Genomic DNA, 69,646 nt, shown 5'->3' with positions numbered 1-69,646 from the left:
ATCGCCTATATCTCATACAAAAATGAATTAACAGAAAAATATCTTCATCGTCTACGGAAAATATTTGGACATAAATTACTGACGATAATGAAAATAAATTTTTCATTGATTAATTATTTTAAATGATACAAACAAATCATTTTATGGAAAATATTTTTCAAATTATGAATTTTTCACGAAGCAAAGGTACTCAGTCGGTTAATCGCTTTTGCGTTGAGACCCACTAGAAGCGAACAGCCCAGATCTGCGGTCTCACGGCCGTGAAAGCTGCATTTGCATGGGCCTTTACTCACACGGCCCATCAACGGCCCATCACACGGCCCACATCCATCACCTCGCGAAACCTCCCATTTCTCTCTCCGTCTCTCGTCGTCTCCTCCTTCGCGAGCTGCTCTACAGCGTCCATGCGAGATCCGCCATCCCGACCTGGAAGATCGCCGGCCGCCGTCGTTCTTCTCTCGCGCTCGCGTCGCGCTCGTAGCAGGGCAGCGGATGAGCTAGGAGCGCTTCGATTCCTCGTTCGTTCGTTCGTTCGATTTCGCGGTCGCCCGCTGAGGATTCCGTACGAGATTGCTCGCGAGGCTCGCGGCATTGGTTCGATTTCTCTCCTCGCGGACGATCGAAACTGAAGAGTGAGTCAGTTTCTTCTGTTTCGACTTGCGCGTAGCTCAAGCTCGCTTGATTTCTCCGTCAATTCCATTGAGCGTCGTTTGACGATTTCTTCAGAAATTGCCGCGTGCTAATCATCCGTGATATCTCGCCGTTGGTTTTAGCAGTTTGAGTGGGATGATGGTAATTAGTATTGCCATTTTTCTTTTGAGGACATCAGCTCTTCGATTCTTTCCCGTGATTGGAATAGTAAAATAATCACAACCAGAGCCGAATGCCAATTCCCAAATTTCATTATGTCGCAAAAGCACAACGCACTTTTCATTGCCATTGGAAAAGATGCGACCTGCATTAAGCCCATTTGGGGTTTTAGACATTGAACATGAATATGTTGTGTACCCTTTGCTTGAAAAATCGATTCGGCGGTATCTGTTTGCTTTTTTGCTTCGAAGGAGCTATGGGTTTGCGGCTCCATCAGACGAGATCCACGAGAATTTCTCAGTTTGCTTTTTTCATTTGAATTTATTTGTTGTAGTCTAAGGAAAGTTCGAGCCTTGCAACCGGGCAAGCTTACCGAGACACCCTTTGTAACTTGTGCAGAACTTCTCTAACTGTTTGCAGGGGATGAGCTCGCGATCATGACTTGAAAAAATGAGAAGAAATTTGAAAATTTGGTGGCCCAAGCAGCACCTTTTAACTCAACCATCATCGCATGACATCTTGTTTGGGTGGTTTGTGTCATCCTCTCCAGCTTCTGTGGATATTGTAATAGCTCTCAGCATCAATGAGACCTTATTGTCTCATTTATCACCGGGTCTTGAGGTAAAAAGCTACAAATCTCGTCGGCTGTCGTTTTGCTGCTAGAGTCATCGAGCTTTTGTCGTGATTGGCTATAATTCTCTCTCTTTTGATGATTTTGGCGTACTTTATTGGTGCTACCTTAATCTGCTTCTTTAATATCTTTAAACTGCCCCAATGAATTTTGTATATATTCGAATTAGCATTAGAAGTTAGTCAGGTAGGCTTCTTGGCATCTGCTTCAGTTGCAGGATGTGCCCTGGGGCAGGCTTCACAAGTTTTCATCTCATTACGCTTTTAGTTTTTACTCTTTAGGGTTCTATGATATTTTCTTCGGCAAAGTTTGAAGTGATTGTTCTTGCAAATTTTCTTTCTCTACTTGGCAGAACAGATATGCTTCATTTTAAACATTTATAATCTGCTCCAGGAAACCCTTCAAGATACAAATCGGGACATGCCTGTAAATTTAAAGGATAAAGCTGCGTTCTGTGTCTTGGGTCTGTCTGCTGCTGACCCAAGTAAAGGCAGCAAAAAGAAAAGGGATCAAGGCTGTGGCTGCTACAGGATTACTGAACCAGTTGAATCATGTAGGCAACTTGCTGTAGGAAGCAATAGTTGGATCCAGCTAATGCATAATTCTTGCTCAGGCTATCAGGGAGAGAACTTATGGCTCCCCGAAGTGCATCATATTCACTGGAAGGGGGAAGTAGTATATCACTGCGATGTGCACGTATGTAAGTTATGATTACTTCCACTTTTGCTTCTAGTCCAAAGCTTTTTATCGATATTCCATTCCTTAACTTTATTCTGAAAAATCCAGATTATAGTTTATGAAACTCCAAGGCATGGAGCACACCATTTCGCTCTTAGTTATCCACACTATCCTGGTCAAGTAAAAGTTCCTATGAAGAAGCCCAAGTGGATTGAAGAGCTTCATCAAAAACATTCTCAAGTTGACCTGGTATTTCAATAGCAGACTTTAATACTGCAGCCGTTATCAGCCTCTTGTTGACTGGTTTTTTTGTCCTTAAATGTAGAGTACAGCAATTCTTGCAATCAACAGTTCTAGAGCTGCTTCTGCTACATTATACAAGAAGACATGTTCTGGGCCAGAACGATCTGTCTCTCATTCTATCCTTATTTGGATGTATGATTCTTAGTATTGTTTCGTTGAACCCATTTCCTTTTTCTGAATTCTGATGACACGAACTTTGGCCTTTCAGGTTTTATGCCTTCATATGGCATGCATTGGCCATATTGGCAGCTTCGTTATCCACTCTTTTCTACATCATTATCCAGAATTGTCATCACATTATGAGGTGGGGATCACAGTCGTGGATGTACAAAGTATCTTCACAGGTGTTCCCGACTGCGTGGTCTAACATCAAAATTAGGTCTTGTCAATATCTATATTGGCCTGTCTTCCTGCAGAATAGTGGCCTCAGGTAATAAAAGACTCCTTGAATAATTACTTTTCCGCTCATCAAGAGTTTCAACTAAGACGCTGCATAAGTTGGCTTTATTTTGACAGAGGTTGTTTAAATTCCAATACTTCCGTTCCACTAAACTCTTTCTTGAAAGTTCAGGGCAGAAATGATCTCGATGCTTTTACTGAAAGCCTCGCTTCAGGGAGAATTCTGTTCCATTTTGACTCATTTATAGAAGATCTTAGGGACAACTGTGGATCGGTCAGTTGTCATGCAGTAGTGAACAGTGAGCCTGAGCCTCTCAGGCCTCATCTTGTTGAGCAAATTGCTTTGAACTTTTTAGTTGATAATAATTTAGAAGGTCTTGTGCCAGCAATTCTTCCTTTTCTTTCTTTCTTTGTGGTTCTTTTCCCTCTTCCTCTTTTTGGGGTGGTGGGAGGGTGGGATGTGGTTCAGATAGATAATGCCTATGCCTATGCCTACTCTAGATGGAGTGTGTTTATGATATTGTCTCCTTTGTGAGCTTATGCTATTGTCTCCCTTGTGATATTGTTGACTTTGGAATCATTAGATATTACTTTTTAGGACTTGGGCTTTTTTCTCACCTTAATCACAATCCTCCTCTAATAGGTCTCAATCCAGTGTAGAGTTCGCTGAGAAAGCTGCATTGCGGAAGCATTCCATTTGGTCAAATATAGCCATTGATGTGCTCCTCGGAAACTTAATTGGGTTGTCCTTACTATATCATGCGGAACTGGTTAGCTTGTGGTTTCTGAATTCTGTGGAGGGCCTAAATAATTATCTGCGCATGGGATCTGTGTGGTTAATGGGAGTCCCTGCAGGATTTAAATTGAATACAGAATTAGCAGCCATCCTTGGCGCTACGTCTCTTAATGTCATACAAATTTGGTCTACCCTTTGGGTTTTTGTGGGCTTCTTTCTGATGAACATAGTCAGAGGAATCGCTATAGTAGGGATGCTTTTTGGGGCTACTGTTATTGCCGCACTGATGGTAGACATGATCGGGGCGGCAACTTTACACATATCAGCTCTACATTCATTGATAGCTTGTCTTCATGCTTCACAGACACAGGCACTGGCTGCTTTATGGCGCCTGTTTAGGTAATGCTTTCTAGTTTCTTCTTTGGTGTAAATACAGCGTTTCGGTGTAATAGGAAAATTTACTGCAACATGCATCAGCAGCTTTTATGTTAACTAGACAGTGTGCGTAGTTGACATTTCATTTTTTGGGTTAATTTTGCTTGAGCTGTCGATCGAGTGGTGAGTGGCTGTTACGCTCCTGCTATACTTTATTGGCCCATTAGGATAAGTCAAGTTTTAGCCTGTAGCTGTGTTGCTCTGCACTTTGATACATCCAACATTCTACAATATATCATCTTCATTTATACTAAACACAGTTACTGGATGATGCTGATTGATTCTACTGTCTGGAGAAACAACTAACTCTACTGCATTGCTTTTCTCTTTCTGAAGTCGGGATGGTTCTCTGCCAATCAAGTTCTTTGTTGCCTCCATTTTTTTCTTCTCCAATTTTCTGCAATATACATAACATTGTCTGTGTCATAGTCAAGTATTTGGGACTTTCATATACATAAAGGTTGTCCTTTGCCTATTTGGCTTATAAATGATGGATGTTTTGTTCCCTAATGCAACATATAATCTCAATCTAATGGTGAACTAATTAGTGCTTGAAATGACATCTCTTTTAATTCATGACGAAGTGTTGAGGGAGGGTGAGCTTATGGTGAAGAACCTATAAGATGATCTTGCATGAGAGTTACCTAGTCCTATATCCACTGGATTGAATCCTGGAACCGCTTACTAATACTCATGATCCTGCTGGCTGCAGCTCCTTCTACAAATCATGATACTTACTTGATGCGGATGTTTTGCTGCTTAAAGCAACTTGTTGAAATTATTTTTCCAAATTTTATATCTAAATAAGTTTCATAGACTTTTTTGACAATATTTTCATGAAAATGTGTACCAGCCATTTATTTAACCTCATGAGGTGCTAATTTCTCAACAGGAAGATAACCTTTTTCAAACAGTGAGGAAGGGTATGAATGTAGTTATGGTATAAACTGGTGTGGTCCATCTTGTGAGCTAGGTCTTAATTTCTATTTTCAGTTTTAGTGGGGATCTTATGAACTATTTGGTGCCTTCTTGAGTATTTTGGACAAACTAAAATAATTCTTTCATGTGAATTGTGTGATGTTAATCATTACTTTTCTATTATCGTCTTAAATTATTGATGGAGTCTCTGAATTTTCTGCAGGGGTCAAAAGTTGAATCCTCTTCGCATGAGATTAGATAGCTACGATTACACTGTCGAGCAACACGTTGTTGGATCACTTCTGTTTACTCCCCTTCTACTTCTGTTGCCAACCACCTGTGTCTTTTATATATTCTTCACCATTGTGAATACATCTATCAGAGTTACTCGTGTGCTAATTGAAGTTTTAATATCTATTATTCATGAGACACCTTATGTCAAAGTTCTCCTTTGGTTGGTGAGACCAACCAGATTTCCTGCTGGTATATGGTTTGAAATTGCTTCCTGTAAATATAACGGCGTACATCCCATGGAAAGATCTATTTGCGGTGGCAATGGCATACATCCAGATTTTGAGAATGCACTCAGGAAAACAGAGAAATACAAAAGGTCTACTGCCCTGGTTTCATTTCTACACGTCAGTGTTCCAAGCATTGGTAAGATTCTCAGATCCTTGAACATCCATATCTTCAATGTATCAGTAGTAACTATAAATCAATACCTATGGGATACTTTGTTGCAGGACAGATAATCTTACCTCATTACAAGAAAGTCTTTACTGGTGTCTCCGCATCACTTGTTGCAGAGTCTGCGTATGGAGTTCTCACTGGAAAAAAGTCGGTAGAATTTTGTCCTCTGTCGACTTGATTAATGCTGTTATTGGTGAAATATGATGCGATCTCTCTCTCTTTCTCTCACTCTCTCTCTCAGGATTTCATATGGCCTGATTTCTCATCTTCCATCAACTCTCCCATGGATGCATATACCGGTTAAAGAGTACTGGCAACTCTGCCATAAATCAATTCTTTCACACTTGGGAGACCAAAGATGTTTTTAGCCTTAGGTTTTTTTAATTCTAGCTGACCTCATTGACGGCCCATATTTTTCCCCATATTGCTGAGAGCAACTTACTGCTTGCTTATTGATCGCTTGAAGTCCGCGAGTACTTCAGCAGCCTCATACTCCTTTTGGGCTGGCTCCTGGCTAGGCAACTTTTGTAGGTTTAGCTTGCCATTTTGGTCTTAGTTAAAATCAAGAAATATTTCTTGACTAAGACAGAATGCATATTTCTTGATTTTAACTTTTGTAGTTTAACTTTTGGTCTTGTCGCTTCAGGTGGTTTTATACTACAATGGTGTGGCTAGACCAAGACAGAATGCATATTTCTTGATTTTGGCATGGGTAGTTCACTGGAATTTACTACTTCTACACCCTAGTCCTAGGTCGCCCTAATTAATATTGGAATATATGAATGGCCCTCTAAGTTTTGGTATTTGTGCAATTTGTTCCTCGGAAGTTTCTTTTTATGCAATCAATCCTTCCATTAGCAGCCATTAGTAACGTGGTATTCGTGTGGCATTACTGAGAGGCCAGGGAGAGCGTCGCCTTGGCTGCGATTGAGGTGATTGTAACGCAGGTTGAGACTGAAACGATCACAAGCGAGGGTCGCAAATGAGGATCCCGACCCTTTCAAAAAGAGCGCAAGCTCATCGTAACGCGATTGCCATTTAGCATGAAAACGCGGAAGAGTGTTCCGGTGTGTCTATGATGCCCCGACCCTGGGGCTCTCGAAGTCGGGGGCCGTTTGTAAATCCGTGAATTAGAGTCAGTAAACCGAGCAATGCTCGCATGCTCAGAAATCTTTCCCCAGCAATGCTCATGAGACCAACTCTCTCTCTCTCTCTCTCACGCACGCGCACAGACTTCCAAGACTGACAAACGAAAGATGGAGTCAAGAAGAAGTACAAAATAGAAATTTGTATGAAGCAACAGAGGGTCACGGGAGTTGAATTATCCAGGCAACACAGAAAGCTCCACAAGTGCTAAAATAGTACATGGCCACAGATTGCCACCTTCTGCATGTCGACACAGAGAGAGAGAGAGAGGGAGGGCATACTTTTTGACAGGTGAGTGTCCAGTTGGTTCTAACTCATTTCACATTCTGACGTTGGGATGTGGTAGTTATCTGTTGGGCTTGAATGCAAGACAAGGTATATCTGTCGTGTGACGTAGAATTCCCGTGATATGCTTATATACAACGTCTCATTTTATAAAATATGCATTATTTTCTTTCAATGCCAAATAATCGAATCTCTTATTTAATTAACGATATCATATCAATATGTCACGTGATATAAGCGTTACATTACATGATTTTTTTTTATTAGCGGACCCATGTTAACATAACAGCATGAAAGAGATACATGTGAATGCTCACATGTGATTATGAGGGCCCACCTTTTGTTTGCAATCGACCCTATTTCACATGGGTGAGAATCGATTGATCATGGGGAAGCCTTGGGAAGGGACCAACTCTAGCCTCTCTATGGTTAAAGGAACTTGACAAAACTTGGCCTCCCCTAACTTGAAAAGAATCAAATCTTGGCGTGTCATTGATTCTAATGAATTTCGTCTAACCCTCATCTGGGTAAATACATGCATAGCATAATAATGGGCTTACTAAGGGGTCATAGATACTCAATCTTCACGAGATCGAACTCGAATACTTAAGCTAAGTTTTCCCGAATCATAATTCCAGTGCGCTAAGCAAAGAAGCTGAGTATAAGCTTATAAAATTGACCATGCAAACATCAAGAGAGAAGATTTTCTTGATCAAGCTCATGTTGAAAGAAGTGTTCCAATCTCTTAATTAGTCCTTTGTCATGTCATTCACTTGTATGCCCAAAAAGAAAGCCAAAGGGTGGGGGATCATTGAGGGCGAATTCACACGATTTAAGTTGGCTCCACCTTCACTTTCCTCGCAACTTGGCCTGTTTGTTCTTTTTGGGAGAGAGAGAGAGAGGACAAGAGCCGGCATCAACAAATCATCAACTTCTTGCTATTAAATAAAACACTATTGACATTGCGTCATCATCTTCGATTCATGCAAAAAGGACACACTTCACATTCTGAATAAGGACAGTATCTCCCAAGCTGTTCCTATAAAAAAAAAGCTCTAACACTCTCAAATCCCAACCAGGTCATTCCACAATCACAAAGACCTCTCTCTCTCTCTCTCTCTCTCACAACCAGGAAGAACATGGCAAGGAAGCTTGGCATTGCTATGCTGTCCCTCTTCGTGATGCTCCTTCTAGTACCAGAAAACCATGTAAGCTTCGGCTTTATCGAGCGCTCCCCAATCATCCCTCACACATTTCCGGTGTCACTCATTCATGCATGCACATCCATGTTCGCATTCTCAGCACTTCATTTTTTTTTTCCGGTGATCATGAAGCACGTATTCACTCAAGACATATACACATATAGTCGAACACACACTTAAAGGCTAGTTATAGCGGTTACCGGTCAAAGAATTTTTACAAGTCGCAGATTTATTAGATGGCCAGCTTGATGCACAATGCATAGCATGTTGATGAACTGTGGAGTTGAATGTAACGTGTAGGATCGACCATGTATCAAATGTATTTCGATTATTTCTGAAAATAGCATCACTCCTTGCTATATGGTGAGGTTTGAGGAAAAGAAGAAAATGAACCCCATTACATTTCTTTAGAATCGACTCAATTATACAGTTTCTCTGTTTCCAGGCGACGATTACGGAGGCTCCGTCGCCACAACCCGAGGCCACTCCGGGCCATCTGCCCCCGGTGCGATAATTGTTGTTATATGATTGCCTTTTCTTTTTCTATCTTGAATATTGAATTCTGATATATATTCTCCTCTCTTGATCTTCTTCTTCTTCTTTCAGTATGGTGCCAGGGAAGGCAGTCTTAAGCCCCAAGGTAAGAGATTACACACAATCTCGCCGTGAAATGGAACTGAACGTACAGCTAATGATGAGACACTATTTATTAGAAGCAAGAATTCGAAAGATGAATTACATATCGAGTTTTACAAATGTTCTTATTACTAATAATCAACTGATTATCTTTAAAAAGAGTGCGGACCGAGGTGCACGAAGAGATGCTCGAAGACGGCGTACAAGAAGCCATGCATGTTCTTTTGCCAAAAGTGCTGCGCCCAATGCCTGTGTGTGCCTCCAGGTACCTACGGAAACAAGCAACTCTGCCCTTGCTACAACAACTGGAAGACCAAGCGCGGTGGCCCCAAATGCCCCTGATCTTCTCTTCCTTTTCCCCTTTCAATCTCTCTACGACAATCGTACGAGCCCATTTGACGCCGCAGCAATTGCACTGTAACCGTGTCCCGAAGTGTTGTAGGTTCTATACTGTTTGGAACAGTTCTCTTGGAAGCTGCTGCTAAAACTATTGTGGAGGAGCTGTATGCTGTATAACCTCTGCTTTTATGTCACTCTCCCGGTTGATTCTACGTAATTCATTTTAACTACTTTTAATATATCAGAGTGGTCATTCAACCATCCTTGATGTACCAAGATGCGGAGAAAGCTCGGAAATGAATTAATTACCGGCCTATTATAAGTATTTTTTGCTGATATGCATATCATGATGGAGAGTGTATTTCGTATATCAATTAAACCGCGTGACGGTGACCTCTGGAAAAACAAGCCCATCGAAAGTAACAGGTTTTTGAAAAATGGATGACGTGAAATCGACTGAAATGCACAGTGATGCAGATAATGTGATAGGCCGTTCATACCACTCGAGCCGTGTAATGAGCACATAAAATACTTTCTCTTCGAGACGAGAAACATGGATAAAAGGAGGACCTGGTGGGCTTCTTGGCCCAACCTCAATTCTTTCTGGAGGTTACTGATATTTCCATCCGTTTCACTTGAGATCATTCAGCTTCCACTAGAGATGGCATGGAAGAGTAGTATCAACAGTCCATGCTCGTTTTCTGTTGCTTTAGATGCCATGTACCGGGGTCTGGGGTTGCGAGTGATCCCTGCGCGCGAAGCTGTAGGCAACGCCTCCTGGACGAGCTCTAATCTCGTCACCGGCTGCAAATTTAGGAAAACTGAGTAATCAATGGACCTACTCAACGGGCAAGCTTGAGATAGGACACGGACCACTTTCCATACACAGGTCTGGTGGTTGGTGCGAGCCTGCGTTTCCTAGGCCTAAACAAAGAAAACGAAAAGAAAAACCGTTGGACCTAACGACCAAGCCTGTCCCTTCCTGGCAAAGTTATAAAAATTTAATCAGTCAAGCAATTAAGTGCCAACTACCACAAAACATCAGCATAGACACAGCTTGAAATTAAATGTGCAGCCATCTCTCCGCCAAGCAACTTTGTGGGGAAAAGAGCTAATTCACGAGGGTCATGTCTCTGAAAAGAAAGTGTCGGATCGAGCAAGAACTTTCGGGGCGTGTCCTTACGTACTACATCACATACTCTCTCATACCCATTCGAATCTCGAATCTCGAATCTCGGGGGTTAGAAAAGATTCTATACAAAGTTTAGAACGAAGTGCCCGTCTAGTACTCTGATGAGAGACTGTCGATATAGTTTGATAGACTGCGTCGCGCGAAAGAACGAACGACGGGCACTGAAAACTCTCGAGAATCCACGGAAACACGAGAGCAGTCCATTGCAACATAAATTGGGAAAGTCAGGAAGCTTGCAAATGTTGCTTTCAAGCTGGAGCGGTACTCCGATAAGTTGCCAAACCTTGTTGGATCCGCCAGTCGTAGCCCACGCGGTGAGACCGCAGACTTTTGGGAAAAAGTTGGACTCTTGTGATCCACCAAAAAGTTCCAACCTTTAACACGTGAATGACGTTTATTAGGAGAGCGTTTTAGCATTTATTAAGGCAGGTGAGAGCAGCTTTGCCTGAAATTCAAACCGCATATTCCTTAACAAATCAGTATTCCTTCTCGATGGGTCCGCTGTCTATGCTTCCTCCCCAAGCCGCCCTTCTTTGCCTGCACGCATTCAAACAGGAATATACCCCCAAGGTTGGACTTTGCTTTGGCCCGTCCTTTTTGCCTTGTCGAATTCAGCTTTTGACCCAATAGGAAATAAAAAAACAGAGAGAAAATGGAATCGCTTAAGAAGAGGAACTACTTATCAGAGACGAATTCAAATGCATGCGTACTTTCAGCCATGCTCTTGTGTCGTGCTTCCTCAGAAATAAGGTCATGTTCTTATAATTCGTTAACACTAACGATTTTCTCCTTCCACATTAGAGTTCAGCATTCGTGCCTTTTAGAACAACGAAAAGATCAACCATTGCGTTCTTCCATTTCAATATAAACAAGTCACTGAAGAAAGAAAATTACGAGATGCAGAAAAACAGAGCATATCAACTGACTCCACGCCAAGCTAGCTGGAGGAACATCTTTCTGATGATTATTCTCTTAAGGTCACCCAACAAAGCAGAAGTCTTGCAACCATCGCTAAAAAGTTTCGAAATTGAAGAACGGAAATCCAACTCTATACATTATTTAGGATATTTTACGGAAACAGAGTCGCGCAATGCTCTGCTTTACATATCAAACACCCGATGATATACATAATTCAGCAAAAACAGGAAATCTTCCGCCGATCTTCATAATGAAACAAATAAACGTCGAGCGCTAAGCAAGATCGTCGCTTTGACTCTGGGCATGCTTCCTCTCCATCTTGTTGCTCGAGACGATCGAAGTGGAAGCTGAACCGGGGGCACTGCGGAGGGCCAAGCTCTTGGGTTGCCGCTCGAGATCTTCCTCCTCCGCGTCCCTTTTCGGCGTCCGGAGGGAGACCAAGTTGTTGGCCGCGGCTTTGGTGGGGCGCGGGTAGAAGAAGTCGGTGGGGAAGAAGCTGTACTGGAGGCCCGCCATTGATTGAAAGGAGGGCGGAGCAAGGAGCAAGAACAAGAAGCGTCAGCAAGGAGGAGGACGAGGAGATTCTTCTGTGATAAAGAGGACAGAGGAGTGTCGTCAGTCAGGTGGGTTTGTTGATGCAGGTGGGCACGTGAAGGACAGGTTATTTGTAGACAGAGAGCGAGGCAGAGAGAGAGAGAGAGAGAGAAGCAGAAGAAGAAGGGTCGCTGGGACGCGAGGTTCAAGACATTGAAGCGCGTTCAACTTCGTACTGTGTGCCGTCTTCGTATGGTGGTTGCTGGTTTGGTAATAAACTGCTTGCCCGAAAAGCCCATGACTATCACAAAAATATCGTACTAGACTATAAAGATGAAGTACTTCGGAACCATTGATCATGCGAGCTCCGTCGTAGTAGGAATTGTGTGGATGAAGCGCGCTTGGAAAGCCCGTCCGAGGTGTCGCTAGGGAAACTTTTCTAGGCAAGTATATGTTCAGTCGTCCGACGATTTAGGAAAATAAAAAAAAGGACTTGTTAAGTAAATAGAGAACTTTGTGATCATGTCGAAACTAATTTTGGAATTGGCATGCTGAACTTTCACGTTTCAAGAGTCGTATACTTTGAATAAGGTTTCTATCGTTTCTATTTTTTGGGCCAGGCCCTGATTGGTAGTTTCGTTGTAACTCTAGCTGCATCTTGTATAATCATAGTAAACATTTACAGAGAGGCGGTATGCGATCTTGAAAGGCTATCGTAGTGACATATATGTCACACCACACACGCATCCTCCTCTCATAGAAGTTGGACCTTACACATGAAATATACAATGTAACCGCGTCAAACATATGATCAAAAAACGGAAAAGTTAAGTAGGATATAACGAGACTTAACACATAAAATAAACATAAGAAAGAATGCGTTGATTTAAACTCGTGACTTGGGCTTGGATATCGCCTTTAACAAGTCGTTTTTAGTAAACGAGGCAACAAACTGTATACGTATAGACAGCGTATTTCTCAATAAACACTAGTCACAGTTATTATATGACAAACTTGTGTTAACTAGAGCATGAAGTTGATGCATCCACATCCCTGCTCTTATGGTTAGAAACCCATGTTGGCATAACAGAAAGAAGGAAGATTCGAATTGTAAGAACAAAACACAGAGAGAAATATTTCCGATCACATATACGATGACTCTAAAAGAACCCTAGGAGGGAAAGAATTGAAATCTCCCAGGAGGTCTCTCGTCCATCAAGATTGCACGAGATCTTCACAAATTACGATCCGACTTGTTCCTAGAATCCGCGATGACCGCCTCGAGGCGACGACGCTCCTCGCCAATCTCGTGCGGGGAAAGCACCAGGGTCTTACAGGGAAGACTTCCTCTAGGCTTCTTGCTGTTGCCCTTCACGTCCGAATTGACAGTGGCGGCCACTGCCTCCGTCTTCTCGGGATTGTTGTCGCGACCATCCTCGGGTTGAGAGCTAGGGAACGCGCGAGGATCGACATTGACGTTGACGTTGCCGTCTGCAGCGTTGGTCCCGGTGACGGGCTTCGGACGAGGGTAGTAGAAATCGGTGGGGAAGAAGTAGTACTGAAGGCCAGCCATGAAAACTGCGATTTGGTGGACTGTAGTTTCTTAATGTGCTGTGCCGGGTGATGTTGCGGGCTTTTGGAGACGGAGGAGGAGTTTATAGGGACGAAAACGAGCGAATACGTGACTTGGCTCCCACGTTCGTACGTCAATACGGGCCGTCGTTTCATGTTTTTGGGGGGTTGTTTTTGTTTAAAATAAGATGTAAGATTGTGGTCGCGTTTTGTATTTTGACTTGTAATGTTGGGTTTCTATATATGAAGTAGGTTTAGAAAAAGAAGTTTCCTATTTTGAAATTACACCTCTCCCATGCCTTGTTTCGCAAAATAGGAGTTTCTGGTTCGAAGAGATGACGCGACTCGACATGCTTACCCATCTCGGGTTCGATTAGAAAAATTACAAATCAGTCGTCCCTGAAATTTTAAGGGTTTTGATGCATTGGGCTCATAGAAACTCGGCGTGTTCTTGTTAATTTCCATATTTGTATGTTGCGGATTTTTCTTGAGAGAGGTAGGAATAGATAATAAATAATTTTGGGGGACGGCAAAATTCATAGATTATAACAAGAAACTCGTATATTGTCTAAATCACAAAACATCATGTTACTTCTATTAATAAGATCTCTATACTCGTTTAGAAATCGGACGTGCTTAATCCTTGAAAATTGGAATTGGCTTATTGGAAATCTATATAAATTGTATCGAGAAATTCGTATATTGTCTAAATCTTCAAAATGAATGAATTTCACAAAAATATTATGAGGGGATGGGATTTTGTTTTTTTTTCCTTGGTTTGAAGAGGTTGAATGAAGTAGGAATTACGTATAGACTTTTTTTTTTCCTTCCCTACTGGACAAGATTAGGAATAACAGGCTCGATTGCTGCTTCAATCCAAGTATCCAATTTACCCAAATATCACTTTTGATGGGCCATGGCCCAAATAATGCATTCCAGTTAAAAAAAAAAAGAATAATGATGTAAACAGTTCCGAAATTTTGATCCAATGTGTAATGTGGTCCTTGAAATTTTAATTTGTTCAATGTAGTTCTTGAACTTTAGCCTAAGTTCAATGTGGTCCCTGAACTTTTAATTTATTCAATGTGGCCCATGGACCAAGGACTACATTGAATATTTTCACATAGTTATGGACTAAATTAAACATGTACTAAAAGTTCAGGGGTTATATTACACATTAAGTTAAAGTTTATGAATCATATTAAATAAATTAAAAAATATGTCATTACATATTGAGTCAAAGTCCGGTGATCGTTTTTTAAAAACAGAGAGAAAGAAATAGATCTCTTTCCGATCCGGAGAACATCGGTATCAGCGTACGCCGTACATGCCCAAAACTAGAAACGTCCCAGATTTAACCGCTTTTTGACTCGTAGCGCGCAAGAAAGAAGAGTCCTTTCGCTATCCGCTACTTTTCTTCTCGTTTTCTTTCCCGCTTTTCGCACCCTTCTTTGGATTGGATTGATGAATCGTGAGTTCCGATGAGTGTTGTCGACTTCGATCCATCCAAAGTCGTCGCCCCACGACTCTGCTGATCCGGCTCTACGTTACGTCCATAATGTTTATCTCTTCCTTCACCGATCCCGAGATTCTGCATCTTTTACCTTACCGATTCCGACCCACATCCCCACCACCCCACCATCCCTCTCTGCCACTTCGCATTCTTCGAACTTTTGCATTTTGCCTTGATGGGTGATCTGGGTTCTTGCGGATCGGTTCGATAGCTGGTTGGAATTTGATTGCAGATTGCATTGGTCGGTGGATGTTGGGTCCTGAACATTTCGAGCATTTTGAGGTCAGATTGGCTCGTAGGTCCGTTCTTGTTTGGGCTTTCACGAATTTGCAAAGTATGTTTCTCTTTCTGTTATGAGTTCCTCTGACGTATAAGAAAGGTTTCTTGATCTTGGCTTTTGTTTTACTGCCTTCGTGCCGTCTTAGGTTGCGATTTGATTAGTTGGCGATTGTAGGTTAGGATGAAATCCAGTTTGGTTCCTCTTTTGGTCTCATTAAGATTATGTAAGAAGCGCTAGTTCACGAATTCTTGCTTTTTAAGGTTTTTTCCCGTCTTGTACAAGAAAAGATCTATTTCTCAGGAAAGCCGCCACCTTTCCCTGCACAACCGAGCCGTTCGGGGGTTTTAGGTTGCGTCAGATGCGTTTGGAGAATTACGAAACTATTCCTCCTTCTGTTCATTTGGCAAGTTTAGTTCGACATATCGGGAAATAGAGGGTTTAGAGTTTGTGCGTCAAGGCATGGATATAAGCAATGAGGCGAGTGTCGATCGGTTCTCGATCGGCCCTTCAACAATCATGGGGCGAACGATTGCTTTTAGGATTCTGTTCTGTAAATCCTTTTCCCATCTGCAACACGAAATCTTGCGTGTACTTTTGGCTTACTTCTATAGGATGAGTGCCTTGGTGGCACCTGTGTTTTCTTGGTTGCATCCGAGAAATCCACAAGGAATCCTAGCGATGGTTACTATAGTTGCTTTCTTGTTGAAACGGTACACCAACGTAAAAGCGAGGGCTGAGATGGCCTACCGGAGGAAGTTTTGGAGGAATATGATGAGAACGGCGCTGACCTACGAGGAGTGGGTTCATGCTGCGAAGATGCTCGATAAGGAGACGCTAAGGATGAATGATTGTGACCTTTATGATGATGAACTGGTGAGGAATAAGCTTCAAGAGCTCCGCCAGCGTCGCCAGGAGGGATCTCTGCGAGATATCATCTTTTGCATGAGAGCCGATCTAGTGAGAAATCTAGGCAACATGTGCAATCCTGAACTTCACAAAGGCAGGCTTCAAGTGCCGAAGCTCATAAAGGACTACATTGACGAGGTGTCGACACAGTTAAGAATGGTGTGTGAATCAGATTCTGAAGAGCTCTCTTTGGAAGAGAAGCTTGCTTTCATGCACGAAACAAGGCATGCCTTTGGCAGGACGGCTCTGCTTTTGAGCGGAGGAGCGTCCCTCGGAGCATTTCACATCGGTGTGGTGAAAACGTTGGTGAAGCACAAGCTTTTACCTAGAATAATTGCAGGCTCCAGTGTTGGATCCATCATGTGCGCCATCGTTGCGACAAGGTCTTGGCCTGAGCTCCAGAGTTTCTTTGAGGATTCTTTGCACTCATTGCAGTTCTTCGATCAATTAGGTGGCATTTTTACAGTCGTGAGAAGGGTCATGACACAAGGAGCTGTTCACGAGATCAGACATTTGCAGTGGATGTTGAGGAACCTCACCAGTAATCTTACATTTCAAGAAGCCTATGACATGACTGGACGAGTTCTTGGGATAACGGTGTGCTCGCCAAGGAAGCACGAGCCCCCTAGATGCCTCAATTACTTGACTTCGCCTCACGTGGTGATATGGAGCGCAGTGACTGCCTCTTGTGCCTTCCCTGGTCTTTTTGAAGCGCAGGAACTAATGGCGAAGGATCGGAGTGGAGAAATTATTCCGTACCATCCGCCATTCAATTTGGAACCGGAGGAGGGGTTGGGCCCGTCTATGCGTCGGTGGAGGGATGGTAGCTTGGAGATTGATTTGCCAATGATGCAGCTGAAGGAGCTATTCAACGTTAATCATTTCATCGTCAGTCAGGCCAACCCTCATATCGCCCCATTTCTAAGGCTCAAGGACTTTGTTAGAGCTTATGGAGGAAACTTTGCAGCCAAGGTATGTATCAGTGGGCTGCAACATGCATCCTGTGGTGTTCTTATCCGAACTCCTCTTCTCGACTTGGATCACAGTGCTTGTGTTTTTTTGTTACTAGAGTTGCTTGCGCAGATTTATATGTTCTTCTTTTTCTGACCATTATCAGGGGACACTGCATTCCTTTATCTTCGTCTGTTTTGCCCTCTTGGGGCATGCCGACATATGCATACCCCATCTGTTTGTGGACGCTTAAGTTTAGTGTTCGGTCGACAGGTGGCCATTCACTAACAGCGGCATGCCAATTCCTAATGTTCTGAGCGACATGTTCAGTTTGTGTCGTTAGTCTTTATTAGAGCTGCAGACATGCCATTTTAAAAGGTCGTGTTTCATTGTACAATATATATACAGTTTTACTTGTGTCACGACCCACCCATTAAAAAATAGGTGTCAACAACTTGTTTTACTGATTATAATCTGTGCTTCAGCTTCTAACAATCAAAACCTTTTGAGCTTGATCATGTCTTCTCAGCCTGACTCGATGCGTTCATGTTTGCTTAATAGAGTTGTCTGTCCTTCAGTTCCTAAGAAGAAAATGACATGCTATGGTTGGTTGTGCAGCTTGCTCACCTTGCTGAGATGGAGGTAAAACATAGATGCAACCAGGTCCTGGAACTTGGTTTTCCTTTGGGAGGAATAGCCCAGCTGTTTGCTCAAGATTGGGAGGGCGATGTCACTGTTGTTATACCTGCAACACTTGCTCAGGTATGTGCGTGCTGTTGATATTGTTGAGTTCCTGCAATCTGAGCACAAGCTCTTTAAGTGTAACAACATACCGTTGTATCGTAATATGTGCTGTTAATTCTTCTCGAAGAATTGCATATTTTTAGCTATAGTGGGTTGGTGACTCTGGTTGCTCATTCTTATACCTCTTCTTATGGGCAGTACTCAAAGATAATACAAAATCCATCTCTTGTGGAGCTGCAAAAGGCGGTCAATCAGGGGAGGAGGTGCACTTGGGAGAAGCTCTCGGCCATAAAAGCCAATTGCGACATTGAACTTGCCCTTGATGAATGCGTTGCGGTCCTAAACCACATGCGCAGACTCAAAAGAAGCGCCGAGAGAGCAGCGGCCGCTTCTTCTCACGGTTTAGCCAACACAGTCAGGTTCAATGCTTCTAGGAGGATCCCTTCATGGAATTGCCTTGCTCGAGAAAACTCAACAGGGTCCCTTGAGGAATATATCCCCAACGATGTGGCTTCCTCCTTACATCCTCAGGGAAGTGGTTGTCATGCATCAGGAGGATTGTCAGGCAGAAATTTACGGGCTCACAGGCATGACGGAAGCGACAGTGAATCGGAGAACGTTGATTTGAATTCATGGACGAGGTCAGGTGGCCCATTGATGAGGACTGAATCGGCAAATAAGTTCATCGATTACGTCCAGAATTTGGACATTGAAGTCGAACTGAAGATGTTGCCTAGTCCAAATTCTGCCAATGCCCAGATGGGAAGAGACCCGTTTTTCCACGCCTTGAGGGTGACCACACCAGACCGGAGTTCAGAGCGCATGGAGCTTGACCAGAGGGATATAGGGACCAGAAACAGCTCGAGCATAACAGTCAATGAAGGCGATCTTTTACAGGCAGAAAGGATTCCTGACGGGTTCGTGCTCAATGTTGTGCGGAGAGAGGATCTGGCATCTCCAAATCGAAGCGGGGACTGCAGCTGCGAAGTCCCCGAATGCTTGCAACTGGATTCGCCAGAGAAGGAGATGGATGTGAGTTCGGCATCCGAATCTGGCGATGATGATGCAAACGGCGAAAGCGGCTCAAATCTAACTACTCTAGATGGCAATAACATCTCAGGTCATGTTGATGCTCATCACAGAAATGAATAGATCCATGCAGATGGTGTGTCTTCATGACCTCAACCAGTGAACTCTGAATCTTCTTTCTCGTCAGCAAATGCTGCCAACCAATCGAAGCCAACTTGAATAGTCAAGGTTGCATAGGAATTTCCCTCATGCTGCTTTTGGCATCAGAGTGAGTAGAGTCGCTTAATTGGCGGCGCAGTCTCCGGTTGAGAAGCCAGTAACTCTGAATTTAAGTTTCTGTTCTTGAATTAGAAATTGCTCCTCTCTCTTGCATGTGAGGTAGCTTGATGATAATCAGGAATTTTAAGTTGTATGCACATTATCATTTTGATTCAAATCATTCAATATCTCTCTAGTCTTGCTCTCTTATCATCTGCCGTCATGTTTAGGATTTCATGCTCATATCGAGAGAGTTTAGATGATGCATCTGGGTAATTATGAGAGTTCATCACAATGATGTTAGCAGAAGTGAGCCAGCATTTTACTGATAAGGTGGATGAAAGGGTTCCGTGTGAAATGAAAATACACTTGACTGCATTTGTTAATTGTTCTTTCTTTGTATATCTTATGATCTAATTGAAGGCTGCGATGCAGAAATACGAAGTATACGGACAAAATATCTCACGCGGCATGTCTAATCGGCATGAGATTAAACAGGAAAATTGATCATCCTACCTTTTCACATGCAATGACCGGTGCTGCTTCAACCTTTAGTGTGCTAGTAGCAAAGAATTAAGCCAGTTATCAGTTATCCCAGCTTCACAAGTGGAGGGCTCTGATAATTGAATATGCCCACTTGGATCATTTTCATACTATCATCATTTTCGAATCATGTGATGTCTAAGTAATTGTCGTCTAATGCGCGTGATGCATACATGTATGTATATCTTTTCTCTACGTTTCCCTGTACGCGGGTATTAGTGGGATACGTCTCAGAGAGCATTGCAGAGTGAGCGACCCATCAATACATAATCTTCGAGGTGTATGAAGAAACTGCTAGAGATATGAATGCCGTCATATACAATCAGCTTTCAGATTCACGCGATCGACTCTTGTTGGGAACTTGAACATCGCCCGTCAAGGGCAGGGGACCGGTTTATGTACGTTCGATTGCAATGAAGGGTGGCTCTCCGTGCTAACTTGGGAGCATATGGAATGGAAGGGGACAGGGGGCCTTTTTGAGTGTGGAACAGTGAGCCCCATTTGCAAATTCACAGACCAAAGAGACAAAACAGTTTCCATTGAGAAATGTCCAAACCCCTTTCGTTTTGGTAAGTGCACGATGGCTCAAGCAATATCCCCCCACCTTTCACCGGAATCTGAAAGAGACCCATGAATAGGAGTGGACACCAATCGGTCAATCAATCACGCTTTCTCCTTTTCAAATGACAACTCATTTGAGTGGACCATTTGTTGCACCGAGCAGGAGGAGTATGGGCTGTCTTAGCTTATAACACGGATAATCGAAGAGATACCATTCTTGTCTAAAACTAGTTCTAATCAACCAAATCAATCCCACGCTGACATTAATCGAGTCATTTATTGGCCTGTAGAGCCTTGGAGGGGAAAAAGACGCTCGTTTCATTTTCTTTAATGAACAGTTTACTCTTGTAGATCTCGGATGGTAAGATGGTTTGCAAGATTTGTTGAGCTTGGTATTGTGAACATTCACTGCATTGGACCTTGGGTTGACTTGATGCAGCACTAGTGAACACAATCTCGATTTTGGTCAAATTCACGAATTCGAGCACGGCAAGCTAGAAGCCTAGAACTAGATAGAATGATGAGCCTATGGGCATGTGCCATCTATCTACTTCATGTCGATACTTGTCGAGCCATGTGTACTGAGAATTTGAGCAGAAAGTATCGGTTACAGGTTTGGATTGGTCGAAGTCACGCTCAACATCGACCGACATGATATCAAATCACACGATTGAGACTCTAGGTTGATTAAACTGGTGAATGCATTTCTCCTTTGGAGCTTAGGGACTTTCGTCATCCTCCTAACATTTTCTGACTTTCCATGTGTTTTACGAGATTGATGACAACATCAACACCTATGTAGTTTCTTGAAAGTAATTACTTACACTCAGAAGATTCTAGATTTTTTAATGTGCGTAATCTCTCTTCTCCAAAAGATATACGGAAAATCAAGGGAAAAGTATAAAAAAGTTCTAAACCTTTGACATTAGTATCAATTTAATCTTAAACTTTTTATATTAGTGTCAATTTAGTCCCAAACTTTTTTTTAGTACAAATTCAGTTCTAAACCTTTTGTATTTGTACCAATTCTGTTCTAAACCTTTTGTATTTGTGTCAATTTAGTCATTTCGATCAATTTTGGCCGGATTTTACTAACGTGAACGCCAGCCGACCAGCAGCCAGTCATCGGTGTTGACGTGGACAACTTTAATGATATTTTAATATTCTTTAGAATTATTTATTTATTTATTTATTCTTTTTTTTTTTCCTCCCCTCCCTCCTTCCTCCAGCCGGTCGCCGGACCTGCAACCGGCCAGAGGCCAGAGGCTGGCGAGGTCGTGCCTCGCCCAGCCGCCGGTGAGGCTCGAGCCCTCGCCAGAGGCCTTCGACCTCGCCGACCTCTAGCCTTGGTGACCGGCTGGAAGAAGAAGGGAGGGGAGGGAAAAAAAAAAGAAAAGAAATAAAGAAATAAAAAAGACTAAATTGGCGCAAATACTAAAGGTTTAGGATCATCCGAAATCCCGCCCGACAAACGCCGCAGTAGCTATACGTCCGCGACGCGCAAGGGGGCGACTTGAATCAATTGACTTTCTCAGGGAATCGAGCAACGGTCACGAGATGAGAGACGAATCCACGAAAAGCGGGCACTTAAGAAGGAGAAGAAGAAGAAGAACAGTAGTTTCCGTGAGCCTTCAAATGTCTGTGTGCCGAACCTTTTCGGCGTGCGGTTCCTGTCGGCGACAAAAAAGATGAACATGCCAATGTCCTAGAAATGCCCAAATCCTGTGAACTGAGCCTTTTCTTCCTCTCTCTCTCTCTGTGACGGGCCGAAGGTTTTGAGGGGAGGTCCCGTTGTTTAGCACCAAGTAAATGCCAAAAGCGACACTGTTCGGAATGTGTGCGCTTTGAACGGTTAAACCACTCTTTTGTCTTCGACTAAAAAAAAAAAAAAAAAACCACTCTTTTGTTCCTTCGCTCTTTGCTTTCCATCCTCGCTTTCTTCATTTTGTTTCGATGATATCGGAAGGACGGCCTTGTTTTCCATGGTGTTTTAACAAGTAAAACTGTTGTCGTTACTTTAGGGAAGTAAGCAGTACTTTATCGAAGAAAGCAAGAGTGTGTTTGGTAATCATTCTGTTCCCGAAAATAATTTCTACTCAGAAATGATTTTTTTTATTATGTTTCTGAAAATAATTTCTAAGCATTTGAAGGCGTTTGGTAATGACCTAAAATTTCCATTCCTGAAATAGAAAAAGAACAAAAATTCATTTGGTAACTGTACAAAATTTCCTTTTATTAATAATATTTTAATATTTCTTTCTTTTTTTTTTCTTTTTTTCTTCTTCTTCTCTTTCTTGGCCATGGCCGGTGAGGGCGTTGTGGCCCTCGCCGGATCCGGCAAGGGGGACCCTCACCTATGGTCGGCGAGGGCCGCGACGCCCTCACCGGCCCTAGCTTGTGGCCGGTCGCCAGCGACCCGGCCATGGCTAAGAAGAACACGAAAGAAGAATAGGAAAGAAGAAAAAGAAAAAAAATCTTTTCTATTTCTGATTCTTGTTCCCAGAATCAAGAATCAATTTTTTATTTATTCTTGATTCTGTTTCAAAACTGATCCTAGCAATAAATTTGTGCCCGGGAACAAAAAAATTTACCAAATGGATTTCTGTTCATTTTTTGTTCCCTGAAGTAAAAGAATAGAATTAGTTACTATTTGGCAAGTTACCAATCATATCCTAAGTGGCAGGTCATTATTTATATGGTAGGTTTTTTTTCAAAAAAAGGTTATATGAGCTCGATACCGCGACACGGTCTTTGCTTAGAATTCGAAATCCACGTGAACCCGTCATTCATCCGATGGCAAGGGGGGCACTTTCTCGGATCGGGATATTCATTATGTTCAAAGGTGATTCGTGATTGTCCAGTAACACTGAACCACGGCACGTGTATAGCAATGCGATTCTGTATTCGTCCTCTTCCACTCCAAATCGTCGCTTTTGTATCTACTCCGTATAGACTGTCATTTCAAGGCTCGAATCGCGCTCATCCCTTGCTCGGCAGACAAAATGAGCGAGGAGGGTTAGAGCCTAGGCATCATGTCATGTGGACAAAATTTTCGTCGGAGCTTGCTGCGTTGGATCGCGAATCCTGTCGGAGATATTACCATCTTTAAGATGGCGTCACAATGCGTCCTACTCAGGAAATTTCAACCCTTTCTTTACTTCCCCGCAACAAAAATGTAGCCCGATATCTCTATCAATCTCAAGAAGTGTTCCTGTTATAAGAAGTGGACGACATCATTGATTTATCACAAGGAGGTGCACACATAGTGAGTTTCAACCACAAGTGATCGGGCCGATGAGCTTGACGTGAGCATCCCCCACCACCACCAAGCTGACAAAAGATTGGAGAAATTTGACCCGTCGACATTGCCACTAATGTCCAGTCGATGCCATGGGAAACCCAAAAACTTGGAAAGCACCTGGGAAGTTGCTTGGAAGATGCACACGTATTCACCAAGAGGTTTTCCAACAAAATATCAGGCATATAAGTGGCCTCCAATCGACCTGACCAGGTCTTTAGAAGTATCCATCTCGGTTCGCGTCCCGATCTCGGAATCACTGAGATGTAAAATTTCCAGAAGGTATTTCCTCTTCCTAGGGATGAAAAAGATTTAGAGGGAATTCCGGTACGTTAAAATAAGGAATGTATCTATTGAGCCCGCTCCATAAAATGGAGACAGGCCATGCGGACCCTCGTAAGAGCTTCGGCTTCTAAGTTTAGCCTAATGTCAAATCATTCACCTTAACCTCCTTTGACCCCCCCCCCCCCCTTTTCTAATCCGATCCCATTGCGATTCATGCGAGAACCATGCGGGCTTAGTTATACGGCAAATTTCTAGATATCGAAATACGCATGATCAATCTATTCAAAACATCCGATGTAACATCACCATATCACCGAGTGAAAAAAAAGAGTTTAGTAAGATTTCTTAATACACACATCATACCCGTTACTTCAACGCTCACACGACACGACGATATCCTTGACCTCAAACATATATTTACGATCACGAAATTCAAAATGAGAAAAAAAAAGAATTAAAAAAAAATGTGGATCAATCTATTCCAAGTTGTGAGGGGGGCAAATCTAGAAGCCTAGCTCATGTGAAGCATGCCATCTTTTGGATTCTTTTGTTTCCACTCCTCGCACAGATAAACGTGAGGGGTCAATGTATCTCTGGCAAACACTCATTTAATCCATATTCTTAAGTTCAAGTTGGGGTTTGATTAAGGTAGAATGTCTTCCCTTCATATTTTCTTCTTCTTCTTCTTCTTCTTCTTCTTTTTGATCTCTATTTTGGCTTTAAACTATGAGATTTTAATATTAGGAATTCACCGACACGCAAAACCTGCGTAGGTGGAATTATCTATCTTTATAGTTGACTTGATTGACTCCCTCGACCCCGACATTTTCACCAACCACGAGATTAACGTGTCGCGATTTTCATGACGTAAATTAATTTATTCCTTCCGTTGAATTAATGTAGGATAATTCACATAATATTTATTCTAATTCATTTTCCTATAGCCTCTGCCTTTTTCTTGGAAAAAGTTGCAAAAAACCCTAAATGATATACTCACCGTGACACATTCACCTTAGACTTATACGTATGTAGCACATTTACCATCACACACGACTTTTTAGTTAAAACGGCGTCGTTTTTATTTCACTTAAGTTATGTGAGTGCTGTAACGACCCGGTCCGACGAGGGCGGGGAGTGGTCGCCGGGGCCGGAGGGCCTGGACAAGGAGCGGCTCCTGGCAGGCTTCTAGGATGGCAAGGGGGGCATGTCTCTTGTCCCATATCGCTTAGGGGGGGAGTCCTGGGTTAGTTTATAAGGCTTGGGTTCTCTATTCTGTATAACGCATTTCACACAAGCTTCCGCTGTGCTAAGAACAAAGCCTTGAGGGGTGTGTGATCCCCAAAGAGGACAATATTGGACTGGGATGGGTTGGGGCCCTACCCCAGATAACGCGTTTTAAAACGGTGAGGACTTAGTGTCCAAAGCGAACAATATCGGATAATATTACACAAGGAGTGGCGGAAGCGTGGTGGGGCCCAGGTCCTTACAAGTGCCATGTCATCTATGCAGGTAGATTTTTAGCTGTTCACATTACCAGAACTTTGACGGAGGGTAAATGTGTCACACAGATACAAATTTGAAATTTTTGGTGTCACAGAAAAAAAAATTAAAGTAAACATATCGTAGTGTGCATAATTTAGTATTTTTGGTGTCTTTTATCCTATTTTTTAATTTATGTTCCTATACTCTCTGCTGTTTTTTTTTTTTGTTGACAATTTTCCTGTTCGTTCTTCCTAGAAAGGCCTGACAATTATTTGGGTCAGCAAAAGCCAAAAAACCAACCTCTTCGTCCAAATGATTGGCACCATGGGGAAATCGGGAAAATTATCAAAAAAGTCCTAAACCTTTTGTAATTGTGTCAATTCAGTCCTAAACCTTTTTTTTTTGCCATTTCAGCCCTAAACCTTTTACAATTGTGCCAATTCAAATTCATCCGCCACTTTTGACCTGGCCGGCCGACGTGGACGCCGGCCGGCGCCAGCGGGCCGACGCCGGATCGGTTGACGTGGCATTATTTTAATATTTTTTTTCCTTTTTTTTTTCCTTCTTCCCCCTGGCCGAACCGGCCAGGGGGAGGCTTGCCGGCGAGGTGATCTCGCCGGCCATGGCGAGGCCGACCTCGCCTGCCATGGGCGAGGCCGACCTCGCTCGGCCATGGCGAGGTCGAACTCGCCGGCCATGGGCGACGGCGAGGCCTCGCCCAGATCTGACGAGACCTCGCCGTCGTCGGGCGAGTGTCTCCCATGGCCAGCGAGCTCGACCTCGCCATGGCCGGGCGAGGTCGGCCTCGCCATGGCCGGCGAGGTGACCTCGCCGGCAAGCCTCCCCTTGGCCGTCCGGCCAGGGGGAAGAAGGAAAAAAAAAAGGAAAAAAATATTAAAATAATGCCACGTTAGTCTACGGCCACGGCGCCAATCAGCCACGGCCGGCCAAAAAGTGGCGGATGGATGAATTGCACAATTGTAAAAGGTTTAGGACCGAAATGGCAAAAAAAAAAGGTTTAGGGACCGAATTGACACAATTACAAAAGGTTTATGACTTTTTTGGTAATTTTCCCTGGGGAAATTAGATTACGAAAATTACCTCAAAAGCCTTTCCTTTTTGGGCAATTTGCAATTTGCAATTTGCAATTTGCAATTTGCAATCTGAATTCACTATTCTGGTTAGATTTGTAGCATCATAATGTTCTCGAGAGTATTATCCATCACGAGACAAACATACGAAGCCAATTTTGAGCCGTAACCGAGGCCAAGAAGAAGGTCGCTTTCACGGTGGGAGAAAGAAAGCGCCTTGCTCTCATTTTGGTGAACACAACATTGAAAATGTCATCTTTATGCGGTGGCTTGGCAGTGACATTCGGTGTAATCACACAATTCAAGAAAAGAAAAGAAGGAGATGCACGCACATATGAGATCGAGTATGATGAAGTTAATAGGACGAGTGCTCACTGTCGTGTAGTACATCCGCAATTTGAAATATTTTCCTCCCACCATCGGAGGCCAAAATAAACAATCTCAAATCTCGACTAAAAGTCGCCCCCGGAGTCCCACGCTGCCACTCTTATAAAAAAAAAAAAACCCCATCAACAAATCATTACAGCGATGCATTTTCGACGTACAATCAATTTATGCATTTTCATAATCATTAGTGCGAAGCAAAAGGGTAATGAAAAAAAAGATTATAATTTGCACTGTACTCTCATTTTTCATAATATTTTTTAATTAATATTTATAATTATAATGAAAAGAATAATCTCTCAAGTCTCGGCTAAAAGTGGCGGCCGGAATCCCCACGCCATGACTCCTAGGAAGAAAACCCAATAACAAATCATTATAGCGACGTAGCTTCGACCTACAACCAACTTTATACATTCTCATAGTCATTGGTGCGCAGCAAAAGAGCAATGAAAAACAAAACTATAGTGTGCACCGTATCGACCCTTTTCATATAGAACATGTTCGGTAAGTATCTCGGACACTTTGTTAATCTAATAAACAAATGAAAACTAAGCATATATGCTCGGACCTGACCGGCTGCCAAAAAGGCAAAAGGAAAAAAACGAGAGATAAAACGAACAGATCTACCAATTTTTTGTCCACATTAAATCCCCGATTGATTTTGTTTTATTTCCCCAATCAAGGAGTGGCGCCGGGCCCCACTGATTCATCACATCCTATAAATACCCTTCCCAAAGAAAATTCGCGGTAATATTTTTCTCCGCAAAACGAAGCTTCGCGGAAGCTGCCATGGCTGTCGCTGCAGTCTCCAGACCTCCATCATTTAAGCACCCACACCTTCCTCCCTCTTTCCACCACCGTTCTCTCTCTATCTCCTCACCTGCTCCTCTCACCTTCTTTATCTATCTTCTGTACGTCTCTTTCCTTCCTCTTCTTCACTCTCTCTCTCTGGCCATGAGGCTCATCAAGATCACCTCCAAGGCCCTCAGGCTCGGCAGCCCTAAGCACCTGTTCGGGTCTCGGAAGGGCCGCTCCGTCGCGTCCCGCTCCAACCCGCCGTCCTTCGGCTCCGGCACCACCGCCTCCTCCCTCTCCTCCGACGACTCCTCCCCCTCCGTCCACAAGCGCGAGTCCCTGACCCCGACCAGCGTGCTTGGCGGCGGGGGTTGGAGGGGCGACCCGGAGCTCTCCCGCGCGTTCGGGCTCATCGACCGGGACGGCGACGGGGTCGTGTCGCGGAAGGAGCTGGAGGCCCTCCTCAGCCGGCTCGGCAGCCGGGACGAGGTGGCGGTGATGCTGAGCGAGGTGGGGTGTCACGGCGAGGGGGAGGACGCCGCCGTGAGCATCGAGGAGCTGCTGAGCCGGGTGGGCTCGGCGTGCGCGCCGGCCTGCGACGACGCGGAGCTGCGGGAGACGTTCGAGTTCTTCGACGCGGACCACGACGGGCGGATCACGGCGGAGGAGCTCCTCGGGGTGTTCAAGGCGCTCGGGGACGAGCGGTGCACCCTAGAGGAGTGCAGGCGCATGATCGCGGAGGTGGACAAGAACGGGGACGGGTTCGTGTGCTTCGATGACTTCGCTCAGATGATGGAACTGCAGAGATGAAGATGATGACTTATCACTACTCATTCAATGCCGTATTATACAGTGATAATGCTCTGAAGTCAGTAGTTGTCTGCACCTGATGATCCTACCGTGCGCCGTTGTGATTTTCGCCTTCTTTTTTTTTTTTTGGTGCTTGTTTGTCTCGGAAATGGTAACTCGGGCGGGTGACAAGGGCCGAGATCTTGGCAAAGGAAGAGATCAACGGCCGGGATTGTTTTGTGATGGGAGGAATTTGTCATTTTGTCTCTCTCTCTCTCTGCCGTACATATACGAGTGACGAAATCAAACTTGAACTCTGTTTTCTCGTCTGTGTCGGGTTTTATCTCCAGATGCATATTCTAATGACCCAGTTGCTTCATTACGGCAATTTGTTTGAACTGATGATGATTGATCTCCATTCTAGGGCACGAAATTTAGGATTAGATACGATTCCTTGGATCGATCAAAGCTCGCACGATCGAATCTGTCAGTGACCCAGATCTGTATGGTGGCTGATCTGTGATCCCAACATGCTTTTTGGAAGTACGTTCGTTGGGGATAAGGTGAGAGGCATTATCAACAATGGGAGGAGGGCTTATCTGTGGCTAAATTGACTGGACGCTAGCTCTTCCCCATTTCCCAAATTGCTTATTTCTTACTTTATTTTGTTTGTCATGGTCCTAAGTCAAACTCTCAAAATCGATTTCCTGATTCGGCAGGCCTGCTGAATTTTGAGGACTGCCTTCTAGATTCAGCACACTTTTCTCTTCCTGCTTTTCTTGAAAATCTTCCGCCAGTACGGCGGGTCGATTACCGGGGGAAGAGGGTCGCCGGCGATCTTCCGAGAGTCGTTCTTTCTTGAACCTTCCTTTTATTGGGTCATTTCCATGGAGACGACGATTAAAACACGCCGGAAGATCAAATGACTTCTGTCTTTTACTGCTGCTACTTAGAGCGAAAATGACAATTCATGTGTACATCCTCTTCTCTCTTCCATGATTGAAACTTGTTGGGTTGTGTGCGTTCCTGTAAGACGTGAGGGACATGTCTTGTTTGTTTCCCTGCTAATGCATGACAGACGGACGGACAGTCGCGAAAAGCTGTAAAGCGCGCAGCTTCCCGTCTTTCTCTCAGTCCATAAGAGAAACAAGTCACGCGCATAAAGCTAACTCCCATTGCATCCCGCTACCAAAAACGACAAAAAAAGTAGACGTTTTGATACACGCGAACTGTGAATAAAACACGAAAGGGAGTTGCTTTCTTTGAATACTCAAGAATGAAAAGCAGACCCATCTTTCTCCCCCAAAGAACTGCGCTTTACTTGAAATCGCTACAAGCATGAGCAGGCCAGGTGTGAAATCTTGATCTATCTCCCCGACACAAGAGGTCGTAATCAAGAGCCGAATGGGCGATGTACGCTTTATCCACCTTCCAGATAAGCATACCCTTTTGAACATCTGGAATGTCTATCGTTATCTCTTGGCACCCGGTTTGTCTGCTTACCGATCTTTCATTTGGTGATTCGTCATACGAAGCGCGAACGGTTTTTACCTGTGTTGACTACGGTACCTTAATCTTCTGTACTTTACGGCCCGTGTGGAAGGATGAGGATAGGCAGTTACTCGACGAAACTTAGATTAGAGGCCATAACAATCGAGTTAGGTTGTAGGTTTCGCTTTTTGTTCTCTATAAATTAGTATAGCCATGCCATTATAGCCAAACTTTTTCAAGCTAAAGCATATCTCAAGCATCGTTCATAGTGCAGTGGCTTCGGATTTTACACGCGACGGCCGGAAGAAGTCGTCGGAAACGGGCAGTTTGGCGGGAAGCGAGCGCGCCAACCGCCTCTTTCTTTACTCAATAGTTAATAGCGACGGGCTCGCGACCAATATGATATATCAGAAATTCAGAAGATGAGACCAATGGGGAGCCTCGAACATGCACACGGCACAAGTCGCAGAACGCGGCGTAGCAACAGTCGTTTTCTTCGCTTTGGGATTATATTGGCGTCTTGTGACCGACACCAAGTGCACAAACAATAACCTTTTACCTCTAGAATAATACTAATCACTAATCACTAATCGGTTGAATTGATAAATTTTTCGGGACAAGATACGAAGATAGACAATTCGGGGAAACCGGGACGTGTGGCGGATTTTTCCAACTTCTTGTTTTTGTTGTATACGGCTGCGTACGAGTGCGGGTCTCCCGTGCGATACGGTTCTCCCTTTTAATAGTGAAGCTGCGAACATATCTTAAGCTTTTCGAACTTTCCTGGAAACTTCGTGGGTTGTTGCGGGTGTCCGACTTTTGTGGTCGTGACTCGGACAACGACGTGATGGTCAATGCCACACCTCAGCAGTTACATTAGCGTTTGCAATGTGAAAAGCTGTACCTAAAATTCAATGCCTGAGCCTGCCTGCCAGACCTGCTAGTCGGTCCATAAATAAATTCTGTCAATTGTGGACCATTGAACACGACGAGCGTGAGATGAGTTCAATTTCCGTGATTTCATTAATTGATAAACCGCTCTTGCGTTTGGCTTTTCTTCCTAAACATGAATATATAAAGTTAATTTAGACTTTAAGCGATGCGAGATACTTTAACACTTATTTTGAATTTTCTCTTTGACTATACTTTAGTGCTATTGGCCTAGTAAATTATTGCGGAAAAGCAACTTCATGGTATTCACATTTGATTGAGCTATATGAGAAAATTCCCAATTTAGCAAGAAGAGAGAAGAAAGCCACGTGTTTTATATACTTACGGCATTAGACTTGTCATGGCTAATCAAAACGCAAATTGTTGAGAGACGGGGTACATGAAGTATATCAAACAACATTTCCCCTCGCACGGGAGACGAATTCCATGTAATCTAACAGTTTGTTCCTGGAACTTAAGGGGGATAGGAAGTGCACGCACGAGTTATGTTGAGCTTGGTCATGTCTATGAACTGCTACAATTTGCTGCTCTTGTTTCAATGATTTGGTAATGTAGGATCTTATTGGGAAAATCGTCTAAAAAATCCTAAATCTTTTGTACTTTTGCCAATTGAGTCTTAAACCTTTTCACGTTTTGCCCATTGAGTCAATCTAGCCTATTTTGACCGGAAATCTCTGACGTGGACACCGGCTGTCCAATGTGGCACGGCTGGCGATGATATGGACAAATTTTTATATTTTTTTTCAAAATTTTGTATTAATTTTCCTTCTTTTCGTTTTCTTTTTCTTTTCCTTTCTTTGTTTTTTTATAAAGCGGCAACCTTGTCGGGCACAGGCGAGGGTGTCAGACCCTCGCCTAGATCCAGGCGAGGGCTGACACCCTCGTCGGTTGCGGGTGAGGGCCTCCGCGCCCTCGCTTAGATCTTAGCGAGGGCCGCGATGCCCTCGCCTGTGGCCGCCGAGGAGGTTTACAAAAACAAAGAAAAGAAAAAAAAAGGAAAAAGAAAAGAAAAAAGAAAAGGAAAATAAAAAATTCAAAAAAAATTAAGATATTGTTAAAATTTGTTCATGTCACCCGACCGTATGCTGGTAGTGTCACGTAGGACGGTTGGAGTCCTTATCAACGATTTTCGACCAAATTAGCCGGATGGATTTGATTGACAAAATATGAAAAAAGGTTTATGACTCAATTGACAAAATTGAAAAGTTTATAACTAAATTGAAAAAAAGTGTAATAGATTTAGGACTTCTTAAACAATTTTCTTGGTCTTATTAGATACTTCACTTCTGAACATGATCGATGACAACCCGATTCCAAACTCAGGCCCACCCACTTTGTTTGGTCTGATTAAGCCCAATAACCATGTCGCTTTGATGTGAAATACAAATTTGACAGGAGCAGCTGTTTGTTGTGTTTGACCCCAATGGCCTCGACGACAAGAGGCCCAAACTGTAGAAGTGGAAAAAACAAACCCTTTTCCAGATTTGATGAAAACTGGAAAGCATATTCAATTAGGTCTGTGTTATTATTTCTTATTTGTTTTTCTGGCCAATTAATGATCTGTTAGCTGAAACTTCCCACCTTGGATAGGAATTCCAACAAGTCATAAAAGAACACAAATGACTATCCAATTAGTGAGACATGTTCAATCTAAATCATTCTCACAACTCATCCTATTCGGAACTGAGTCATTGCACTTCCCAGCCGTTCATTAGTAAAAGTTTATGTTGTCGTAAGGATGGTGTTGACTCCAAGCTTATGTAAATCATCATGTATGTGGATCGACCTTAACTACCAAAAGTACTTAACTTGAGGAATCGAGCGACCTATGACCCCTATCACATTTCACACAACATTTCTCAAATCAATTCACAAATCAAAACCCACAAACTATTTCAAGAGATGTTTTACTATGTCAATTTCAAATAACCAAAAGGATAGAAAATGCCCAGCCCAGCTTTATACAACAAATATTCTCTAAACACCACCAATTCTTTTTAATAAATATCATAAAGTGAGTGGATGTTTGACCCAAAAAAAGAGTCTCTTAGTAGAGTCTCAGTCGAGGTTTGTCGGCGCAAAAGTTTGACATTTAGTTAATGCTTCTTTGATAAGATTGCAAATTTTTCCAAAACAGCGTAGCTTCCAATTTGGTGTTTGGTTGTAGGTGAGTGGTGCTTTTATTTCCTATGAATTTTCAAAATATCATGTCTTGAAAACTTAGTATTTGTTATGATACAAGCTAAGCATGGCATGACATGGTATTTGAAAAGAAGGCGATAGTGCTTGGAGCATTTGTTTTATAAAATTGGGACCGGACATCTACGACATTTTCATTGATAGGATTTGCATTACGATTTGTTGCTTTTCATATTTAGAGCATTGTGAACTTAGTTCGATGATTGCTTTCTGCAATGAATTGAAAATGTGAAATACTTTCAGTTATATGATTTGGATTGTCAACTCTCATTATAAATTTGATAGTTCATACTGTTGATTAAAAGTAGTATTGTTGGACTTCGTGCTATTATTACTATGACAAACCTTGAATTGGATAGCGGAAATTGGTATACGTATTGCTTTTTGGGACATTTTGTGTGACTCAAGCCACCGGTTAATAATAGGTGGAGACCTACATCAAGAAAGAAACTTTGTTATGAGAAATGTGGCCGTATTGCATGACAATGGGAGAGAGATTAGTTAATTAACTCGACAATTGACACACTTTTGTTTTTATGTTAAAATGCTATCTTGTGAGCACATATTTGGAGTTACTGATGCAAATGCACTGTTTTGGCTCTGTAAGCTTTGTTAATCGTTTTTTTTTTATAGCGAAAGTGACGTTTACAAAAGGTGCATAATTGGTGTTCGATCCCTTAACGAGATAAATATCACTTATTGAGACGTGTTTGATTTTTTCCTTTCCTTTAACATTCAGGTTCCTTACCCCGTGATGCTTAGGAGGACCGATTCGACGTGGGGATTAATCGGTTGTCACTCGATTGTGTAGTTGTTTTTTCATTTTTATGGAGACATCTGGTTTGAGGATATGCTTTTGTGTAAATTCTGTACTCTGAGACGTTGTGACCAGCTCTTGGTGGGCTTTTATTATTATGTATGGTTACTCTTCAGACTTCCGTCCTTCTCACGGCCACCCCCTTTCCCTTATGTGGACTTAAGGGCGGCAAATGTCGACCAGGGAAGACAATAGTATTGTATAGTACCCACCTCATGGTGGGGTTTCTATGAAGCCAGAATAAAAATAGGGGAAAACAACGGAATTTGTGGTTTATCACAACTTAGGCAGGTAGGTTATGTCCTTGCTGGCAATAATTTCTACCCATTATAAGCTGTGAGTTTTTAAAGATGAAAAAAACAGAGGATTGAAGTGCTGAAGAAGAAAAGAAGTATACGGATATGCAGCCAACAAGGAAAACTATGACTATTTGATTTCTCAATCTTGAATTTAAAGTTGAAACAAACTGAAAGTGAGAGAATCGTGGATGAAAATCCCAACAACATATCTAACTACTTCCTAAAGACTAGGGTAACATGATTTTATTAACCGAAACAAACTAAAGAAAAAGAAACGTATTCAAAGAACACGTGCAGTATTGAAGCAATTTTATAACACTCCTCCTTGCTTTAGGTGCTACAAATCCCGAGCTTCTTCCTTAGATCTTCAAATTTGCTTACAGGCAATGGCTTCGTGAAAATATCTGCCAACTGATTTTCTGACTTGCAGTAAACAAGTGCAATTTCGCCTTTTTTCTGCACTTCCCTTAGAAAGAAAAACTTGATTTTGAAATGTTTAGTCTTCCCATGAAAAACTGGATTGTGAGAAATTGCTATTGCTGCCTGATTATCAACAAGAATTTCCGTGTTGTTCCACTGCTTCAGGTTCAAATCACATAAAATTTTTCTTAGCCAAATTGCCTGATTAACCGCTGCTGTGGCTGCTATGAACTCAGCTTCTGCTATGTATTGTGCTACAACTTCCTGCTTCTCAAAGCACCATGAGAAAATTCCTGAGCCAAGACTAAAACAATAACCAGAGGTACTTTTCATATCATCCACCTAACCTCCCCAATCACTGTCAGAAAATCCCAACAGCTTGAAATCTTAGCTTTTCTTAAACTTCACACCAAATTCAATTGTTCCTTTAATGTTTCTCACTACTCTTTTTGCTGCTCTTAAGTGCATTTCAGTAGCACAATGCATAAAACGAGATAAGAGACTTACAGAAAATAAAATGTCTGGTCTTGATGCCGTGAGATACATTAGACAATCAATCAGACTTCGAAAGTAACCCTCTTCAACTCTATCAATCCCATCCTCTTTGCTCAAGCTCTCCTTTTGATTCATTGGAGTGGCCATTGCCTTGCAATCCTCCATACGAAACTTCTTGAGAATTTCCTTGGCATACTTCTTTTGACAGATGAAAACTTCATCTTCCAATTGCTTAATCTCCATTCCCAGAAAGTATGCCATTAGTCAAGGTCTGTCATTTCAAAGATCTGCATCATTTCTATTTTGAACTCTTCAACAAGCTTGGCATTACCACATGTGATTAAGAGATCATCAACATAAAGAGAGACTATAAGCAGATCATCTCCCTTATGTTTCACATAAAGAGTAGCCTCTGACATGCTTTTTTCAAATCCGAGGCTTGACAGATGCTCATCTATGTTGCTATACCATGCTCTAGGTGCTTGTTTCAAGCCGTATAGAGCCTTCTTGAGCAAGTAGACCTTCTCCTCTTCACCTTGTTCCACGAATCCCTTGGGTTGTTCAACATAGATCTCTTCCTACAAAATACCATTCAAGAATGCAGATTTTACATCTAGTTGAAATACCTTCCAACCCTTTTGAGCTGCAATTGCTAGCAAGAGTCTTATGGTGTCCAATCTAGCCATGGGTGCAAAGGTGTCTGAATAATAAACACCAAAAATCTGTGCATAACCCTTAACTACAAGTCTAGCCTTGTACTTGTTGATGGAACCATCTGCATTTAACTTGGTTATGAACACCCGCTTTACTCCAATATCCTTTCTATCCTTCGGTTTGTCAACAAGCTCTCAAGTCTTATTTTTTTTTTTTTTATCATCGACAACTCCTCTTCCAGTTCTGGTCTTTAATAGCTTCTTCACACCCTGCAGGTTCACAAATGGCCACATTGCATCTCTGATAGATATAAGAGAGCAGTCTTGTTCCATGGATCGGTGGATCATCTTCCAACTCTTCTTGCCACTGTTTTGTTGCTCACTCTTCTATTGTTTGGAAGGGAAGACATGATTTCTGCTTGCTTGTGGATGTCTCTTGTGTCTATTTCCAGTTCCACTTCTCATCTTCATTAAAGAACACATCTCTGTTGACAATTATCTTCCCCGTTTGAGGTTGCTACACCTTGTAGGCCTTGGAGGAAGAACTGTAACCCACGAAGATGCCCGGTTCTGACTTCTTGTCAAGTTTATCACGCTTGACCTGTGAAACGTGAGAGAAACACATACAACCGAACACTCTAACGAAATTGAGTGAAGGTTTATAGCCATACCATGCCTCGAATGGAGTTTTGTCCTCTAATGCCTTGGTAGGCAATCTATTCTACTAGAAAACCGCAATGCTTGCTACCTCAGCTCAGAAATTCTTTGGCAACTCCTTGTCATGAAGCATGCATCGAGTCATTTCCATTATGTATCTGTTTCTCCGCTTACTGACTCCATTCTGCTGTAGAGTGTAGGGATCGGTGAGTTGGTGCTCAATGCCAGATTCTTCGCAGAACTTGTTAAACTGCTCTGAAGTATACTCTCTTCCATTGTCAAACCTAATGCATTGAATGTTGCTGCCACTCTGCTTCTCCACCATTTTCTTGAACTTCCAAAATGTGCCAGCCACTTTTGATTTATGCTTCATGAAAAATATCCAACACATTGTACTGAAATCATCTATGAAAATGACGTAGTACTGACTACTTGCGAGTGATTGAGTTCTTTGAGGACCAGCAACATCTGTGTGGATTAGTTGCAACTTGTGAGAGGCTCTCCAAGTTGACTTAGGAAATGGATTTCTATTTTGTTTACCGAATTGACAGGCATGACAATTCAATAAATGGTCTGCAAAGACTGGTAAACCATTTGACAACTCCTTTTTCTTCATCAACAACATTCTTGAAAGGTGACAATGGCCTAGTCTCTTGTGCCAAGTCTCAGTCACATTCTCCTCCATGGAATAAGCAGCTTGCTCCTCCTTGGTTGGTTCAAATGAGAAGCTCTTGCATCTCATTTTTGCTTCGACGATTTCCTTTCCATTTGCATCTTGTATGAGGCAAAGTTTATCTTCAAAAACACCTTGAATCCTTGTTCAATGAGCTGACCAACACTCAACAAATTTTGGTCAATATCAGGTATAAAGAGAACATCTGAAATTGACTTCGTACCTGAATTTGTTGAGATGACAATGGTTTCCTTTCCCTTCACCGGAATATGGTTACCATTCCCTATACTGACCTTTGTGATTGCCGTGGGCTTCAACTCTTTGAAAAGACTTCTATCGTGAGTCATGTGGTTTGTACAACCACTATCTATCAGCCAACTCACATTTGATTCTCTGCTTGAGAAGCAAGTGGCTACAAACAATTGATCCTCCTCTTCTTGGTCTGCAACTTGAGCATCTGCTTCCTGCACCTGATTTTTATTCCTGCATATCACTGCCTTGTGTCCGAGCTAATTGCATTTGGAACATTTGGCGTCAGGTCTCCCCCAACATTTGAATGGAGGGTGACCTTTCTTCCCATAGTGATGGCAAGGAGGGTATTTACCCTTGAAATTTCCATTTCTGCTTTTGTTGCTACTCGAAGCAGGGAAGACCGAATTTCCCTCTTGGCTTTTCTGCTTTTTCTTCTTGTTTTTGTCAGCTTCATGATGTTTTGCAGGTAAGGCTCCTTCAATTTCACCTTCCTGCCTCATAGCTCTTCTTTGCTCCTGCGCTTGTAAAGCATTCAACAGTTCTGCCAGAGTGATTTTTGACATAGCCTTAGTGTTTTCTAAGGATGTAATCATGGCATCAAATTTTTCAGGCATCGTTACAAGGATTTTTTCAACAATTCTTGATTCTGGTAGAGAAGAGTAGAGTAGTCTGACTCGGCTTGCAATGTTAAGCAACCTGTCAGAATACTCTTTAATGGATTCGGTCTGCTTCATCTTCTGCAACTCAAAGTCATGTACCAGATTCAGCACTTGCATCCTTCGGATCCTTTCGTCTCCTTCGTATTCGGTCTTGAGATAATCCCATATCTCATTTGCTGACTTCAGAACATGATACGAGTGAAGATGGTGGATGAGACTGCAGCAAACAAGTAGGCCTTTGCCTTTGATTTCTTCGCCTTCTTCTCCTTTTGCGCTTTGATCTGTGCCATGGTAGGATTGTTTGGAAGAGTAGGAATTTCATAGTCTTCGTCCACTGCTTCCCAAAGATCCAAGACATCCAAGTATGTCTCCATGCGTACTGCCCAAATCTGGTAGTTGTCTCCGTCGAACACCGGCGGAGCAATTGATGAGAAACTGGCTTCGGCTTCCATGCCGTGTCAAACTCACACACAGATCCCTCAAGAAGAGTGCTCTGATACCAATTTGTGAGTTTTTAAAGATGAAAAAAACAGAGGATTGGAGTGCTGAAGAAGAAAAGAAGTATACGGTTATGCAGCCAACAAGGAAAACTACGACTATTTGATTTCTCAATCTTAAATTTAAAGTTAAAACAAACTGAAAGTGAGAGAATCGTGAATGAAAATCCCAACAACATATCTAACTACTTCCTAAAGACTAGGATAACATGATTTTATTAACTGAAACAAACTAAAGAAAAAGAAACGTATTCAAAGAACACGTGCAGTACTGAAGCAATTTTATAACATAAGCGACGACGTTTCTCTAGTGGCGGGTGGTCTTCAGCATAGTACACCTCTCCTGTGACATATCAAACACTCGAGGATTCTTTTTAAAAGCCTGAGCCATGTACATGGTTCGTATCATTGCATCAAAAATAGATTATCTGGGTCCGGATAATTCTTCGGGACTGAGCAGCGACGAGGAGACATCCCCAGTCTGGTAAAGGGTTGGAAGTTGCATCAACGGAATCAGATACTCCTTCGAGTGATGATACTCCTCCCATGCCTCCTCGATGCTATGGCCTTCAAGTATTTTGATTACTTGTGCCACGTGCGGTCGTTCTCTTGGGACTGGATGTGTGCACAAAAGAGCCAGCTTGATCACTTTCTCTATTTCCTCGTGGTCATACTCACCCTGCAGATTGAAATCGACTACGATTTCCCAACTACCCTCTACCAGAAGCCGTTTTACCCAATCGCCTAACATCACAGACCGGCCATTTACGCGAGTAGCTCTTTGTCCGGTCACGAGTTCCAGAAGCGTTATTCCAAATGCAAAGACGTCGGTCTTCACCGAGTATTTCCCCTCCCTCGCATATTCTGGCGCCATATATCCATATGTGCCATATATTTTATTCGTGGAATAGGAATCTTCACCGTGGGATCCTGCTTCGGATTCATTCCTCGGAAGTACAGGTGCCTCCTCGATGCCATCCACCGAGCATTCACCACGCCTGCGTTCGGTTAGCTTGACCAACCCAAAGTCTCCAATGTGAGGCTCAAATTCCTCATCCAACAGAATGTTTGAAGGTTTGATAAATAGGTGCACAATGCTCAGATCATGCAGACGGGACAGCCCTCTCGCAGCTCCCACGGCTATCTTTCTGCGGGTAAGCCAGTCCAGCAGGGGTCGTGTCTCGGGCCGCTTGCTCAAGCAGCAGTCCACACTTTTATTGACCATCAAGGGGGACACAAGCAAGAAGTCCCCGCATTCTGAGGATCTGCAAAATCCGAGCAAGGGAAGCAGATTGTGCCGTAGGGGTATGATGCTGCCAACCATTACTTCTGTTTCGAACTCTCTTAAACCTTGAGTGCTGCCTCGTCTGTATCTTTTGATTGCCACTAGAGAGCCATCAGCTAACTGACCCTCATAGACATCGCCAAATCCACCTCTGCCTATAAGTTTCTCGTCGCTAAAATTTCGGGTAGCCACCTTCAACTCCTTCAAAGTAAACTCTTTAAGTTGTCTTTGGTGAAATTCTGGACGGACATCGAAATTGATACTATGAAATGGCGTCTCTGCGTATCGGTCTCGAATCTCATCATCACGCAATTCAAGGGCTGGGGCTGTTAAGACAAGAGAAGCACCGGCAGCAACAAGTCGCCTGACAATGGTTTTGGTGAAAGTGCGAGTGTATTCGCACGGCTGACAGAGTGTTACTGAGGGCGACGATGACGGAGTAGGTGGAAAAGCCGGGTTGAAATCATCGGGATCTTGGGCCGGATCGAAGGTGGCAAATCTGAACACCATTATCCTCCGTTTTCCCTTCTCTCTAAAGATCAAAACTGCGTTGCTCTATCGCGAGCTTAACAAATGAATGTGTGTTGTGAGAGATGGCTGTGCCGCTTCCTCTTGTGGGTGAGAGCTGTTATAGACAAATTTTTAAGAACCAACTCAGAAGTTTAACAGAGGAAACTGCAGAGGAAGCTGCCACTTACATAGAAGCTTTAAGAACCAACTCGGAAGTTTTAGCAGAGGAAACTGCCATGGCCGCTTCCAAGAGGCAGTGTTGAGAACACTTTTATCATTAAATTATTAGCAGTCGCCCAACCCCCCATAATATCAATAGTGATGAGGATGATATTGTGAGATTTTGTGGGACCACTATCGACTGTTCTAAAAACTTAAGCTGTTAAATGAATGCGTGATTTAATATTTAATTATTCTAACGGATATGAATTGAGTCCAGCATATTAGTCATGGAAAATTTGGCGGGAAGCGAAATCAAGAGGGGGCTATGCTCTTCCGAATACGCCGAGGGGCGAGGGGGATTGGGACACTTGCCATATCGAGTGGGAAAATCTGTCTCGTGCACCCTGCTTGATTGGGCCCAATTCTACGATTAACTTTCGTCATTAGACTAATCACTCTCACACACACAAAGAATTGTCTCTTTCAAGGACAGAAAATTGTCGTGTTACCGTTCCGTGGGTGTTGATGACCCCATCTTGCTGTTGAGATCTATATAGACAAGTCTTTTTCATTTCTGGGGTCCATTCATGGAAATTGAGCTTCAATGGCTTCCAAGAAGCATCAAAGAAGCAGTCTTGAAGCTGGGAGACTGATCTCACTATCCTTGAAAAGAAACAATGCACAGGGCGAGTAAACGGGCATAGGATTAATTATAGAATTAGTCCCACTCAAATTTGGCCCTAGGCACGCAACGCGGTTTTCGCACACGGTATAGCCACTTTTTCCAAGCACAAAGGCCCTGCTTCCCGTAATATTTGAGATTTTTGACCAAGTCAAAAAGAAAATGGTGGGACCCACAAAAAGAAAAAAAAGAGAAAAAGAAAAAATAAGAAGCAAAATTGGTAGCCTTCAGCTTTTAAAGACAGTGGGCCGACACACCCACGGGAGAGAAAAGAAGAAGAGAGAAAAGGGAAAGAAAAGGGGAAAAAGAAAGAGAAAGAAGAGGAAGAAAGGGAAAGGGAAAGGGAAAGGGAAAGAGAAAGAGATGGGTTTTTGCCGTGGGACCTTTCCAAGCCGAATTGACTTCGTATCACAATGCACGGTAAGTGTTCGCGCCCCTCGTTCTTCCAATCGAAGTATTTTTCGGGTTAGGGCTCAAATTTCGGAGTTTGGTGAAATTCAAATTGCGTAATCTGATTTTTGAGTTTTCAAGTGGCGTATATATATAGATATGGTATTTTAGAGTATTGTGAGGTCGTGGGATCTTACGGAACTCGATTTGGACTTACGGTTTACTCGAAAAGAAATTTTGAAGTTGAGCGTGCGTGGTAAACAATGCACGACTAGCAGCTTTCCATGCCGATTTTCGTTGCTTTTTGGCCCGAGTTTGGGTCGGCCAAGCTGGGAATTTTGTAGTTCTTTGAATGGACTTTCTTCTGGCTATAAGTTTGTTTGGAACGGGGTTTGATGGAAAGATTTTTGGTGCAACCAAGTTTCGCGCTCAAACTCCTTGTTGCGGACGGTTTGGATAATTGCTTTGGATGAGCGATTTGCGGGTGCCTTTGAGCTGTCTTGTTAGCATTGAAGCGCCGTTTAACCATTTCGTAGTTATTGTAGTATTTTACTTGGTTTAGACGTAGATTCTCATTTAATTGTTAGGATTACGAGATCGTCGTTTCGAGTGAGCGTGGTTGTTTGATTTTTGGGATTCCAGGTGAGTGATACTATCTCTTCTTTGGTTTTATAAAACCCACGCCTGGAAATATATATTGAACTTAAAATAGCATTGCTATTGCATAAAAGCCTGGATCGGCATTTACTACTCCTTGGTCATTTGAGAATGGTTTTAAGAAAAATATTGCGAATGGATATATATGTATTATGTTACGAATTGGTTTATGGAATGAGTTTTAAGAGGATTTGAGAAACGTTTTATCAAAAATGTTACAAAATGTTATACATATCGATTTGTGAAATTGGTTTATAAATGATTTGAGAAATGGTTTGAGAAACGGCGAATGAGCTATATTGTGAAAAGTTAATTGTTTGGTTTATGAGATTGATTTCTAGTTTGGATTTCTAGTATTGGAGGATGTGAGTTTTGTGTCCAATATCGCTGTGAGCCTATTGAGGGGCTTGAGGGTATGCACACTGGGTTAGAATATCCTTTTGGGCCGAGTCATCGGTTTTGTAGGTGGAGATCTTGTCAAGGAGGAATCTTGGTAGTCTTGTCATAAGGTTTTATGTCGTGATCATAGTTTGATATTGAACAATAGATTAGTCGATGGAATGGATCATCGACGTGTGAATAGACTGTTGATGTGTAACTTGAGATTGGTCAATGGAATGTACCATTGACGTGGTTTTTAATAGAGATTGATCAATGACCTTGACCATTGATGTTTATGATGATTTAAATGGGTATTTTCTAAATTATATAAAGTCTTGTTGAAATGAAACAACTCTTATGTGATTCGATATGTATTTTATATCTTGAGTTTGGCTTATGAAGTTTTAGTATTGCTTTGTATATATGTATAGTGGCTGCTCGATCTGCTTAGAAGCGATTCGCACTACTTATTGAGCTGTGATTGCTCACTTTTCTTTTTCCCAAATCTTTTCAGGTTTCTTGGTTAGTAGCCAATAGAACAAGAGCGACGTCATGGGGACTTTGAGAGTTGGATTTCTTGTTGAAGTTTGAGGCTGCATCTTTCGGATGGAAGGACGGTTGTGTCATCCCCCATCCTTGTAGGTTTCGGGGCGTGGGGTGTGACACTTCCGGTCAACAAAAAGCTAACGATTAGGGAAAAAGAGATCCCAAGAGCTATCATTTCAGCACCTGTGTTATACATGGTGTCAAACAATGGCTTTTCTGGACCAAGAAAGGCTGATTCAGCAGCCAACCTCACAAAGCAAATTCCTAAGAGGCCCCTCCCGGTTGCTTCGCATTTTCCTTCTCTCATCTTCCTCTGGACAATTGCTGCAGATGGAGAATCATCCTTCTTAGCTTGGGTAGAAAGAGGTCAAACATCCTCGGACCTGGTCATTAGCCCGACGATTTAATGCCGGTACTGGACGGTTCAGTGTGCTAAATCCATGGTCTTTCAGGCCCTCAACCAGTCCAAGGGACAAAAAAGAAAAGATCCATTGCAAGTTCCACGTCAATATATGATAAACAGAATGAACCATTTTTGATGGTATTCCCATTTCTTTTCTCTATTATTTGCATTGCACTTTAGTATTTCTCAGGAGATGAGAGGCAAGAGGTCAACAATTTTGCCCCATATGATTCTCTGTTGTATTCTCAGTCCTGCAGGCACGGCAACCCGTAGGAGATGAGCATCAAGAAGATCAAATTGGTGGCCCTCGTGTTGGAGACGATATATTTGCGACGGACTAAAATGGTTTCTTGATCTCCCGATGTCCTTTTCGTTATACCACTGAACTTGCTCCAACAATTTCATCCGATCAGTACTCGTTTACAGAATATAGCGGTCCATCAAAATGGACACATACATCTCACCAGCTAACCAGAAAACTCAAAATAACGAACTATACCATATATCTCCAGCGACTTATCAAACTAAACTTGACAAAGGTAACTGTACTTCATTTATACAACTATCTCAAACTATACCAAAATCAAACTCCAAAAGCCCTCGTCGAAATTTGCTCCCATCCTACTTGTCGGTAGATGCAGATGAAAAAAAATTGAAATGAATGACATGAGCAAACCACCATTTAGTGAGTCTTACAAATTTATTCTAAGCAGATCGCACATCTGCTATGCACACTTATAAACATTTCAAAACAAAGCGAACCCGTTTGAGAACCAATGAAAGTCCAAAGATGTTTTCATGTTATTTCGCACAAGTTCATATACATCAAGAACATCCAAATAAGCAATAATGTCAAAGCAACATCAATGGTCTAGTCATTGATCAATCTAGTGCTCAATATCGAACTATGACCACACTTAATACCCCGTGGCAAGGCCTACTGAGATTCCTCTTGGGATAGGACTCCACCTATATTAGTTAGCGGCTCGACCCAAAAAGGACGTCCTAAGAACAATATGCGTACTCACAACCTCTCAATGGGCTTAGATCATAACGCCAGTGAGCATAAGACCCCTAACTCACACTCCAATCATAAACAAATTCAGAATCCATTTCGTAGATTAGGTTTACACACCTATACATATAACCTTTCATAATTCATTCCATCAAGCAAAATACAATTCATGTAACATTTCTCTAGCCATTTCTCAAATTATCAACACACAAACTATTACAAGAGATGCTTTATTATGTTGTTTCAAACAACCAAAAGGGTAGTAAATGCCTAATCCAGCTTTATGCGATAAACATACTCTAAATATCACTTTTCCTTTTTAATAAATATCATTCGATAAGGTGGACGTTTTGACAAAAAAAGAGTCTCTTAGTAGAGTGTAAGTCAAGTTTGTTTGTTGGCGCGTAAGCATGACATTCGATCGATGCCTCTTTGATAGGACAATGAAGCTTTCCGAACAGCGTGGCTTCTGATTTGGCTTTTGGTTGTAGGTGAGTGGTACTTTTATTTCCTATGAATTTCAAAACGTGATGTCTTGAAAACTTAGTATGTGTTATGATATAAGATAAGCATGGCATGACATGGTATTTGAAAAGAAAGCAGTAGTGCTTGGAGCTTTGTTTTATGAAACCCGGGTTGGACATTGACTACCTTTTCATTACTGGATTTGAAGATGGAATGAAAATTTAAAATGCTTTGTGAAAGTGTTATATGATTTGGCTTGTGAACTCTAATTATAAAGTAATTTTGATGGTTTATATGGTTGATTGAAAATGGTATTGCTAGATTTTGTGCCCTTATTACTTCGTGGAACCCCCAGTTGGATAGTGGTTATTTGGTATACATACTAATAGTCACTGGCTAATAATAGGTGGTAACCTATACCCAGGGGAAACTTGGTTGTGAGCCTTGCCACGAGGATAAACGTGGCCATAGTTTTTGACATTGGGTGAGAAATTAGTCAATGGACTTGGCCATTGACATCCCTTAGGACATACTATGTTGTCAAGACATATTTGGATTTATTGTTTCTATAAGCTTTGTTAAATGTTTTTTTCTAGCAAAAGTGACGTTCATAAAATGTGCATAATTGATGTTTGATCCCATAACAAGATAAGTATCATTTATTAAGTCGTGGTTTGTTCACTACTTTTTTTTTACGTTTCATGTTCCTTACCCGATGATGCTTAGGAGGAGTGCTTTTTTTTTTTTCTTTTGGGGTCAAAAGGAGGAGTGCTTCAACATGGGGATTTTCGGCCGTTTTCTCCTGGTATTAGTTATCGGCTAAGACGTACATGTTTTCGGTATAGTTGTTTTATTTTATATTGGGAAAAAACCACCAAAAACCCCAAACTTTGTCATCTGTGACACATTTACCCCGAACTTTTTTTTTGTGACACCAAAAACCCCGAACTTTGCTTTTTGTGACACATTTACCCCAATGTATTTAGTCCATGGGCATTTTCGTCTTTTTTGCTTTTTCTTTTTTTTTTTCTTTTTTTTTCCTTTCCGGCGAGGGCTGCCCATCGCCGGATCCGGCGAGGGGGGCCCTCGCCGGCGTCGAGCGAGGGCGGCCCTCGCCCGACTCGAGCGAGGTCGACCTCGCCGGCGTCGGGCGAAGGTCGACCTCGCTCGAGCTCCGGCGAGGGTCGCCATCGCTCGCCCGGGCGAGGGCGACCCTCGCCGGCGTCGGCGAGGTCCGCCCTCGCCTAGGCGAGCGAGGGCGGCCCTCGCCCGATCTGGGCGAGGTCGACCCTCGCCGGCGTCCGAGCGAGGGCGACCCTCGCGAGATCCGGCGAGGCCGCCCTCGCCGGCGTCGGCGAGGGTCGCCCCTTGCCCGGGCGAGCGAGGCGGCCCCTCGCCCAACGCCGGCAAGGCGGCCCTCGCCGGATCGGGCGAGGGCGACCCTCGCTCGACACCGGCGAGGGTCGCCCTCGCCGGCATCGGCGAGGGCCGCCTCGCTCGCCCGAGGCGAGGTCGACCCTCGCCGACGCCGCGAGGCGCGCTCGCTGGGCGAGCGAGGGCGGCCCTCGCCCGACTCGAGCGAGGTCGACCCTCGCTCGCCCGTGCGAGGTCGACCTCGCCAGATCGGCGAGGGCCGCCCTCGCTCGCCCGTGCGAGGGCGACCCTCGCGACGCCGGCGAGGGTCGACCTCGCGCCAGACGGCGAGGGCCGCCTCGCTCGCCTAGGCGAGGGCGGACCTCGCCCGACGCCGGCGAGGGTCGCCCTCGCCCGATCTGGCGAGGGCGAACCTCGCCCGACGCCGGCGAGGGCCGCCCTCGCCGGATCTGGCGAGGGCCGCCCTCGCTCGACGCCGGCGAGGGCCCCCCTCGCCGGATCCGGCGATGGGCAGCCCTCGCCCGACGCCGGCGAGGGCCCCCCTCGCCGGATCCGGCGATGGGCAGCCCTCGCCCGACGCCGGCGAGGCCCCCCCTGCCGGAAAGGAAAAAAAAGAAAAAAAAAAAAAGAAAAAGCAAAAAAGACAAAAATGTCCATGGACTAAATACATTGGGGTAAATGTATCACAAAAAGCAAAGTTCGGGGTTTTTGGTGTCACAAAAAAAAGTTCGGGGTAAATATGTCACAGATGGCAAAGTTTGGGGTTTTTGGTGGTTTTTTCCCTTTTATATTTTATGGAAATAGCAGGTTTTTTTTTTGGTTAAGAGGAGATAGCGGGCTTGGGAGCATACACTTGTGTGGATTCTGTACCCTAGACATTGTGATCAGCTTTTGTTGGGGCTTTCGTTAGGTACGGTTACTCTTGGCCTTTTCTTAATGGACGACTGTGTCACCGCCTTTTAGGATGTGACATCGTTGACTAAGGAAGAAAGTAAAGTATTGTAAAGCATCCTCAACATGGCGAGGTTTTCATAAAGTAAGAATAAATATATTGAAAAACAACGAAATTTGGTGGTCTCGCGACTCAAGCAGGTAGATTATGTCCTTGTTGGTGATAATATCTCATTATAAGCGATGACATTTATTTTATCACGGGGTGATCTTTAGTTCAGATAAGTATCAATTATGATATCTCAAATCCCGCATCCATTGAAAGATCTTATTGAGATATATAAGTTAATATCCACCCTCACCACTCGGAACACTCATTTCGGGAGACTGCATTTTTTAGAATGGGCTAAATTGTTACTTCAACAAATATATTATCTAGGTTCAAATAATTCTTCAGCTCTGAGATGTGAAGTGGAGACCGCCACAATCCAATCAGTGTATGTCACTAAATGCCAATTCGGCTCCCATGTCTGATGCTCCTCCCATCTCTCCTTGATGCTATGGCCTTCAAGAATTCGGACTACTTGTGCCATGGATGGTCGTTTTCTCGGGACAAATTGTGTGCACACAAGTGCCAGCTGGATCACTTTCTCTATCTCCTCCTTGTCATATGCACCCTGCAGATCGGGATCGACTGGAATATCCCACCAACGCTCTTCCAGAAACCCTTACCCAATCGAGTAACATCATGGCAAGCCTTCCAGGATCAAAAGCTCTTTGTCCGGTGACGAGTTCCAGAAGCATTATCCCAAAAGCAAAGACATCCGTCTTCACCGAGCATTTCCTGGTACTAAGATACTCTGGCGCAATATGTCTTACTGTGCCACGTACCGCTGTTGTGACATCACAATATCCACTGTCGGATCCTGCTTTGGATTCGTTCCTTGGAAGTATGGGTCCCTCCTCGATGCAATCCACACAGCATCCACCGTGACTGCCAACTATGAGCTTAGCCAACCCAAAGTCTCCAATGTGAGGCTCAAATTCCTCATCCAACATAATGTTTGCAGCTTTGATATCTCGGTGCACTATCTTCAGATCATGCAGATGGGGCAGCCCTCTCGCAGCTCCCACAGTTATTTTTATGCGGGTAGGCCAGTCCAGCGGGGGTTGATTATCGTTTCGCTTTCTCAAGCATTTTTCCAGACTTATATTGATCAGGAATGGGTAGACGATCAAGAACTCTCTGGGGTGTGAGTTTCTGCAAAATCCGAGCACAGGAAGCAGATTGTGATGTGAGGGTATGATGCCACCAATGATTTCTTCTGTTTTGAACTGTAAGAGTGCACCTTGACTTCGTTCTTCTTTCATTCTTTTGATTGCCACTAGAGAGCCGTCAGCTAACTGATCCTTGTAGACTTTTGCCAAGTCCACCTCTGCCTATAATGTTTATGTGGCTAAAATTTTGGGTAGCCTTATATAACTCCACCAGAGTAAACTCTTTAAGCTGCCTTTGGTGAAATTCTGGACCGACATCGAACTTGATACTATGAAGTGGCATCTCTGTGGATCGGTCTTGAATCTCATGACCATCAAATTCAAAAGCTGGGGCTTTCAAGACGAGAAGCACCGGCAGCAACAAGTCGGCCGACGATGGTTTTGGTGAACGTGTAGGTGTATTTGCATGGCTGACAAAGGCCCCGTTTGGCTCAGCATTTGGAATGCTCATTTGGGTTCTAAAGTCCCTTGGTCAAATGTAAATAGTGTTTGACAACTTTTTTTACTCACTTTGGGGAGATGCAATTGCATTTTCAATGCTTTCCAAGAGACTTATGGTCAATGCAAGGTTGGAGGTGCCTTGGGAAGTTACATTTTCGGAATGCAACTTGCACTGTTTATCGCGCACTGTTCATCTTCCCTAGACAGCATGTTCGGCGGTCGGCGACTGCCGCCTGAGGGCTAGCCTGACCCCGGCGACCACTGCCTGGGGGTTGCGCGAACACCAGGCGACCGTTGCCTGAGGTCGCACGGCCCCAGGTGGTGGTCGCTGAGGTCGCGCGACCCAAGCGACGCCACCTTGGGTTGCCGGACCTCGGGCGTCGCCTTGGTCGCGTGACCCAGGCGACGCCTGAGGTCCGGCGACCCCAGGCGACGGTCGCCAGGGTAGCGCGACCTCGGGCGGTGGTCGCTGGACCTCAGGCGTCGCCTGGGTTGTACGACCCAGGCGACGCTTGAGGTTGCGCGACCTCAGGCCGCCTCGCTTGAGGTCAGGCGATGGTGGCTAGCGACCAGATCTGATTGTCGGCGGTTGGCCGGCGACCAGATTTGGTCGGCAACGGTGGCCGGTGGTCGAACTCCACCGGAAACTTTTTTTTTTTTTTAAATATTAGCAAAATCCTTTACAAAATATATTTTTTACCGAACGGTATTTAGGCCAAAGTTGCTTTCAAATACACTTATCAGACACTACTTGCATTTTGGGAAATCCCTTTAGCCCAAAAGTATTTGCATTCCCCAAAGGCATTCCTTCAAAGTCGAACCAAACGGACCCAGAGTGTTGCTGAGGGTGATGATGATGGAGTAGGTGGAAAAGCCGGGTTGAAATCATCGGGATCTTGGGCGGGATCGAAGGTGGCGAATTTTGATCACCATTTTCCTTCCTTTACCCTTCTCTCTAGAAACCAACCCCAAGTTGCTTTATAACGAGATTAACAAAAAAATGTGTGTTGCGAGAGATCGCTGCGAATGGTTTTATGTCAAGTGTTGCTTTATAACGAGATTAACATAGAAGTTTCACAGATGGAAAAAGCCACGGCAGCTTCCAAGAGGCAGTGTGAATGGTTTTATGTCAAGTGAGCACTTAGTCAGTCCAGAGAAGACTTCTACCATTAATTTATCAGGAAGTTCCCTGCGAGTGGCGCGTGCCTAGGTGTGCCCACAGTCGTTTTCTTCGCTTTGGGATTGTAATGGCTCGGAAATGGCGTCTTGTGACCGACACCAAGCACGCAAACAATAACTTTTTACCTCTAAACCTATGATAATGAATATGTTGATTGAAGAGATAAATTTGTTGGGACAGGATAAAAGATACACAATTTGGAAAAACCTGGACGCGGGGTGGATTTTTCCAATGTCTTCTTTTGTTGTATGCGTCTGCATACGAGCACGAGCTCTCGTGCAATGTGGAATCTTCTTTGATGTTGAACCCGGGAACTTATCATCAGCTGTTAGAGCTTTCCTGGATGCTTCGTGGGTACTGCCTGACAAAGGCGGTCGGACTTCTCTGGTCGTGACTAGGACAGCAACCCGATGGTCAATTACACACTTGAGCAAGTTATATTAGCGTTTGCAATGTGTGGCGCCTTTAAATTTTGATTTAGTCTTTACCTAAAATTCAATGCTTGTTCCTGTCAGACCTCAGGTCGGTCCATAGATAAGTCCTGTCAATTGACGACCAAAAAAAAAAAAAAACAGTCCTGTCAATTGTGACCATCGGACGTGAAGAGCTTGAGATGAATCCGATTTCCGTCTATATGCGATTTCATTAGTTGATAACCGTGTGGAAAAGACTGATCTTAACTCTTACCCATTGCTTTTCTCATTATGCGTGAATATAAGGTCCATTTAAATCTCATAGCCAAGCGTTGTGAGATATTTTCATACCCCCTTTTTTTCTCTTCAGTTTTTCTCTTTGACTATACTTCAGTGCTATTGGTCTAGTCAATGATTACAGAAAAGCAACTTCATGGTTTTCACATTCCACACTGATCTTTATGTCCAATTGAGCTGTCCGAGAAAACTTCGATTTTAGTGAGGAGAGAGAAGAAACTTGCATGTTTTATATCTGGAAGTCCTAAAACTTATCATGAAAGTGTAATCGAGTCTTAAAACTTTCAAAAAGTGCAATCAAGTCCTAAAACTTGTCACGAATGTTATATCGAGTTCTAAAACTTTCAAAAAGTGAGTTTTATGACTCAATTGTATTTTCGTGACAAATTTTAGGACTTTTAATGCACTTATCTCTTTTATATACGTACGGCATTAAACTTGTCATGTTGGATCAAAACTCGAATTGTTGATAAATGATGATCCCTCGATTCAAAACTGCCCATTTCACATTGTTTGGTTGGATCAAGCCCAGTGCAAATTTAACCGGAGCAATTGTTTGTTCTGTTTGACCCTAATGGCCTCAAGGACAACAGGCCCAATACTGTAGAAGACCAGAGGCTAGAATTGCTGATTTCCAGATTTGATCAAATCTGGTAACCATATTAAAATAGGTCTGTGCTGTTATATCTTATTTATTTTTTTGGCCAAGTAATGATCTTTTAGCTGAAATTCCCCACCTTGGATAGGAATTCCAATCCAGTTATAAGAAACACAAATGGCTTTCCAATTATTGATACATGTTCAGTCTAATTTTTTCTCATAATTCATCCTATTTAGAAATTGAGTGATTGCACTTCCCAGCCATTCATTCATAAAAGCATGTCCTTGTAAGGACATTGTTGACTTCAAGCTAATGCAAATCATCATGTGTGTGGATCCACCTTAATTACCAAAAATACTTAATTTAACGTGAAGAAATTGAGCGACCTATGAGTCCTATTATATTTCATACAACATCTCTCAAAGCATTTCACGAATCATAACCCACAAAATATTCCAAGAGATGTTTTACTATGTCAATTCAAATAACCAAAAGGCTGTAATACCCGATCCAGTTTTATGCAACAAACATACTGTAAACACCGCTTTTCTTTTAAAGAACTATTATACCGTCAGTGGACGTTTGACCCAAACATATAGTCTCCTAGTAGAGTCTTAGTCGACGTTTGCTGACGTAAGTTTGACGTTTGGTTAATGCTTGATAAGATTTTGAAACTTTCCAAATGGCTTAGTTTGCGATTTGGCTTTTGATTGTAGTTGAGTGGTGCTTTTATTTCCTATGGATTTTAAAATATCATGTCTCGAAAACTTAGTATATGTTATGGTATAAGATAAGCATAGCACGACATGGTATTTGAAAGAAAGTGATAGTGCTTGGAGAATTTGCTTTATAAATTTTGGACCGGAAATTGACTACATTTTCATTACTAGGATTTGCATTGTGATTTGTTACTTTTCGTAATTACAACACTGTGAGCTTAGTTTGATGATTACTTTCTGCAATGAATTATAAATGTGAAATGCTAGGTGGAAGTGTTATATGATTTGACTTGTGAACTCTAATTATAAAGTAAGTTTGATAGTTCATACGTTTGATTGAGAGTGGCATTGTTGGACTCCATGCCCTTTTTACTACATGAAACCTTGAGTCCGGTAGTAGGTATATGGTATACATACTACTTTTTAGGCTATTCTGTGTGGGTCGAGCCACCAGCTAATAATAGGTAGAGACTTATATTAAGGGGCAAACTTTGTTGTGAGCCTTGCCACGAGGGGCGCATTAGGGATAATTACCAAAAAAGTCTTAAACCTATTGCATTTGTATCAATTTAGTTATAAGCCTTTTGACAATTTGCCAATGTAGTCCATCCGGCTAATTTTGATTGGAAATCGCTAACGTGAACGCCAGCTGTCCTACGTGGAACGGCCGGCACTAATTTGAACAATTTTTGCAAATTTTTAAAATGTTTTTTGAATTTTTTATAATTTTTTTGTTTTCTTTTTCTTTTTTCCTTTCTTTTTTCCTTCTTCCTCCGTCGATCGCTAGCCCCAGCAATGACCGGCGACCGACCACAGGTGAGGGTCAACCTCGCTCGTCGAGCGAGGCTTGCCCTTGCAGGGGCGAGGTTTCCCAAGGCTGGTGAGGTCACCTCGCCAGTATCTAGTGGGGGTCGACCTTGTTGGCCTTGAGCGAGGCTCGCTCTCGCCAGCTTTGGATGAGGCTTAACCTCGTTGGCCTCTGGCAACCTCGCCCTTGCGTGGGTGAGCCTCGCTTGGCGAGGGAGGCAAGCAAGGTCGACCTTCGTTGGCCTTGGGCGAGCCTCACTCGGTGGGCGAGATCGGCTCTTGCTAGCCAATGAGGAGGCTCGGCAACCGGCGGAGGAAAAAGGAAAAAAAAGAAAAGAAGAAAAGAAAAAGAAAATAAAAAAATATTTAAAAATTTTCAAAAATTGTTTATGTCAGTGCCAGTCGTCAGTCATGCCACGTATGACGATCGACGTCCATGTCAGCGATTTTTCTGGCCAAAATTGGTTAGATGATAATCAATTTTGGCCGATTACCCTTTTAAATTGGATTAAATTTGCCAAATTAAAAAGGTTTAGAACTTTTTTAGTAATTTCTCCTGCCGCATTCCATGACAATGGGCGAGAGATTAGTCAAATGAGCTCGACCATTGACATAGTTTTGTGTTTTATGTTAAAATGCTATCTTGTGACCGCATGTTTGGATTTATTGCTACAAATGCATTGTTTTGGCTCTATAAGCTTTGTTAATTGTTTTTTTAGCGAAAACGATGTTTACAAAATGTGCATAAATAGTGTTCTATCCCATAATGAGATAAGTATCAATCATTGAGCTATTGGTGGCTCACTCATTTCCATTAACATTTTTGGTACCTTACCTTGTGACGCTTAGGAGGAGTGCTTCGACTTGGTGATTTTTCGGCCTTGTTCTTTTGGTATTAGTTAGTGGCCAAGATGTACATGTTGATGATATAATCTTTTTTGGAGATAGCTGGTTCGGGGCATGCTTTTATGTCGTTTCCGTACATTTAAGACCTTTTGACCAGCTTTTCTTGGCCTTTTGTTATGTATGGTGATTTCGAGACTTCGTCCTTCTCTTAACGGATGGCTATGTCACCCCTTTTTCCTCGTGTGGATTTAGGGTGTGATATCGTTGCCAATGGAAGATAACGGTAGTGTACGGCACCCTCGCAATGGTGAGGTTTCTATGAAGTTAGAATAGATATAGATATATATATTTTAGAATATATTTAAAAACAACAAAATTTGTGAAGTCTTGCAATTTATGCAGGTAGGTTATGTCCTTGTCGGTAATAAATTTCTTCTTATTGTAATCGATCACATTTCTCTTATTATTTGTGATATCTAGCTTAGCTACACATCAACTATGACATTTCAAGCCTCATATGAATTAGGAGAAATTCTGTTGACTGATATATAAGTTAACATCCGCTCCCATCACTCAAATCTTTTGGGAGATTGCTGTAAGTAGAAGGGGCCGGGTTCTTAGGTCAAGAAATTAATTATCTGGGTTCGGATAATTCTTCAGGAATGAGTAATGAAGAGGAGACGTCCGCATTCCCTTGAAGCCTTCCGAAGTTCCACGAGAGATGCTGATACTTCAAATAATACTTCTCCCATCTCCCCTCGATGCTATGGCCTTCGAGAATTCGGACTACTTGTGCCATGGATGGTCGTTCTCTTGGGTCTATTTGTGTGCACAAAAGAGCCAGCTGGATCACTTTCTCTATCTCCTCTTCAAACTCACCCTGCAGATCGGGATCGACTAGAATTGCCCATCTACGCTCTACCAGAAGCCCTTTTACCCAATCGAGTAACCCCATATCCGCGTCATCTGCAAGCCTTGCAAGATCACAAGCACTTTGTCCGCTCAAGAGTTCTAGAAGCATTATCCCAAAACCAAAGACGTCGTTCGTCACTGAGCATTTCCCGGTAATGATATACTCTGGCGCAATATGTCCTCTTGTGCCACATATCGCTGTCGTGTCATCAGAATATTCACCGTGGGATCCTCCTTCGGATTTGTTCCTCGGAAGCACGGCTGCCTCCTCGATGCCATCCTCAAAGTATCCACCGTGCCTACGGTGGATGAACTTGGCCAACCCAAAGTCTCCAATGTGAGGCTCAAATTCCTCATCCAACAGAATGTTTGCAGCTTTGATATCTCGGTGCACTATGTTCAGATCATGCAGATGGGACAGCCCTCTCGCAGCGCCCGCAGCTATTTTTCTGCGGGTAGGCCAGTCCAGCGGGGGTTGTGCCTCGGGTCGCTCTCTTAAGCACGATGCTGCACTTCTATTGATCATCAAGGGGCAGACGAGAATTAGCTCCCTGCATTTTGGTGTTCCGCAAAATCCGACCATGGGAAGCAGATTGTGACGTGGGGGTACGATGCTACCGATCATTACTTCTCTTTTATACCCTAAGATACCTCGATTGCTTTGTGCATTGCATCTTTTGATTGCCACTAGAGAGCCATCAGCTAATTGACCCTCATAGACTTCACCAAATCCGCCTCTCCCTATAACTCTCTTGTTGCTGAAATTTCGGGTGGCTGCCTTCAACTCCTTCAGAGTAAACTCTTTAAGCTGTCTTTGATGAAATTCTGGACGGACATCAAAGTTGATACCGTGAAATGGCGTCTCTGTGAATCGGTCTCGAATCTCATCATCGTGAAATTCAAAAGCAGGGGCTGCCAAGACAAGAGAAGCACCGGCAGAAACAAGTCGGGTGACAATGGTTTTGGTGAAAGTGCAAGTGTATTCGCATGGCTGACAGAGTGCTACGGAGGGTGATGACGACGGAGTAGGTGGAAAAGCCGGGTTGAAATCGTCGGGATCTTGGACGGGATCGAAGGTGGCGAATCTGAACACCATTTTCCTCCGTTTTCCCTTCTCTCTAGAAACCGAACCCAAGTTGCTTTATCACGAGCTTAACAAATGAATGTGTGTCGTGAGAGATGGCTGTGCCCCTCCTGGTGGGTGAGTGCTGTTATAGACGAAGTTTTAAGAACCGACTCAGAAGTTTAACGGAGGAAACTGCAGAGGAAGCTGCCACTTATATGGAAGTTTCCAAGAACCAACTCGGTAGTTTAACAGACGAAACTGCCGTGGCGGCTTCCAAGAGTCGGTCCCGAGAAGACTTTTGTCATCAATAGCGACGGAGGATGATCTGAATTGAGAGTCCAGCATAAAATTCGTGGAAAATTGGCGGTTTGGCGGGAAGCGAAACTAGGAGGGGGCCAAGTACTTTCTCTTAACCGTTGGGGTAAAGTCTAGTTGTCACCCTTCCTATTCGGGAAGGAGGTGGAGATTTCGAATCTCCACATTCTCAGAGGGTTAGAGATGGGGAAGTGTAGTTTTAGATATGGGTTTTCGATTTACACGCCTTGCAAGAGGCAGGGCAAAATTCTGAAAGTGAATTGAGAGTTAGAGTAGGACAGACAAAAAAAAAAAAGCACGTTCTCTTACGTAATAGAGATAGCTTCAGACTAATATGAATATCGAAAATTTAGTTAAGGTTAATTAATGTCATTAAAAATTCTAAACTATGTCTATTGGGTCCAATATCCCAAACTTTTCTTTGCCATCAAAACCTCTAAATTATGTATACACCGATATCAATATCCAAAATTTTGTTATACGACTACAAGTTTGGGATTTTAGTGACACAAAGAAAAAATTGGGATATTGATATCATAGTAGGCGAATTAATGGTTTTTGATTATAGATGGCGGGTATTTTTATCACGGCGGTACAATTTTGGAGGTTTTGGTGACGCAAAAAAAAGTTTAGGATATTGACGTTACAGCGACCATAATTAAAGGTTCTCGGTGGTTTTTCCCCTTTAGAAAATGAGACCGATGGCAACATCAAACGTGCACGCAACACAAACAGACAACACGACATGACCACAGGTTGCTTTGGGATTATAATGGGTCGGAAATGCCGTCTAGTGACCGGCACCAAGTAAACAGGCGATTACTATTACCTCTAAAATAGTTATAAATATTAATTATTGAATAGATGAATTTGTCTAGACAAGATAAAAGACGTATAATTTGGAAAAACAAAGACGTGCGGTGGATTTTGCCAATGTCTTCTTTTGTTGAATACGAGTACGCACGGGTACGAGCTCTCATGCAATGTGGTCTCTTTCTTAATATTGAAGCAACGAACTTATTCCAAGCTCCCGCTCGGCTCCGTAATTTAAGTGGGGGCCTGGCGGTGGGTTCTTTGAAATTAATCTCCCCGGTAGATATAGGCGCTCCGATTCACCGCGGTGCCGTCCCGGAGAATGGTGGCGGATCCTCGGTTACCAAAAAAAAAAAAAACTTATTCCAAGCTTTTCGAGCTTTCCTTGAAACTTCGTGCACCAATATTTGTAAATAAGTCTCGTCCGTTGTTACCATTGAAAACGAAGAGCGGGAGATGAATCCAATTTCCATCTAACAATTTTGATGGTGCCTGTGATTTCATTAGTTGATAACCACGTGGAAGAGACTAATTTTAACTCTCGTTTTTTCTTTTCTCATTATAGATGAATATAAGGCCCGATTCAAACCCCACATAGGAGTGATGTGAGATATTTTCGCACTTTTTATTTTTCTCTCTGACTATATTTTAGTGCTACCGGTCTAGTAAATGATTGAAGAAAACCAACTCCATGGTATTCACATTTCACACTCTTCTCTCATGTCTAATTGACCAATCAAATTAGTGAGGAGAGAGAAGAAACTTGCATGTTTTATATATTTACGGCATTAGATTTGTCATTTGTAATCAAAACTCGAATTGTTGAGTGACGGGTGCACGAGACATATCAAATAGCACTTCCTCTTGCGTGGAAGACAAAATTCATGTTATTCAACAGTTTGTTCCCGGAACTTAGGGGAGTTAGGAAGCGTACGCACAAGTTATCTTGGGGTTGGGCCGTCTATCAACTACTCCAATTTTGCTGCTCTTGTTCCAATGATTTGGTAATGTAGGATCTTATTTGTGTGCTTCCGTTCTGAACATGACCGATATCCCCACGATTCATACATAACTCAGGCCCATCCGCTTTATTTGGTGGGATTGTGCCCTTATAAGTATGTCACTCGGATGTCAAATACAAATTCAACTGGAGCAAATTGTTTGCTTTGTTGGACCCCCATGCCCTCAAGGACAACAAAGCCCAAATCTGTAGAAGGGAAAACAAAAGAAGAAAAAAACCAGAGGCTAGAATAGCCGATCTCCAGATTTGACCAAAACTGGGAAGCACATTCATTCATAAAAGCACGTTCTTGTCAGGACAATGTTGACTTCAAGCTTACCACAGAAACAATGTTTATCACAATGACATCATCCCGTAGCTGTCCACACCCCGAAACCGACAAGAGTGAGAGAATGGCATGACCGTCTTTTCACCCAAAAGACTATTATTTCAAGACATGAGTTATAGAAAATTAAAGAAAAGATCAGTACCACTCACTTAAAAATGCCCATAACCAAATAACACTAAATTACTTGAGCCGTTGAACTTGCAATCCTATCAAATCAGTGAGGAATAACATCAAAATCCAGTAAAACGCTACATCAACTACGAATCGGCTAAATCAAACTTACTTGCTAACAAAATGACTCCTACACACAAAAAAAAACTCTCGTTCGGAGCAGATATTCAAAGCTATTGGCAATGCGGAGCTTGAACGTGAAACTTTAATTTAGAATTTTGCTCAAACTAAACCGTTACTTCAAATCAACTCCTTTCAAACCCCACGACTCCGCAACACCCTTAACTACCATTTCCATGAAATCTTTCAGCTTAACAACTCAAAAATCGAGCCTCGTAGTTCAAATTTCACATTACTTCTAATTCTGAAAACTAATCTAATTAGACGATTAAATGGTTTAAATCCTTACCGTACATTGCGAATCAAAGTAAATCCGACTTCATGAAGCCTCCGTCGTGTGTCCGCACGAGATCCTCATTCCCTTTTTCCCTTTCTTCTTCTTCTCATTTTTCTTTCTTTGCTTTCTCTCTTTCGCGTGCTCTCTGTCTGGGCCTAGCGTCTCTTTCCCTTTTTATTTTATTTTATTATTCCCCCCCTCCCTTTATTGACCAGTCAACTTTTTCCTTTACTTTTTCTTTGACCGAGTCATTTACTGTAACTACCAAGCAACCTCTATAGAAGCTCTTCCTCTTTGAAATCTCTCCAAGCAAGTTAAAAAAATAAAAAAAAGAAAGAAGAAGAAGGACCAATGAGTATACGATCGGCTTATTGCCAATTATATGGATATACGCTCACATATACATTACGTTGTATTCCCAAGAAACCATATTTTGGCCAAGAAAGCTCCAAGACAACTGGAATATAAACTTTTTAATAGAAACTTAGAATGCTTTTGGCTCAAGTTATCGCTGTGTGATGAGGCAACATGTAATAGCAGAAACCTGAATTAGAGTTTAGACGAAATTAAATATAAACGTCTAGCAGTAAAAAAAAAAGGTTTTGCTTTGGTTAACATTGTTGATCTATGATGCTCAGTATCTGAAACCCAATATCAACTTCGACCAAGATTTTCCTCTTTAAGGAGTCATTTCCTATGAAAGAGCACATTCCTGAAAGCTTCATCTGTTGAATGAAATTCGCATCAACTGAGTCACTTGCCGCAGAATCGGTACCAGATTGTGTCAGAAACACCATGGAGTGAGATCTTGCAAGTTGCTATCGAGTTATCATAAGAGCAGCAGTACATCGAACCCAACATAACTTCTTATTTGCTTTTTTGTGTCGAGCAACTAATGAACCTTCCAAATATTTTAGTTCTAGATACTATCATCCAGTGCAATGCGCACTTCTGTAAAGACTGAGAAACGAGATCCTTGCATAATGATGTCTATTAACATCTTGGAGCACAATATTCAGTTGGGTCCCCAGCAACTGAAGTACATGACTTTCCTAAGAGGCTCCTCCGATTGCTTCGCCTTTTCGACTCTCGTCAGAGCTGAAACCCTTTCAGAGGACAGCGAAGCATTGTTCCTGGATTTAAAGCAATTTAGGGACCTGACCTGACTCTTTAATTTTTGATTCGCTGATGGCATTGTGTAGTTTAATGTAGTTGATTCCTGGTGTTCCGATTCCCCGACTATTCCAACCCTGGGAAAGAAAAAGGGCAAATTCAAGCTCTGCCTATCAGAATTTAAATGATATTGTGTGGAGAAGAGGAGAAAGTTCAGAGAATTTACCCGAGCCGTTCCTTTCCAGAGAGAGGCCTCTGTTGTTGAGTACCATGCAGCGTTGCAGGCAAAGCGGCCCGTGGAGAAGTAATGGCAATTCGTCCAAATACTCCTCCAAAGCAAGTGGCACTTCTTGTAGGAGGAGAAGGCGGCAGCGTTAAAAAAGGAGCAAATGGGTCTGAACCAGGATCAACATCGAAGGTCCTCATTTTGAAGACCATCTTCTGTGAGTATAAAAAGGAACACCACAGCTTACGAGATCAGAACTTGCCTGCCGTTGTTGAATACACCTCGGCAGTTCAATTCTCTTCAATCAGATGAACAACAAGGTTCAAGATGCCTGAATTGACCTCGAAGGAAGAAATGATCAAGAACCTGTGCCTTTCACCTGTTGGCTAATTCGGATCAAGTGAAACTTTCTTTGTGGCCTTATGGAGTTTTGAGGTTTTGAACTTGGTTGCTTATATGTATGAATTGCATTAGAGAGAGAGAGAGAGCAGGTGAAGATGATTGATCGGCGGTGGTGAACGAGGGAAGTGAAACCAGCTGATGGTGGTACTTGAGCTTTTGTGTGCATTGGTGGCGAAAGAGGGCTTTCGCAGTTTATCTCACCGAGAAAACAGGGGAATGGCATGTGACAGCACTATAAGAAATCCTGAACAATTGGGAGTGCCTTCCCTTCTTCGTTTTTTGGTCGGGTGTGACAGTACTCAAAGAATTCCTGAACAATTGGGAGTGCCTTTCCTTTTGGTGAGCGAGAAGTTGGCAATTGACCTTTTGCTTTGCCTTTCCTTTCGCACAAGAAACTACGTGGAAAAAACAAAAGGTTTTTTCTTTCTTTTTAAATTGCCGCCCTCCATGTTATTCTTGCATATCCCTTGGACCGAACCAAGTGCATGCTCCTCCCTTTCGACCGGCATAGGCGACGGTAATGATCCTCAAAAACTCTCTTAGAGCCTCTAATGAAGTCCTAGTTTGTTCTGTGCTGGTAGCAATAAAGGGAAAAAAAAATAGGACGTTTGACTGATATACTCGCTCCTGATTATTTATTTATTTTTTAATTCACGGGTATTTGTCTGGAGACCCGGTAGACAGTTACTTTGAAGTCCATGGAACACCTTGCGGTCTCGTGAAGCGAGTAAACGTAAACTCGTGGGGTTGTGTAGGTGGCCCCCACCGGAATAATTTGGCCTTAATTAAAAAAAAAAGCACCAATTTTAGGTCGAGGGACAATTCTGACCAAAAATTTTTTTTTTCCTATAAAAAAGCACCAACTTTAAGTCGAGGGACAATTCTAGCCCGAATTTTTTTATGTCCTGTAAAAAAGCACAAACTTTAGGTCGAGTGACAATTCTAGCCCCAATTTTTTTTGTCTCATTAAAAATCATCAACTTTCATCATGATCCTAAATTTGGCCCCCCGTTGACTTTCACCATTGTTTGAGAAAGAAGGTTATGGTGGTGAGCTTGGCGAATCTCGTCCATGGCTTTTGTCGATAGGCAGTGGTTAGCTTCAGATTACGTTTGACCAGAGAGATTCAATCTTGAGATATTTTTGACTTGTTAGTGAAGTGAAGAAGACGAACAGTTGCACCGTTATTCTTCAAATTGTGGCTTAGAAAATAAGACAATGAATATTGTTTTAAATCCAGTCAGCAAGTCACGTAGATTTATTGCTAATGTGGAATAGTCAAGTTAGATAATCAATGGTTCTAAGTCAATGGGGCTTAGATTTGAGATTTAAGTGAAAGTTGATGCCTTTTTACAAGATAAAAAAAAGTTGGGGCCAGAATTGTCTCTCAACCTAAAATTAGTACTTTTTTATGGGACAAAAAAAAGTTTGGGCTAAAATTATCCATTAACCTAAAGTTAGTGCTTTTTTATGGGACAAAAAAAAGTTCAGAAACACTACTCGATAGATGATAAACATTTTTCATGGATTGAAAGTGACAAGTTTAAATTAGGGAAAACGACTTCCCCTTGTGACTAAAATGAAATCATTTTTTATGATTTCTTATTTCGCATCCAAGTGAGAAGAGTGAGTTGATCCCTCTAAGTCTATTTCTTATTTCTCATCAATTTCTTTCTATTTTTTCTCAATCATCTTATATATTTTTTCATAAATCTTTTCTATCATCTCCTGTACATACTTCATTAATGCTCATATTCTCCTATATTCCCAAAAAAACATGATCATATATAATAAAAATTAGAGTTTATCATGAGCATAACAAACGAAGGTGTGTTGTGAGAGATCATTGTGCCCTTTCTTCTCGGGGGTGAGAGCGGTTAAATGGAGGTTTTAAGAACTAACGTAGAAGTTTAACAGAGGCAACTGCCGAGGAAACTGCCATGGCACCTTCCAAGAGGCAGTGTGAATGGCTTTATATAAAGCGAACACCAACTCAGTCAAGAGAAGACTTTCATCCTGAAATTATGAGGTGTGTGCCTGTGTTGCCTCCACTGAAATTGCCACTTTCCGAGCACCAAAGGCCCCTCTCCTCGTCAATTTAAGCTTCATTGCTGAGAAAAATGGTCCAACAGATGCTTAGACCCTAGAACCATCTTTAGCGACCAATCAGCAATCACAAGTGTCTTAATCAATCTAGAAGTTGCTGGTTCAGGTTATGCATAGCGGACCAAAGCATTGACCTAGGCTTTTGTTGAGATACACGTGTGTGTTGTGTTATAGAAGTCCTATATCGAATAATTGATGTAATGTTGAGCAGTTAATATATCCTAGTTGATCTATAACTCATTGGCTTAAGTTTTTGAATGAACGTGAGTCTAATTGGATATGTTGATGGACTTGGACTTGAGCTTCCACTTGGCGATCTCCTCAGATGAAGGTATCGGATTTCTGCTGCGTATTCCCAACAGCTTTTACGAAGCAAGTCCCAACTCAAACAACTTCAAGTCAATAGTTGTGTGCGGGGCTTCTTCTGGGGCATATCAGCCGTAGAAATATTTAACAACCAATATAGACACAGACGACCCACCACCTGCTGATACGAGATAAATATTACCTTTTGATCTTGAAAGATGCATTTTGGTAATACCATAATTCCAGGACCTACTGAAGCTATCGGTTGCACCTGGTGTAGAGGAATGCACCTTTTTCAGAGCCGATTTAAGATAAATATATGTTAGTTTATCTAAAGTGTTCATTTTTTAGAGCTAAACAATACCTTAGTTAGGAACTGATATGACAAAATCTGCCGGTGTACCATCTTCCAAAATGAAAGTTGTTCAGTGAAATTAGCTCACTGATTATTCTTTTCTATGACAAAAGGTAACTAATTCTTTTTGCATGTGTTTGAAAAACTTACTTGTACTCTTGTTCTGCCGTAAACTTTCGAATTAACCCACAATATCCACTTTTGTTCATTCTTCCCCATCTGTTTGCATTCCCTCTGCAATTGGGGTTGTTAAGATGAGAGAAGCGCTGACTGGAAACCGGACGATGGCTACCGCCTTAGTGCAGCAGGGACCACGCTATTGACCACAGCCTGATGATGATGTCGTGGAAGGAGAATGGTAGGATCTTCAGGAAGAGTGATGGTGGCGAATATAACACAAACGAAACTACAATGCAGCATCCGAGAAGCACTCTTTTTGGCTTTTTTGGAGACTCTCGTCGAAGTCAATAGAGCAGAATATTGAACCAGCTCACTTGACGGGGAAATTGTCCAAAAAGTCTTAAAGTTATTATACGGTGGTCCATTCAATCCTAAACTTTTCAATTGAGCCAATTTAGTCCTAAAATTTTTGTGCCAATTTAGTCATAAACCTTTTGATTATTTGCCAATTTAGTCATAAACATTTTAATGAATTATTAATGTAGTTCTTCTAACTAATTTTGGCCGGAAATCACTGATGTGGTAATCCACTTAGTGCCGGTTGTCTTACGTGGTGCAGTTGGTGCTGATGCGAATAATTTTTTTTAAAGTTTTTCCAAATTTTATTAATTTTTTGATACGTGATGATGATCACTGTCCTTTAGGTATTTTTTGCCCCACTGTTGTTGTTGCCGGGTTTAAAACAAATATATCTTCATAATATACACCAAAGCCACAAAGAAATGATTTCAGCTGTTACTCAATTTCCCTCTTGGAATTTCACCTTAAATGTGTTGTCAAACTTATGTGAGAAAAGAGAAGAAAAGAGAATGTTGTAAAGAAGAGAAAGTTGTCGTTCTTGAACAGTTGTGATGAGTAATGTATGGTTTGGTCCTATCTATAGCAATTAATCAACGCATCCATTAGGAATAGGTACCTTATTGTAACCATTATCACTTTTCATAATCAACCTTCACTTCTCTTCATGTCGACAATCACTCTTTTCATATCCACAATAACCTCTTTTCATTATAATAAATTATTTCAACAATGCCCCACTTTCAAACCTGACCCAGTTATGGTTTGACTCAGTTATGATATATGCGATTGGGGCACATGAGTAATACATGTATGACGATGCTGAGTGAGAGGAGGCTGCTGAAAGGTCAAAACAAGGAAGCTGAACTTGTGTGAGCACCGCATCTTTAGGAAGTTGTGCCGAATTAAATTCTATACAGGAGTGCATTCAACTAGGCAACCGGTTGAATACATTCATTAAGATGTTTGGTGTCCATCTCTAGTTCCTTCGAAAGGAGGTAACCTGTTATATGCTGACAATTCTTAAAGGAAGGTATGGGTATACTTTTTGAAGCACAAACCTGATGTGTTCAATCAATTCAATAAGTTTGAGGCACCGATTGAGAAGCAGTCAGGTAAATAGATCAATTAATGGCATGGAGTTCTGTGATAACGATTTTACCGATATCTACTAGAAAGAAGGGATTGTGAGACATCGCACAGTTCCTGAGACACCATAGTAGAATGGAAGAACATAACTTTACATGAGCGAGGTAGGTGCATGCTTGAGCATGTAGGATTAAGCGAAAAATATTGGGTCGAAGATATTTTATATGGCCCATTTAAATGGTTAATTGATCTCCATTTTCTACTATCGAGTGGAAGACTCTTATAGAAGTATAGTCGAGGAAATCTGTTGACTACTCCGAATTGCAAGTATTATGATGTCCTACGTACGCTCATGAGAGTGATGGCACGTATGAGCCGAGGGCAAAGAAGTGCATATTTTAGGGTTATGCGCATAGGGTGAAAAGCTATCAGTTGTGGTGCATCGATCCAGATCACCCAATTTTATAGTCAGCGGAGATATAATCTTCGATGAGATTGCTATACTTTGAAAGAGGAATCTTGAGACTCAACTAACAGAGCAAACGGAATATGGTGTCAATAGTAAGGTGGAGCTTTAGGAAGATTCTCTAGAGACTTCAAAGGTAACAGAGGAAGATATTGCAAATGAGGCCGTAATTTTTAGAGCTAGTGACACAGAACAAGCAGCAGAACTGCAACATAGTATAGCCACGAGCATATAGAGAAAGAAAACCAAACCATCGTTAAGTTCAGTTATTTTGATATTGCCTATGCTTTGACTGTAGGTGATGAGGTGGAGACAAATAAGCCATTGTCTTACTCTGAAGTGATGGCTAGTGTTAAGTCGTTGTAGTGGCTAGAGACTATGAGTGAAGGAATGGAAGCACTTCATCAAAATCAGACATAGGAGTTGGTCAAAGTACCAAAAAGCCAGAAGATTGTCGGGTGCAAATGGGTCTACAAACGGAAGGAGGGCAGTCTCGGTATCATGGTAGCGAGATATAAGGTGAGACTTGTTATAAAATGGTATACTCAGCAAGAGGGCATTGACTACAATGAGATGTTCTGTTATGTGGTAATACATACTTCTATTCGTGTATTACTCGCCTTAGTTGTTGTAGAAGATCTCGAGTTGGAGCAGATAGATGCAAATACAACATTTCTGCACGGTGAGTTGGAGGAGCAGATTTACGTGAAGCAGCCAGAGGGATTTGCTATTCTGGGTATGGAAGATCATGGTTGTTTTGTAAAGAAATCTTTATATGGGTTAAAACAATGTCCTAGACAGTGATATAAGCATTTTGATGCTTTTATGATAAGTCAGGACTATACAAAAAATCAGATGGATAGCTATGTTTACTTTAAAAGATTGAAGGATGAGTCTTTAATTTATCAATTATTTTATGTCGATGACATATTATATATGTTTGATATCGATGTATTGAAGCGATAATTGATTGTTGAGTTTGAAATGAAAGATTCAGGTGCTGCTAAGAAGATATCAGGGACAAAGATTTTGCCTGACAGGGCTGCAAGAGTGTTGTGTTTGTCTCAAAAGAAATACATTGAGAAGATTGTGGCACGTTTTTGTCGCAACCCAATTTTTACACGTCAAGGAAAAAGAATATAGGTTTAGAGGTAATGTCCAAAAAGCGGCTAATAACCCTCAATTAGGCGCGGGCTCTCTCAAACTCTTATCTCGTATGACGTTGGATTGATTTTAAGTTTCAATTAATCCTAAAGGATTTATATGTGAGACGAGAGTTGCCACTAGCCTTTTGGGATTGGCTATAAACCAAGCGAGACACGAGACATGGGAGTTTATCTTACTTTCTACGCAATCAGGGATTAACTATGTTCGGGGACTTGATTAAATTAATAGTTTAATTAGCGCCGTTTTGGTGCCTTTGACTTAGTTGGGATGTTTATCTAAGTGATCAAACTATTTTTTATAAATTGTGAGTCCTAAAGGTCTTTTCGAGTCACTACGTGTTCACACAATGTTCTTAAAGGGTTTATTATGATCCTAGGCTTGTCCTAACCATTCTAGAAAGAAAAAGAACAAACAAATGTATTTAAAGTGCAGGAATTAAACACCAAATTATTGAAAGCTTGAAATAAAAATGCGGAAATGAAAATCTGATACTTGTCAAGCAAAAAATATTTGATCGCTTTGTTATAAGTCTCGGGACATGAACTCCCATAAGCTTGATATTAGAGACTAAGCCTAATTAAGGCGAGCCTAAATTCTATTCATTTTATTAAAGATGATGATGCTAATCTAGACTGAGCTAATCCAAAAGCTAATCAGATATGAAAATGTTGATCTCGCTCCCGGATTGTTTGCTTACTTTTTTAGAGATTTGATAATTTACTTTTTGATTTTTTTCCATACGCTCGTAGTGCGAAATGCTTTTAGGTGTTAATTGGAGGATCACGTCGTCTGTGCGCGCCCATTTAACAATGACGTCCAAACGGCCATACACTTTGTTTTCCCCACCAGAAAAAAGGCTACTCACCTAATCTTTTGTGCTTTGTGATCTGCGTTGGAGGATTAGCATAGACAGTCGTTATTTGACGATACTTCCATCAGGGGATGATGGCGTCAGTTTACACGCGACGACCGAAGAAGTCGTGGAAAATGGGCGGTTTGGCGGGAAGGGGGTGGGCCAAGTACCGTATCTTACTTAACAGCGACGGCTTTACAACTTAATATGAATGTCAGAAATCTAGAATGTGAGACCGATAGGAGCATCGAACATGCCTACAATACAGTCACCCAACACGACATATCAACAGTCGTTTTCTTCGCTTGGGGATTATAATGGCTCGGAAATGGCTTCTAGTGAACGACACCAAGTACACAAACAATTACTTTTTACCTCTAAAATTACAAGGATGAATAAATAATTGAGTAGACAAATCGATTGGGACAAGATAAAAGATAGATGAAAAACCATGACGAGCGGTGTATTTTTCCAATGTCTTCTTCTGTCGTAAACGATTAGGAGCTCTCGAGCAATGTCGTCGCATTTTTTGTATTGAAGCTGTGAACTCATTCCAAGCTTTTCGATGTTTCCTGGAAACTTTGTGGGTGTTGTCTGAGAGAGAAAATATTGGGGATCGGACTTTTCTGGTCGTGACTCGGACAACGACACAATGGTCAATTGCCCACTTGAGCAGTTATATTAGCCATTTGCAGTTTTAATATATTCTTTACCAAATATACAATGCCTGAGCTTGCCTGATCTCGAGTCGGTCCATATTTTCATCTCGTCAATTGTGACCAATGAACACGAAGAGCGTGAGATCAATCCAGTTTTCATCTAACGATTTTGGTGGTGTGTGCGATTTCATTGGTTGATAACCGAGTGAAAGAGAATGATTTTTTAATTCTTGAATTTTGCTTTTCTCATTAGTCATGGATGTCAGGCCCATTCAGATTCCATAAACAAGTGACGTGAGATACTTTCACACCGTTTTTGAGTTTTCTCTTTAGTTATACTTGCCAGTCTAGTCAATGATTATAGAAAAGCAACTTCATGGTATTCACATTTCACATTGATCTCGATGTCCAATTGTGCTGTCGGAGAAAACTTCGGATTTAGTGAGGAGAGAGAAGAAACTTGCATAACTTATATATGTATAACATTAAACTTATCATGTCTAATCAAAACTCGAATTGTTGAGAGACGGGTGCACAAAGCATATCAACTAACACTTCCTCTTCCGTGAAAGACAAATTTCCTGTTATCAAACAGTTTGTTACCGGAACTTAGGGGGATAGGAAGTGTTTGCACGAGTTATGTTGAGCTTGGGCATGTCTATCAACTACTACAATCTGGTGTTAGTGTTTTAATGATTTGGTAATGAAGGATCTTATGGTATACTTCACTTAGGAACATGACTGATGATCCCTCGATTCAAAACTCAGGCCCATCCATTTTGTTTGGTCGGATCAAGCCCAGCACAAATCTAACTGGAGCTACTGTTTGTTTTGTTTGACCCTAATGGCCTCAAGGACAACAGGCCCAAAACTGTAGAAGACCAGAGACTAGAATAGCTGATTTTCCAGATTTGATCAAAACTGGAAAGCATATTTAAAGAGGTCTGTGTCATTATTTCTTACATAATTTCTTGGCCAGGAAACGATCTTTTAGCTGAAATTCCCTGCCTTGGATAGGAATCCGATCCAGTTATGCAAAGCAGATGACTTTCCAATTAGTGATACATGTTCGAGCTAATCCCTTCTCATTACTCATCCTATTTGATATTGAGTCATTGCATTTCCCAGCCATTCATCTACAAAATCATGTCCTTGTAAGGACAATGTTGGCTTCAGGCTTATGCAAATCATCATTGTATGTAGATCAATCTGGACTACCAAAAATACTTAATCAATCGTTATATCTTCTATGACACTCTAGCCTCGCTTTTGCCGCTAGGCATATTAGTAGCATAACCTTTGGGATAGCATAGCAGAGTGGCCTAATTTATGACTTTGGCTTACCACAAAGAAACCAACATCGTCCCGCAATTCATCCTACCTATAACAACAAAGAAAAAAGAAGAAGAAGAATGAAGGATCAATGAATATACGACCGGCTTATGGCCCATATATATGAAGATACTCTCACAGACGCACATTGTGCTGAATTTCCAAGACAACCTGTTTTGGGCCAGCAAATTTCCAAGACAACTGCAATGAAAGATTTTTAATAGAAACTTAGAATGCTTTTGGCTCAAGTTATCATTGTAGGGTTGTTTCACCGGAAATGGCAAAATACCTTTCAGATTATGGATCGATGGATTCAAATCGCCAAAGGTTGCG

At 42.3% G+C, this 69,646-nt stretch overlaps 7 protein-coding genes and 1 pseudogene across 9 annotated transcripts; 4 read left to right on the top strand and 4 right to left on the bottom strand.

Annotated features, from left to right (window-relative positions):
- The first annotated feature begins 376 nt into the window (after positions 1 to 376).
- Positions 377 to 6,058, top strand: LOC115674592 (N-acetylglucosaminyl-phosphatidylinositol biosynthetic protein gpi1). 2 transcript variants are annotated; one of them, XM_056303010.1, is made up of 10 exons: positions 377 to 632; positions 1,231 to 1,431; positions 1,835 to 2,137; positions 2,228 to 2,368; positions 2,445 to 2,554; positions 2,631 to 2,852; positions 3,465 to 3,956; positions 5,134 to 5,567; positions 5,659 to 5,747; positions 5,842 to 6,058. In XM_056303010.1, the coding sequence occupies exons 2-10, from the start codon at positions 1,261 to 1,263 to the stop codon at positions 5,902 to 5,904; spliced, it is 2,025 nt and encodes a 674-aa protein (XP_056158985.1). In that variant the 5' UTR covers positions 377 to 632; positions 1,231 to 1,260; the 3' UTR covers positions 5,905 to 6,058. The 2 variants fall into 2 exon arrangements, with proteins under 2 accessions (XP_056158985.1, XP_030452882.1); XM_030597022.2 differs by having other exon boundaries at positions 5,654 to 5,747.
- A 1,942-nt stretch (positions 6,059 to 8,000) lies between these two features.
- LOC115674595 (protein GAST1) lies at positions 8,001 to 9,533 on the top strand. The gene is made up of 4 exons (XM_030597026.2): positions 8,001 to 8,239; positions 8,679 to 8,738; positions 8,840 to 8,873; positions 9,030 to 9,533. The coding sequence occupies exons 1-4, from the start codon at positions 8,171 to 8,173 to the stop codon at positions 9,209 to 9,211; spliced, it is 345 nt and encodes a 114-aa protein (XP_030452886.1). The 5' UTR covers positions 8,001 to 8,170; the 3' UTR covers positions 9,212 to 9,533.
- A 5,412-nt stretch (positions 9,534 to 14,945) lies between these two features.
- On the top strand, positions 14,946 to 19,301 carry LOC115674591 (triacylglycerol lipase SDP1-like). 2 transcript variants are annotated; one of them, XM_030597019.2, is made up of 4 exons: positions 14,946 to 15,219; positions 15,518 to 17,095; positions 17,693 to 17,836; positions 18,017 to 19,301. In XM_030597019.2, the coding sequence occupies exons 2-4, from the start codon at positions 15,677 to 15,679 to the stop codon at positions 18,968 to 18,970; spliced, it is 2,517 nt and encodes an 838-aa protein (XP_030452879.1). In that variant the 5' UTR covers positions 14,946 to 15,219; positions 15,518 to 15,676; the 3' UTR covers positions 18,971 to 19,301. The 2 variants fall into 2 exon arrangements, with proteins under 2 accessions (XP_030452879.1, XP_056158974.1); XM_056302999.1 differs by having other exon boundaries at positions 14,946 to 17,095.
- An 8,291-nt stretch (positions 19,302 to 27,592) lies between these two features.
- On the top strand, positions 27,593 to 28,662 carry LOC115674593 (probable calcium-binding protein CML36). The gene has a single exon (XM_030597025.2). It carries the CDS (start codon positions 27,704 to 27,706, stop codon positions 28,352 to 28,354), a length of 651 nt encoding a protein of 216 aa, XP_030452885.1. The 5' UTR covers positions 27,593 to 27,703; the 3' UTR covers positions 28,355 to 28,662.
- Positions 28,663 to 38,820: 10,158 nt separating this feature from the next.
- Positions 38,821 to 40,474, bottom strand: LOC130134931 (BRASSINOSTEROID INSENSITIVE 1-associated receptor kinase 1-like). Its single transcript, XM_056302969.1, has one exon. The coding sequence runs from the start codon at positions 40,189 to 40,191 to the stop codon at positions 38,821 to 38,823; it is 1,371 nt and encodes a 456-aa protein (XP_056158944.1). The 5' UTR covers positions 40,192 to 40,474.
- Positions 40,475 to 47,588: 7,114 nt separating this feature from the next.
- LOC130134942 (somatic embryogenesis receptor kinase 1-like) lies at positions 47,589 to 49,796 on the bottom strand (annotated as a pseudogene).
- A 4,363-nt stretch (positions 49,797 to 54,159) lies between these two features.
- Positions 54,160 to 55,829, bottom strand: LOC115661922 (somatic embryogenesis receptor kinase 1-like). Its single transcript, XM_030584116.2, has one exon. It carries the CDS (start codon positions 55,745 to 55,747, stop codon positions 54,374 to 54,376), a length of 1,374 nt encoding a protein of 457 aa, XP_030439976.1. The 5' UTR covers positions 55,748 to 55,829; the 3' UTR covers positions 54,160 to 54,373.
- Positions 55,830 to 59,105: 3,276 nt separating this feature from the next.
- Positions 59,106 to 60,892, bottom strand: LOC115661923 (uncharacterized). Its single transcript, XM_030584117.2, has 2 exons — positions 60,102 to 60,892; positions 59,106 to 60,012 (listed from the first exon to the last, which is right to left on the bottom strand). The coding sequence occupies exons 1-2, from the start codon at positions 60,311 to 60,313 to the stop codon at positions 59,778 to 59,780; spliced, it is 447 nt and encodes a 148-aa protein (XP_030439977.1). The 5' UTR covers positions 60,314 to 60,892; the 3' UTR covers positions 59,106 to 59,777.
- Between the last annotated feature and the right edge of the window lie 8,754 nt (positions 60,893 to 69,646).

Source organism: Syzygium oleosum, unplaced genomic scaffold (assembly GCF_021117445.2).
Source record: "Syzygium oleosum isolate NSW1041296 unplaced genomic scaffold, Sole_v2.1 Sole_v2.25, whole genome shotgun sequence".
NCBI classification, from domain to species: domain Eukaryota; kingdom Viridiplantae; phylum Streptophyta; class Magnoliopsida; order Myrtales; family Myrtaceae; genus Syzygium; species Syzygium oleosum.
The sequence above is the reverse complement of the archived record's forward strand: the minus strand, read 5'-3'. Positions and strand labels throughout refer to the sequence as shown.

Excerpts from the sequence above, each read along its gene's own strand:
- LOC115674592 (XM_030597022.2), top strand. The coding sequence starts at position 1,261 with ATGAGAAGAAATTTGAAAATTTGGTGGCCCAAGCAGCACCTTTTAACT. Across the intron at positions 2,853-3,464 it reads CTGCAGAATAGTGGCCTCAG|GTCTCAATCCAGTGTAGAGT; the intron begins GTAATAAAAGAC and ends CTCCTCTAATAG. Across the intron at positions 5,748-5,841 it reads GGAGTTCTCACTGGAAAAAA|GATTTCATATGGCCTGATTT; the intron begins GTCGGTAGAATT and ends TCTCTCTCTCAG.
- LOC115674595 (XM_030597026.2), top strand. The coding sequence starts at position 8,171 with ATGGCAAGGAAGCTTGGCATTGCTATGCTGTCCCTCTTCGTGATGCTC. Across the intron at positions 8,240-8,678 it reads TTCTAGTACCAGAAAACCAT|GCGACGATTACGGAGGCTCC; the intron begins GTAAGCTTCGGC and ends CTCTGTTTCCAG. Across the intron at positions 8,739-8,839 it reads CTCCGGGCCATCTGCCCCCG|TATGGTGCCAGGGAAGGCAG; the intron begins GTGCGATAATTG and ends TTCTTCTTTCAG.
- LOC115674591 (XM_030597019.2), top strand. The coding sequence starts at position 15,677 with ATGGATATAAGCAATGAGGCGAGTGTCGATCGGTTCTCGATCGGCCCT. Across the intron at positions 17,096-17,692 it reads GAGGAAACTTTGCAGCCAAG|CTTGCTCACCTTGCTGAGAT; the intron begins GTATGTATCAGT and ends TTGGTTGTGCAG. Across the intron at positions 17,837-18,016 it reads TACCTGCAACACTTGCTCAG|TACTCAAAGATAATACAAAA; the intron begins GTATGTGCGTGC and ends TCTTATGGGCAG.
- LOC115674593 (XM_030597025.2), top strand. The coding sequence starts at position 27,704 with ATGAGGCTCATCAAGATCACCTCCAAGGCCCTCAGGCTCGGCAGCCCT.
- LOC130134931 (XM_056302969.1), bottom strand. The coding sequence starts at position 40,191 with ATGGTGTTCAGATTTGCCACCTTCGATCCGGCCCAAGATCCCGATGAT.
- LOC115661922 (XM_030584116.2), bottom strand. The coding sequence starts at position 55,747 with ATGGTGTTCAGATTCGCCACCTTCGATCCCGTCCAAGATCCCGACGAT.
- LOC115661923 (XM_030584117.2), bottom strand. The coding sequence starts at position 60,313 with ATGGTCTTCAAAATGAGGACCTTCGATGTTGATCCTGGTTCAGACCCA. Across the intron at positions 60,013-60,101 it reads TCTGGAAAGGAACGGCTCGG|GGTTGGAATAGTCGGGGAAT; the intron begins GTAAATTCTCTG and ends TTTCTTTCCCAG.